This window comes from Accipiter gentilis, chromosome 14 (genome assembly GCF_929443795.1).
Source record: "Accipiter gentilis chromosome 14, bAccGen1.1, whole genome shotgun sequence".
Taxonomy (NCBI): Eukaryota; Metazoa; Chordata; class Aves; order Accipitriformes; family Accipitridae; genus Astur; species Astur gentilis.
In genome coordinates, this window is record NC_064893.1 from 26,670,318 (window position 1) to 26,742,254 (window position 71,937).

The 71,937-nt window shown below is 42.0% G+C and overlaps 1 protein-coding gene across 7 annotated transcripts; it reads left to right on the forward strand.

Annotated features, from left to right (window-relative positions):
* Positions 1 to 7,188: 7,188 nt before the first annotated feature.
* DOK5 (docking protein 5) lies at positions 7,189 to 52,202 on the forward strand. Of its 7 annotated transcripts, none has more exons than XM_049816283.1 (10): positions 7,189 to 7,372; positions 28,069 to 28,176; positions 38,936 to 39,050; positions 39,130 to 39,270; positions 40,023 to 40,212; positions 41,586 to 41,721; positions 48,265 to 48,327; positions 48,532 to 48,652; positions 51,360 to 51,420; positions 51,540 to 52,202. In XM_049816283.1, the coding sequence occupies exons 1-10, from the start codon at positions 7,307 to 7,309 to the stop codon at positions 51,547 to 51,549; spliced, it is 1,011 nt and encodes a 336-aa protein (XP_049672240.1). In that variant the 5' UTR covers positions 7,189 to 7,306; the 3' UTR covers positions 51,550 to 52,202. The 7 variants fall into 7 exon arrangements, with proteins under 7 accessions (XP_049672240.1, XP_049672242.1, XP_049672241.1 ...); XM_049816285.1 differs by having other exon boundaries at positions 39,151 to 39,270; XM_049816284.1 differs by lacking the exon at positions 51,360 to 51,420.
* Positions 52,203 to 71,937: the final 19,735 nt, after the last annotated feature.

Here is a 71,937-nt window from a genome sequence, read left to right on the forward strand (position 1 = left end):
AAAGGTCTGTAAATTCCACCCAATACAGCCAGATGTTGAATTTATGGCAGCTTTGTTAGAAAACTTTGGGTAATAGTAAACAAATATTTTTTCCTGATACATTCTACAGTCAAAAATCCTGGCTTTTTTTCATTGCTTTTGAGTGACCTGACATAAAATTGAAATTAACCCTTTGGCAAACTTTTCCCATTTTAGACAATCTATGCCTGTGCTGGAACCTGCTCCTCAAAATATTGAACAGCAGCAATATTTACAGCCCTTGGGAGGTGTAAGCATGTGGAATGAATTCTTGTGCTATTTCTGACCAAGACCCTGGGAAATCTGAGAAATCATTTAGCCTTAGAGAATCCTTTCCCATTTGTATACCAGACTTGCTGGTGCATTTTAGCAAGAGACTAGGAAGTGCTGTGGCTAAACTCAGACAAGTCCTCTTAAGTCTTTGGTAAGACTTTAATTTCATTGTCAGTGCAAATGCAATTAATAAATGGTGTCTAGTGAAGAAAGGCTACAAGTGACTCAATTTAAGGTACCTGCAGTTGCTGGGCAGTTAGCAGGAGTTTACAAAATCTATATTCTACACTGAGCCTTTTGCTATGTGGTATTATGGAGTCATGTAAATAGCTCCGATCACTTCTTGAGCAGAGGGCCTGTCATTTGCATTTTGCCACTCTGAAAGTGTTCATAATATTTTTAGTTCAATACTGAACTACGAATTCCAGATTTGTTTGCATGCCATAAAAAGAATGACTTGCTGTCCTGCCGTCTGCCTTATTTGAGTTAGTCTTTGTTTTATAATGGCTGTTTTGAATTGCCACCTTCAAAGTTAGCAAAGAACATCTGTAAATTTGGGCTGCATTTTCGAAAAAGTGATGTGCAGGTTTTCACGTGTGAACGGAATGTTTCCAATTGCTTGTGCAGGAGGGTGATTGATGCAGTCTTTTGTCTCAGCTCTAGTTAAGGAGAGTCAGAAAGTACATCTTTTTGGTTAGCTATCTTTTCTGATACTTTGGTGTGAAGGTACTGTGATTCAGTCATCATTCTTTCGTAGTAATTTGTCTTGCTTCTAAAGGGAAATAACTCGCTTTAGCCTTTTAGTGCATTACAAAGCACAACTCCTTGCACCACCTCCATGCAGGGGGATTGATATGCTGGGAGAATGACATAGAGAACAATATCCACCCTTCACGCCTTCCACGTTCAATAGCTCTGGGGTGCGGGGTGTTGGGAGAGATTTTCCTGCCTCCAAGTCATGCTGCAATGGGGAATGGTGTTTGCTTTCATATTCTTTCATTTTTATTCAAGTGCCCAGTTCTGGTAAATGCTCATGCAGATTTAACCTTGCAACTGTGCAGCGAAATGTTAAAATCCAGCCCCAAATCTACTGATTATATAAGGCAGTACATAATATCAAGCTCTGCACTGTAAAATGACACTCTTTGATATCTTTTCCAAATGCCATCTGCAAATACTATAATTAGAATATATACTCTTTTTTTCTAACTCATTTAACAGCAACAAAAAGATCAAAAAACTTTCAGGTATAAATTTTCAGTAGACATGCAGCAATAAATGCTGAAATATGCACTGAGTCAAAATAAGAATTTGCCTTGTAGACATATTGTTAACACAGACATCAAATTAGCTTGACATTGGCTCAGTAATGAGTATTTAGGGCAAAACAACAGAAAATAAATTTCACTGGAATCAATCAGTATTGGAATCTCTCTCTCTCTCTATACATTGAAGTCTAATTTAGAAACAACTTCTCACATTTAAAATTGTGATGTAATGTAAAGAAGCTTCTATTTGAATTTTCAAGTGAAACCCTTAACATTTGGGTTTCAGCTGAAACTTAGCTGATGCTTTTCTTGCAGTGTGATAATAGTGAATTATTTATTTAAATACACGGTAACAGCAACCAGCATCCTGTTAGAGCACTGATAGGCATACTGCAGCCTGGGTGCTAGTAGTAACCCCAAACCCTCTTCCTAAACAATGTTACCAGATACAAGGGTTAGGTTCCTTCTTAAAGTGAATGTCCTTCTTAAAAATTTCAGATACCATTAAATGTAGGCCCTGGCTTAAATATTTCCCTGGGTACCATTAATACTTTCCCTGTGAAGTTCCTTTGTGAGCATACAATAGGCAAAACGTCCATTTATGGTGTGTTTTCTACACCTTTGTCTGCTAAATCTCACAGCTTGATCTTGGCAATTTGAGCCTTGAGATACCATTTAGCAGGCTTGTCTTCACTGTCTTGAGAAATGCTGCCTTATCCCAGAAGATACTGATTTTACCATCAGTGGTGGTAGGTCCTGTTTGGAAGGATCTCTTGGAGGAATTATTCAATGTGCTGTGGGGGTTTAGCTGGGCCAGCCCCAATGACAACCACATATGTTGCACAGTGAAATCCACCTACACGAGCAACGCAGTCAAGTCCAAACACACGGACAAATGTGAATGAGTCTTTCGTGTGCCCATGGCGTAATCCAAATTCAGCTGTTGCGGAGGTCTGAGTCTTTGGCTCTGCTGCACTGCCTACTCACGGCTCGATAAAGACTACAGTCGCACATTTTGGGACCTAGTCTGGGATTAATGTTGTTGTGCTGGCTCAGACAGGAAATATCAAACAGGCAGTCAGGGGAACTGCAATTGCACAGGCTGTGTCACTCCAGCTCTGCCATAGCCAAAGATCAGAGCGAGCTGCCGGTCCCAGAGCTGCGCTTTGATACACTGCAGACTCTGATAAATGACCTATAGGAAAAGGGAGGATGGATGGTGACCTTGTGACCCACCACTCAGTCTCGCTTAATCCCTCCAGCCATGTTCTGCAGATGCAGGAAGGTCCCTTGATGTATGTCTTCAGGAGAGTGAGGATGAAAAAGTTGCTTAAATGCTTGTAACTGTCACAGAAACACAAAGCAAGCAAAATGAATGTTGGGTTTTTCAATAGCTAATGTTACCCTGGATTCACTTTGCTTGCAGATTCAGTCAGCATATATTTATTTCTATCTTAACAGTCAGTGTGTTGACAGTAATTTTGTTAGGGACAAAATATTACAATCAGAACCAGAGTTTCCAGTAAAGGGATGCATTTCATTTGCTGCTTCCCCCACCCTCCACTGTCTTCTCTGCCTCTCACCACCTTGGTCTACGTGAAGCAAAATTATTTGAATGAATCGTGCAGAGGCAAGGTAATTTCAGTGCCTGATACTGCAATATTACTGTGCAAAATGACATGTTAGCCTCGTTAATAGATTATTTATTTTCATTAAATATTGATTATCAGTGGCTTACGCTGGCAGGCACTTTCCTGTTTACTGTGCAAGTAGCTATATGCCTACATTCTGTTATGGTAGGGGTTTTTTTAAGTTAACTGTTCAGTCTCATGAATTTTCATGTTTTGGCACTGACTGACATCTGCATAGTAATTCTGCCAATAAGTTATGTGTGCTTTTCACTAATGCAATTTTGTACCTAATGTATTCAAAAAATCCCTGGAGCGAAGGAGGATGTTTTAACCAAGGGTCCTGCCCTCACTTCACCAGGTAAGCTACTGCAAAAGGCTAGCCCGAATTTTATGAAGGTTTCCTAAATTCTGTGATGCAAGACATTAGTCCTCTGCCTGAAGCCTGGCAGTGCTGGCCATTGCTCAGGCAGCCTTACTGGTGTATCAGAAACAAAGATGCAGAAGAAGATCTAGCAGCAGAGAAAAGTATCTGAGAAATCTTCATTTCTGCAGAATTCATTCACTCAAAATCAGTTAGTACAATGATACGTAAATGGTGAAGGAAGAGAATTTCTGAGCAGTTTTGTACTGTGGATCCAGCGTTACATTAGTGCCAGCAGTAGAACAAGCCACCATTATAAGGCAAAACTAAACAAATCTCTGCCTTGTGAAAGAAGTAAATTCAGAATAAACTTCTTTTTTTCTTTTTCCAAAATTAAATATGGCTGGCCTAATGATCCAAGGCAGCGCTACAAGTTTGGCTTTGCAAAAACGAGAATAAGGGATTTTGAGGTTTGCAGTAGCGTAGTGAGAGCCCCTGCTTTTTTTAAAGAATGACACTCTTTTAGTTTTGCTCATTATCTCTTGCATTTTCTTGCAGCTAGTCCCAATTCAGAATTTCCATTGCAAAATCAGAATGAAATGTCAAAAATTTATCTCACACCAAAACAAAATTAGACTAAGGAATGCCAAAAAGCTTTTCATGGAGATACTGTGTTTGAAATACTGCATTCCAGTAACCTCAAAGTACTTGATAAGGTCAGAACACTTCATTGTGACGTTATCATTTCTAAACTACTCTGAAAAATCAAAACAATAGTGGAAAAATGTTGGCATCGTGACCTTACGGAGACAAAATGTTATGGGAGCTTTTCATAAAAAAAAAAATATTGATGCATGTTGTTACATTTCAAGAAAATCATTTCAGGGTGATCAAATGAGAAACTTTTTTTGTCAGGAAATGCTTGACTAGTACCAGCTCCATCTGTTCAAGGAAATAACTTCCACAGAAAATATTGCTTCCTTAAAATGGCCTCCGCAGTTTTCTTATTCTTTAACTTAGTAAGTCTCAGAGATGTTTGTCAAATTTTGCCTGTAGACTGTGATGAAATAGTATCATGGACACAGAGGATGACATGCTGCAAATATAATAAGGTGAATGTAACTTCTTTTTAAAATGTCAGTATGGCATTTTGAAAAAAACCCGACACCTTCATTTTCACTTAAAATGCGTAACAGTGATATCTGTTTCCAGAGCCCTAAAAGCAAACGAGCTCATTGTAGGGCAATACAATGATAGTTATTATGAGATTAGAATATAACAATAATCCACTTAAATTATTACCAGCAGGCTAGTACTTCAAAGTGACCCTTGACTCTTATCTTCGTAAGAAATAATAGCAATAACATTGTCATTAAAAGGAAAAGAATTTGAATTTCAATGAAAGCTTATTAAAAAGGTTTTATACAGTTCTGAATATAGATAAACATGTGCAGCATTTCCTTATAGGGAGTACAAATGGTCAATAGACCCCTAGGGAAATGAAAGAAGGACTCCTGTCAAAACAAAGAGAGGACACATTTGCGTCGGTATTGAAAACCTGGTAAACAAGTTTTTTTAGTGATAGTATTGGGTTGAAAACCTGAACAATGAGATTTTCTGGCACATTCTTGGAACAGATTGCACACATGGGAATTAGAATGTATTTTCTCTTTGAACCATAGCATGTGTAAGGGATTTATGTTGTTCAAAGTAAAAACGTAAGTGGACGCTAATATCCTAATTCATCAAAGAATAAGTACAGGCTTAAATCCACCTTTACTTAGCAAAGCTCTTAGGAATGTGTTTACCTGCAAGAATATGCTGGTGGCTAATGAAATCAGCAGTATGTGTTTACAGGTACTGCAAGGGATTAGAAGAAACGTCTAAACTTGTTGAAAAGACATCTAAAGTGGCTCTGTAATTTGTTTCCTGCTAAAAACATCTTTGAGACCAAAATAAGCGCGCTCTGTTTTTTTCTGGGTTGAGAACACACTTGACGCTTCCAGCATTAGTATTTCTACGGTGCTTGAAATTGTGAAATATGTTTCTGTGCTGAATGCACACTTCCATACAAGATGAAGCAGGCTGGTTGTCTTAACTTTTCCAGCTTTTGACCAGCAATGAAATCTAACGAATGGTGCTATGGAACTGGTATTAACAGTTTTTTGGGGTCAGTACAATATAATTAACAAAAATACATTACTTGGCAATTTTGCAGTGAGGAGCCTATGCTTTGTAATACGCAATTTCTGTGTTGAGTTAGGGTCATATTATCCTAGCAGACGGACTTATCTCAGAATTTTCTTCTCATTTCTGGCATATTTTGGTGCATGAGTGTGGAAGTTTTTGTTGTTTCTAGCTGAAGCTGTTCTATTTTATGCATTCTGTAAAATAGCGCAGTGAAAAGGAGAGGGAAGTGTAAAATAATAAAGTAGACTCGGAGGCAAGGACTGCAGACTTGTCTCCTTCATCCTAAGTGAATTAGCCTTTCAGCTAGAGAGTCTTACACTCTATCTCTGTAATCCACTCCATCAATTAATATTTCGTAGAGCCTTGCAAAGCATAATCACCTCTTCAAGCAAGAACTGAGAGCACCATGCTGTTACCACAGCAGAGCAACCCCCTTCATTGCTGGCTGCTCCTAAAATGAAGGAGCCACATATTGAAAGCAGAAAGGGGCCAGTTTCATCACAGGTGAGGTTCGTAGTCGTTGAACGACTAAATAAAAATGGGCATCACTTGCACGTCGCCCTGCGCTCGGCACAGCTGCGAGGCCCTCTCCTTTTTACGCTCCTTGGCGGTTCTCTGCTCTGCCTCCCTCCTTGCTACCCCGTTTGTAATTTCCATGGCCTGATAATTCTCAAAGTCAAAGTCATCTATCTGGCTGACCTCCTCAGACTGCCTATATTTGTAATGCTATTAAAAGATGTTATGAAGAGATGAACAGTCCCTCTTTCCAGGACATAGTATTTATAGCGTACCGCTAACAGGTAACCCTTGTAGAGCAAGCGGGGTCACAGGAGCCCCTCTCTCCCTGGCGTACTTGGCAATATTTGCACGTTCTCGGACAAGGAGAACTCGGGGGACGCGGAAGGCAACCCCGGGGCCCAGTGCCAGGCAAAGCCTTTCCTTACGGCGACCGCCCATCGCCTAGAAAACGCTGCTCGTGTGACATTTCCACGACACGAAGCGCACCACGGGACGACGGCTCAGGTTACCCGTCTTTGGAAGGAGGTCCTGGAGCTGCGCCACTTGGCAGCCTTTCAGGCATCTGAAAGACTTTCTGGGAAACCCCACTTTCCCGGGGGGAAAACCCACAGGGCTGAGCCCACACGCTGCCTCAGCACGGACGGGGCCAGATCCGATTCATCCCGGCTGACCCACCTTGCAGCAAGGAGGAGGCAACGTTGGGCTGGCAGAAAACCTTTAGCCCAGCTCCCGAAAGACCCCGTGGTGGTGGCCACCGCTGGGGCGACACACACCCACGACACACCCACGACACGCAACCCCCAGCCTTTTGCTCCTCCAAACCCACTCTCGGGCAGCGAGGACCGGCGGGGGTGGGAGAGGGAGGGCGCGGGGCGGGCGCTGCCGCCGGCCCTTCCCCCGGCCCGGCCCGGCCCGGCCCGCCGCGGGGCCGTGGGCTGCTCCGCGGGGGCGGTGCGGTGCGGAGCGGGGCGCGGCTCCGGAGGCTGCTGCGCGCCATGCGGGCTGGCTGAGCGGCGCCGGCCGCCTCCAACTTTTCCCCGGGAAGGATGGCTTCCAATTTTAACGACATCGTGAAGCAGGGCTACGTGCGCATCCGGAGCAGGCGGCTGGGGGTGAGTGCTGGGCCCCCCGAGGGCCACCTGCCTTTGGGCTTCTTTTTTAAAGAATTTTTTTCTTTTGTTTTTTTTTTTTTCCCTTCCACTCCTTTGTCCTCCTCTTTTTGCAAACTGAGCTCAGGGGGTGTCTCCGCAGGGGAAACAAACAAAAAAAATAATGGGGGGGGGGGGGGAGGGGGAGAAGAAGAAAAGCACCTAAATGCGCGCGTATATATATATGCATTATATATATCCCCACCTATATGTATATATATATTTTTTTTTCTCTCTCTCCCGTTGGGAGATGGGGATGCTGCCTGCCGGGAAGGCTGTGCTGCCTCCACCTCCCGGCTCTGCCCTTCACACTGAGCTCCCCGGAGCGCCCGGCAGCCGCCTCCAACTTCGGGCCGGAGCCGTAGGGGCTGCCGCGAAAACGGAACGCGGAGGGGCTCCGGGCAGCGGCGGGGAAGGGGGTGGCCGGGAGGAAGACGGGGATCTGGGGGTGCCTGTGCCCTCGGGACCGGGGGGGTTGGGGGTGCGGGGGGGGGGGGGGGACTTTGGGCGGGGGCGAGGGCTGAGAGCGGGGCCGGAGCTGCTGAAGTCCTGGGGTTCCTGGGAGGGGGCTGCTGCAAATCGGGGCTTGGAGGTCTCGCGTGGGACAGGTGAAGAACTTGCGATATCTTTAGGGCTTTTAAGTTCACTTGGAGTTGCGCAGAATGAAAATCCAAACAGCCCCCCTTTAGCTTCTTATGTAATTTTAAGCTTATTGAAAGGCTGTTCTTTTACTGCCATGGCGTGTTCTTAGATTCGGGTGTAGGTACTAGATATGCAACAGTGGTGGGTCAGTTCCCAGTTGGCATATGCTCTCTTAAAGTGGGGTCTGCTCCGACAGTGCATGGGCTGCTGCTACTTGCTCCCCTGAGCAAACTACCAGAGCCGCTCCAAGAGCTGGGACTTGGGTGCTCCACACCTCCCGTCTCCCTCAGGGAGCCAGCATGGCTTAAGAGGTTGCAAACTGGAGGGAGGCTTGTGTATATAAAATGTTTTAATTGATACATGTGCCTCTTGTGACAGGAAAGGAACTCATTTCTTGTGTTTCATGAGAACTGATGGGTCGGCTTATGGCGGGGGGGGGGGGGGTTGCGCGATCATCTGAAAGCTTTTGCTGGCTCATTACAATTATAGTTTCGGACTCTTACTGTATCCATGTTCAATGGCTTCTCTACAGTTTTGGTAATTTGCATCTCCCTGACTTGTTTGGAAGCTGGAAAGCATTCTAAAGTATTCCAGCAGGCTATTTTTCTTGTACCTGAACTTACAGGCGTAGTTCATTCTTTAAGAACTGCATGGTTCAGTGACAGAGGGAGATAACGTCATTATGAGAGAACCTGTAGTAAACTTGGCACAATTAGTGTATTGTAACTATCCTTTCCTTACTGAATGTATATCAGTATTCAGTTTTCTCCAGCATAAACGAAGCGTAAGATTAAATTTTGACACATCTTTCCATACTGTAACAGTGAAACCCAACGGGCATGTGAATAAGGCACATCTAATTCTGAGACAGGTGTAAATTCTGTTAATGCCCGTGTCTTTCCTTTATTAAGGCTTTCCAAAACACTTTGAGGGTGGTGGTGGTGGGGAAACACTCAATGCCCTCTCAGTAGAAGTGCATTTGACAGCTGAGTGCAAAAACAGAGGGAGAAATGCAGAACGACACTGAGCCCGTGGAAATGGAACAAACGTTAAATGTTTTCTTTGAAAAGACGGTTTCTTTATTTGATCTCACTCTTTCTAGTTCCAAAGGTTGGTATCATTATCAGTGGCTGGAAAGTGGGAAAGGGGTTATGGAAAGTGCTTTTGTGAAGAAGTCCAAGCAAAGTCCCAGAGAGTTCCCATGGGCGTAGATTTGTTAAAATGAAGACCCCTGAGTTTGTTGCCCTAAGCTGCCCTTGGCTCTGGGCGTGCTGTCCCGACAGCTTTCCAGTGCTGTGGAGGACATTAGGAGGGAAGGTAGTAGCCGCCGTGATCTGGCTGTCACTGCTTTAGATCTGGTGAGAGAGGCTGTGCTATGAGGGAGAGATGACCTCTTCAAATCTTGCTGCTCCATTTGTTTGGAAACAAGTTGTTTCATCAGCAGTAATGCTTCTCTCTCCCTGTAGTTTTCAGGTTAGAGTATTGGCCCACTACTTAAGAACAGACAGTTGAAACACGGCTGCAGATTTCTTCCTGTGACTTGCATTTTCTATAAGCTGCTTAAAAGCCCAGTGCCCTGATTTACAACACCCAAGTAGAAATGGGTAATTATGATTAACCCGAGTTCGTTAAATGCAGGACAAGCTTGTGTTGCTTGGAGCAGCGGTGCAACTGTCAGCACCCGCTTCTCAGTACGCAGTCCCAGCTAAAACGTGCCCTTTCTCCTCTGTGCGTTTTCCTCCTTGCTGCAGGTGTGTATGTGGACAGCTGGTACTGAAGCTGGCTGAGTACCTGGGGCTTTAGCAAGAGCTTGAATTCAGTCTTAATCAGTGGCTAATGTGAGCTTGGCTTCTTCAGAGAGGGAGGAACTATGCAAACACCTTGTTTTCCGGTCACTAAGTTGGGGAGGGCTGTTGGACACCCAGGAGCCGGAGGTGGGAAGGGAAAAAAAATACTTTAGACCTTAAAATAACTGACTTTCAAAGAACTTCGCCATACTGTGAAAAGGTTACGAAGGACAAGTCTACTCCAGCCCCGTGTAGGACCCCTGTTTAATTGAAAGGATTTCAATACTTTGTGTGTGGTGAGATGGAAGTGGGAGTTATGGAAATACATTCCAATATTATGGTGGCACAGCTGTAATCAGTGCATTGTCTTCTCAGACTGAATTCAGCTCCTGGGTGTTTTTCTGTAATGCTATGGTAATTCCATCACCAAGGGAACTAGGAGCAGAGCTTGTATCTACAAATTATCTCAAGAAATGACTTTTCTGTATAACTGGGGTGCAGATGCTACATTTGGAAAGAAAGGGGTGCAGAGAAGCAGCTTGCTCAACCCCAAACCTCTTTTAAAAGAAAAATGACAATTCTGGTAGGGCCTACTTTGTAATTTCAAGATTGAATTTAGGCTAATTAGTTTTGTACCTGGACTGTTCTTGCGCACTTTAAATATGCAAATTTAATTTAATATTATTTAATAGAATAGTTTCCATAGCAACATTTGTATCACATGTGTCTTCTGCAGAGCCAAATATATTCAGGAGAAAGCGCACTCTTCCCGATTCTTTCCGTCCTTATAGGGAGAAAAATAATTCCCTCAGCCAATGGTTTCCCTCTGTTATGTCATTAGCAGTGACACAGAGGAGGTTGTGTGCTAGAAAACTGCTGACAGTGTAAAAGCACAACCTTCCAGAGTTCCTTAAAATGAAAAAAAAATCAGCTTTGCTCTGTGAGCACTGCTTCCATCAGTGACCACTGGTGACTGCTGGACCTGTGTTTTGGGAGAGAAGGTATTCTGTTGCGCTGAGTGCTTTTGCTTGCAGTCACCTTTCATCTGAGTAAGTGCTTTCTATCTACATACGAAACAGGGGAGTCCTTTTATGGCCTAGGTACCAAAAAAGGCTTTTTTTGTGCTTATGATTTTCAAACAATGTCTTGTTCTGTGATAGAGATGTGACCTTTCTGAGGAGGAATATATCATGGAGATGTTTCTTCTCCTTAATGAAAAGGCTAGTTCTTGTGTTTTCATTTTAAGGATGGGTGGCTGTGCGCTGCCTGTCAACATGCTTGAGCTTTCGTTTTAGGTTGGGCTGGCCCAGCTGAGTGTTCAAATAACAATCAAAACAGGATCAAATCTTTGAAATAGAGGGCCTATGTTACACTGGTGAGCCTGAAGAGCTTTGACAGTCTTCTTGGAGGTGCAGCCAGCCTACCTCTCCTCGTGGGGTGGGAGACTCCCAGCGCTGTGTGTTGGTTGCACTCAACGCTTTTCTTGAACTCCCTGTTGTTAAGGCTTAGCTTACCCTTCCTGCAACCACACCTAAACTCAGGTTTGCTGGAAGCCATGTTTCAATTTGAGCAAGGGTTATGGAGCGCAGAAGCCGCTCTAAGGATACCCACTACTGCCATCATCAAGGTGTAGGCAGAAGTAAGTGCTGGAGGCTCGTGGTGAAGGCCGGCGACGTTCCTGAAGCCTGTTCCTCAGGGTACAGGCAGTGGTATTGGGAGTGCTGATGGCACGGCACCGGGAGGGTGCCGGCTGCCCTCCCGCGCACAGGGTTTTAAAGACGATGCCGTTCCCCTTGGAAGACCCTGTGGAGCTTGCAGGCATCTGGCCTGTCCCTGCCTCTTGATGTATGGGAGACTGCTGGAGCAAGATGCCATGGGGTTAGCTGTCAGCCCCTAGCTTCTGGTATGCCAGTAACACTTGGAGTGTCTTGTTGCATTAAGTGATGAAGTACCGTTAGTGTCAGAGGGAAACAATCTCTTCGATGAACAGCAACTGCCTTGAGCTGTCTGCAGCTAAAAGCAAAATAGTGCTGATCAAACAGAAGTGCCTCCAAGAACCAGCTGGGATGTGCTGGTGGTGAGCAGAGATGTCTCTGTTAAGGAGTTGCACATATCCACAGCTATGCAAAGCCTTGTAGAGTCTGGTTTGGCTCTGCGCAATACTTGATTGACTGGAAAACATTGGCTTCCAAAAACATTCTCTCTGGCTTGCTTGGAAACCAGGTATCTTCTTCCCAACAGAGGGTTTGGCTGTGGTGGCTTACATGTTGCTGCTTTCCAGGAGGGGCAAATACCTTTCTGACCATACCTTAAGGTCATACAAATATGGCTGTAGTGTTTCTCCCAAGCTTTGTCTACTATGAACACGTCTGGCTTCTGGGAAAATATTTCCATTGTCTCCCAATTTCTCAGATAGCATCACTTTGAAACTCAATAACGTAACAGGCATATCAAAGTGCGATCTTAATTCTGTTTACTGTGATGCTTGACCTGCTGTGGTACAAGGAGGATCATGCGTACACAATGTGAGGAGGCTGTGTTACTGAACAATCCTCCAGGAAAAGTCCAACAGTAAGGATGGACAGCATCTTTTAAGTTTTTAAGGCTTAAAAATAAATGTGGAGCCATCTACAGTAGTTTGTGCTCTTGTGCTCTTCCCTCTTATCACAAACTTCCCAATGCTGAAGAAATCTTTATCTATCTTGCTAATCAAACTCTTAAAATGTCTTTATTCTGGAAGACATCTGATAGAAGAGGTCTGTGCCATAATCCAATATAAATCCAGGTTGAAATAAGGAATGAATTATGGTTAAAAAATTGAATATATAGTTGTTTGCATACTTACTTCTTTCATTGTAAAGCAAAAAAGTGTAATGGTTGTGATGTTTTCTGCTTCTGCAAACTTCTCTTTAAGATTGAAACTACTTCTCTTCCCTGCCTATTCGCAACATGTTACTTCAGGCTGTCTGTCTCTTAATTTCATGGTGAAAATGCAAGAATTGGAGTTGTAAAACAACTTTGGCTCTCACAGGTGTAGGAGTAGCCTTCCCAAGCTTAAATGCATGTTTTCACAAAGGATTCAAGAAAACACTAAAGATCATCCATAAAAGCAGAATAGGAAATGCTGAAATAATTTGCATATGAAAATTAAGGTGACCTGTATTCTACGAGAGGGTGAAGTTTTTTTCCTTTATAAAAGGCAGCGTTATTAAAATTGGAAAAGCGTAGGACAGCATATGCTGCTGAATTAATATACATAGATTACTGCTTCTGCATGACAGAAGCCCTTAAAGCAAATAGTCCCAGCAATTTGTTGTTTGTTAGAAAAGCCTTACAAAGTATTTATCTTTCTAGAACATATACTATTGCTAACTAGATACACTGGATGTTTACAACCCAGAAGAACGATCTGAACACTAAAAATAATGTGTGGAACTCTCAAAATTGGACATTATTAACAGGCAGCCTGATTTATTGTATTATTGCTGTGATTTTATGAAGGTATTTCCTGCATGTGGAGGTCTGGTTGTCTGCTCCACAAGTTTGTATTACTATCAAATTATTACAGGCTATTACAAACACTCGTTTGGGAGGATCCATTGACTTTAATGGAGCTGTGCTAACAGCTAAGTGTCTGTTCCTAAAAACACAGGTCTCTGCAGAGGCTTCTATATCTGTTTGTCAGAGAATAAAGCTCACAGACAGGAAAAGAGGGGTAAAGTGGAGTTTTTCTACCTAGCAATCTGTTTCTTGTACCTCTGTCTGGCAAAGGAAACGCTGCTAACGGATTTTTGCAGAATCCTGTCTCATGGGGTATCTTCCACTTTGCACTTACGAGGCGAGGCACAGAACTGCTCTTGCAGTTGTATCTGTTTAACAACACTTCTAATTAAATCCTCACCCTGTACAGCCTGCTCTTGGGGTTGTCTGTAACCCCATCTGTTGGAGGCACCTCCTTGTTATGCAAGGAATGATCAGCCTCATCTGTCTATTAGAGTGGGTCCTCCATGGAAATTTGGGCTGGATCCAAGAAAAAGATCTGAGCACCAAACGTGAGGGTTAGTGGGGTTTTAGCAGCTGAAGCCCAAAAGTGCAATTCTGATACCCCTTGTGTTTGTTCATGGGGGTTTCCTAAGGACACAGAGATCAGCCATTGTCCTCCAGGGTTTCACACATGACAAGCACGGGGTTGTCCATCTTAAGGCGTGTTCCTGCAGTCCTGCCTGGGGGGTTTCTGTCGTTATCCTCTGATGGGACCAGATCTTCTGGGAACAAATGTGTAGGACAGTGTTTTAAATTATGGCTTTCACCACCTTTGTTAAAGATGGAGATACCTATGCCCGTATGTCTAGCAACAAGGTTATTCGAAGAGCTAAAGATGAACTAAGCTCAGCCCAGACCTCTTCCTTCCAACTGTTCTTTCGGGAGGGCACATTCCTGGCTGTGCTGGGGGCGGTGTGGGTCAGGGGATTCAGCATTACCTCCTCGGTGGCCTTGCCCTGGCTGATGGGGCAGCATAAGTTGATTTTTTGCACCTCTCCAAATCAACTTGGGCATGATTAAGTGATTTCTCATTACAAGCATGGCCTTACGCAAGTGCTGAATGTTCCTGGAAATGTGGCTTCTAAGTAGGGCCCGACTTTTTGGAGAGGAGGGAAGGAGGAAAAGCAGAAGTTGTACTTCTGAAAGTAGCTGCGTTGATGGCATCGATCTCAACGGTGTAAGGATCACGTTAACATCTAGTAGAAAAAGTTTGTGTGGGTGCCGTTGTTCTGAACACTGTTTAACACTGATCTGAACCAACTTAACCAAATTCAGTACAGTCCAGATCATTGTGAAATCAGGGAAGTAAAAATTAGTAGGTAACAGTAACTGGGTCTCTTCTGAAAGATGTAACTGCTGGAACTACAACCGTAGACTTGTACCCTCTTTAGTATTAACCTTGTTGAGGACAGAAACTAGATCTGTGCGTGTCAATTTTCTTTGCTTGATGGGTCTGACTAGCCCAAAACCTCTTCATCACGTCAGTGTGAAGCAATGTGGTGTAAGCGGTGTCCTCCAATGCAGAACTAGGGCTCTCCTGGCCAAGCCCATAGTAGGAATTTGTAATAGTGTAGTCTTCAGTTTGTGACAGAGGAAGGAGCTGACTTCTTCACGACTTTATAACTAGTTACTTGTTTCTAGGAAGTGCTTGCTTAAGTGAAGTAACGTGAGCAGTACTCAAATATTTCTGCATTAATTTAAAAACTCAATGCAAAACATCATTCTTAGGTTTCTGGACTGACTGCTTCTTATTTTGATTAGTGCTTTACTGGCAATATGAAATATTCACCTAAAATTAGGAAGAGGTTAATTTCTTGTGTATTTGAGTATTGCATGAGAACTTGCATGTTGGACAGTGTCCATATGCAAGATTTAAGTGGGAAAATACAACAATTTTGTCCTATAGACAGTTAATGAAGTTAATGCTTACTGCATACGCTTGTTTTAAGACTAGATAGGAAAACTTCTGATTCATGCTTAGAAGTTTGGAAAAACTGTTGTATAAAGTTTTGGACTTGTCCACTTCAGCCTTTTTCTTTTTTTTTAAACTTCAGCGGAAATTTTTGATTGTCAAAAGCTGAAAAGAGATTAAGCTTTCAGGGTTTTCTGTTCTTCATTTTAATTAAACTGACTTCTGTAGAAACTTCATTGAGAAGATTGGTGTTGAACATTTAAAATGACATGTACTTTTACAAGTTTTGCATAGCACTGTTTCTGTGAAACCCTGTGGGAGGAGAGGTAAAATGGGGGAGAGACAATCTGCAGGACTAGAACCATATGGTTAAAGAGATTGGTGCTTGAATAAGCGTGCCAGAAAGTTAATATAGGGATTTTAGAGTATGAGCTGTGAAAACTGGAAACAAGAGTGATGTAAGGGGGGGGGGGGGGGGAGGAGAAGGAGAAGGAAAAGTTGTCTGCCTGTATCTACATTTGAAGCAGCTTTATTAACAAATCTCTTGTGTTCACCTATACAGCTCCTTTCAGTCTGGAAGCATTGAGACAGAGAAAAACTGAGCAGATTTCTTATGTACCAACTTCAATCTGCAAGATATTAAGCCCATTAGATATTCATATTTTTAGAAAACTGTTAAATAAGGTGTTGGAACATATTCACAGATATTAAGATTTCTTACTGCTTGGAACGTCTCAGTGGCAGCAAGGATAGGATCCAGGACATTGCTTAGAAGGTTTGAGCTTTTATCCTTGAGCTGATAAGGGGAGGAATATCAGTAAATGTCGTTCGAGACCTAATGCAGCTCCATCTGGCTTCTGGCATTGGGTCTGTCAGCCCATGAGCAAGTCCCCGTTGGATTTCCTCTGTCACAAAGTTAATGGGATTTAAGTCCAAGTCAGTAGGTATCTTGATGGCGTTACATCTGGAATTGAAGCAAAGATCCTTGAATCCAAGAAGTTGAGTTGGAGAAAAGCGATCAGTGCTTGTCATTCAGGAGCTGCTCACCCTGTGTGATCTATGTGTTAGAAGAGCACGGTGCTTATCACTGAATTCAGGATGAGTTAAAAGGAGGTGTTGCAGCTCACATGGTAGAATTATATTTTGTTTCTTCTCTTAAGGTATCTCAATTTTTGCTTTGTGAAAACAGGATGGAGAAGCAAGGATCTGATATCTTTCTCATGGCCCCCCGCTTTTCATCACACTGCTTTTCCTATCTGAGTTTCATTTTGGGGCAGCATCCGAGTTTGTTTTGGATATCACTCATAGCCCAAGCTATGATTCTAAAATGAGCTGGGAAATCTGGAGGTTTGTATATCTTAAAAATAGGCAAATCTGATCTTTAGGACTGTGTGCAAAGAAACAAAAGAGAGCCTAATTTGGTTCCAAACATACCCCACCAAAATCTCCCAAAACAAGCCTAGGAACTGTTGCACTTTTTCTCCAAGAGGTAGAAGATGGGATATTATGCAGAGCATTGATTTGGAGCATGAAATTCCTGTTTTGATGGTGGCCCTTTTTAGGAGCAGGAACAGCTTTTCTTGTGCTTTCGAGCATATGTTTTCTGGTAAATTACCTTCCACGTTCTTTGGAAGATGGGCTTAGTTTGTGAAGCAAAACAATGATATTGCAAATTTGCCTTTTTTCATAAACTGAGTTAACTAGTAAACAAGTGGTTCTTGCCCATTTGCTGTCTTGTTCTAAAGATGGACTTTTCATTTTAACAAGTCTAATGCAAACCTGACCAGAACACCCTTTTTCTTCTGCTTTTATCTCACTTTCCTCATCTTCTGTCACTTGTGGGTCCCAGTTCTGTATTTTCACTATTTACTCTTCCTTTGTGAGACAAAGGTCTGTACAGTGTCTGGAGGTGACTGCAGTGGCTGCTCTGCGTATGAAAGGGTATGCCAAGAATGATTGTAAAGGCAGTGAAAGAAAAAGAAAACCCAATTATAAACAGGTGAAATTTTGTCTTTCGTGATTTTGATGCCTTTTCATCATCAATTCGTTACACAGCGTGAAGGTAATTCTCCTGCTGGTGTATATGGGCATTACTCTGAAGTTGGATCAGTGATAAAATAACATTTTGCAGTGTTTGTGGAAACACTTGAAAGAAAGTAACAGATGTAAGGGCTGCACCTGAGACTGACATCTTAATTTGATGTTTGTGTAGTTTTAGGTACACCATGGAAGATGATGGACTGTTCCTATTTTCTTCTTGTCTGACTTCATCAAGTGCTGTCAGAAATACCAGTGAAAGTTCAAGCTATTGGAATGAATAGTGGGGTTTTTTTCCCCCACCTTGTTGAAAATAATGTAACTTGTTTCAATTCAAAATATCAATACGGTAAAATCAGTGATATTTCGCCCCAGTAACGTTAATGTAGAAGATTAAATTGTCCCTTTACTTACCGAGTAATGTTTATCTGGGGAACTATCAATGCCCTATGGTTGACAAAGGAAAAATTCCTCTTAATGCTCTCACTAATGTCTCCACACCAGTGAGGATGGATGTTAGCTGATTGTACTGAATTAACTGCATAATACTGAGTGGCGTACTCTTGGCACAGTGCTTATGTAAAATACAAGTGCCTATTCTCTGTTAAATGAAGTAGTGCAAATTAAGATGGTATTCTGCTAAGATTTCATAGACTTTTTTTATGAAGCAGTCATACTTTCCTGAGGAAGGAGTCTACCTAAATGTGAATGAACTCCTGAACTCTTTCTTTAATTAGTACTACACAGCTGGGACATGAGAAATTAATAGAGATTGGGTTTGTCCATTTGAACTAATGTGTAGTTTACCCTAAGCAAATGCAAGAGGACTGCAAGATCCAGTGGAAGGCTAAAGTCTGCCAGGGAAATATTGGCTCTGGAATCCCTGTTTTAATCTGTGTTTCTTTAGGTTGGTATTAGCCCATCCAACCCAAAACAAAAGAGAAATAAACCCAATAAACAAGCAACCCACCCCACCCCCCTCTCCCCAGCCTCAGTTGCACCTTTACTAGGAAACTGACTGAATTTTGGTTTTGAAATATTGGACAACCTGGTGAGACGTTTAAAGCTTTTAAAGTTCTAGCATTGCAACAGAGCTCTTAGGTTTCTACCCAGTTTATAGCCAGGATGGAGTCCGTCTGCTGACCACAGGCCCGTGGGCTCTCTGCTCCGACTTGGATCCGTTTATGCCCATGCCTTCAGTAATTCAGGACACACTGCAGGTTATCGTTCTGAAGCCAGTGCGCCAGAGTGCTGGAAAAGGGAAATGCATTTTGACTGCCGTGGACTTCTCCCTGCAGCAGCTTAGAACAGAGTATCAGTCCATCTAGCAGGCTGGCCGAATGACTTCAGCTATTTGCTGCAATCCTGTGAGGCAATGCTGAAGTGCTTGTTACTATGATTTAATGGGCCGTAATTCTGTCACTTTTAACAAAGCGCTATATTTTGGTGAAGTCCAGCTTGCAGTGACTCACTTGGTAGCATTATTTGCTCTTTCATGCAAATTCACTTTTATTTTAAAACTGATCCAACATCCAGAAAGGTTGGGGGACTGACCTATGTCTCACTGCACAGTTTTGATGTCAGAACTGAAAGAAAAATATGGAAGGAGTAAGGTAAGTTTACCTCGTGTTGGGACAGTACAATGGACTAACCTTGAGACTTACTTGGGGTGTCTGGAGGGTGTACATAGGGATGGGAGGTGATGTATTTGTTACAGGAAACCTGTGATGCTTTCTGAAGCTTGCAGTTAAATTAATTGGCGAATGGCAAGGAATGGCAGCTGGCCAGAAATGGGCAGTTATACCCATCTGTTAGTTATGGGCTTGCAGGGCATTTGTCATCCTTGGCTCTCCAAGCAGCACATAACAAGCATCATTAACTGAATTTAACAGGTGGGCAAGTGGCAACAGGTACGGCTGAATTGTTCAAGTCCTACATTGAAGATTGAGAAACTAAAGCTCTTGTCTCATGTCTGGCTTTGGATGCTGGCAGCTTAGTGCTGAAGAACATACTCTACCGCAATAAAGGCTTAATTCGAGTGCACTGTCTGCCTTTTTTTATCTCATTATGTGTAGTCTTAAAATTACAAGTCCAACTCTGAAATACGACTCTTAGAAATGGTTGCGTGCTCTCGGGGGCTCAAACAAAACCTGTTGCTGGGAGTTTGTGGGCAAGTACAATTCATCTCCAAACATGGAGCAAGTCCCATCTGTGCCTTCTGACAGCTGAGTTCAGGAGAGCATCCCCCTACCACGGCTTTAGCAGGTGAGCTTGTGTTCTTGTTAGAGCTGTGAGCGGCTGTTACCAAGGGTTAGCGCATGTAGGCTCTGCAGCCTCTTGCATCTGATGTACTAATTAGTGAGCTCCATGGACTGTTAATGAGCTGTATCAATGCCATTTTCCCCCTATAGCTCATGAAATTAAAGTAACCAAATCAGATACTTAGTGACAAAAAAGAATAATTCCAAACCGTAATTCATCACAGCCATTTTAAGTTATTCAGCAGTTACCTAAGTCTAACACAGTACTAAATTGTGTTAATTCACTGGACTGCACTAATGGCCTGACCCAGCAGGACAGCACATCCAACTGCACTCTGTAGAGCTCGGCCAGCATGAGCTGGCTGCAGAGTCAGTTTTTAGTCTGCGTTGAAGCCTTTACTATTTTTTCTTCCTTTAATAGTTGGAGTCCTAGGCTGATTTTCTCCTATCCAGTTTCATGCCTAGAATTAACTGTGCCCATATATAAAGCTTAGCAGATGTTCAAGGAACCAAATCAGATACTTAGCTCCAGTCTGACTTTTTTTTAAACTGTCACTAGCAAGAGAGGGTTTCTGCTGTAAATGCTTCTTGGTACTGGGAGGCACTCTCCTCTAATGGCCTAACTCAGCCCAAAATTATAACCTTTGCTGTGTATGATTTTTAAAACACCCAACAAACCAGCAACCCTATACTTTGAAGGCTATAAGTCCATAAGAAGGACCTGAAAGTGGAAGGGTATTTCAGCTAATGCTCTCTTTCTAGTGATACTGCACCCAACTCATCCCTTTTGCAGGAAAAGTAGACTGGAAGTTGAAGGCTTGCTCTTAATGTCATTTAGGTCCTGAAATTCTAGACAGTCATTAGAGAAACTAAAAAAATGGAGTCAAGTTCTATATTGCCCTCCATCACATCAAACAGCATGACTGCTTATCCCTTAAATCTCCTGTGTGGTTTATTATGCAGTGTAATTTATTTACACATTAGTTCCTCAACAAGTAGCCTGTGAGTTACATGGAAGGAGCACCGGCCAATGCAAATTCAAGGCACCATGCACTGAGTAAAGAAGGGAAAGAAATAACTCCTTTGCAGAACATTTCTGGTACTTATATGTGATAATCAAGTCCTAAATCCCGGCCCTGTCTCCTTATAGACATTTTGCATTATCAGCCATCACTGTTCTGTTCCAGGTGCCAACCTCCTGGGTGTCCTATGGGATTGGAGCCCTTTGCTGGTCCCTTGAGGTCCAGAATGCTGTTTTAGGTGTCCCCAAAAGTCTGGTGGCTTCTCTGCACTGTCTGAACTGAACCATAATGTCCTTCCAAAGCCCTCAAAAGATGGTATGTCAGAGAGATTTTACTGGTAATGTGCTTCATCATCTGGCCAGGATCTGTATTGATGCCTCCGAACACTAGACTTCCAACTGCTGAGTGCATCAACAATTTGAAGGGATACATTGCTTCTAAACTATTTTATTGACAGTTGCAGTGATTCGCTGTAAAGGGCTCTCATAAGCTCCTGGGTGTCCCTGTGTCCCTTTAATTTATTTATTTTTTAAAAATAATCTTCTACCAAGCTAGAATGTATCAGGAAATCCCTTCTTGTCTTTGAATGAGCCCATCCCATCTTGAAGTCTGCCAGAGGTGACCTGTGCCGCCAGCAGCAGCATTTTTGTTGAGCAGATTTTCCCCTTTGTCTGAACCAATGACTAATATACAGCAGTTACAAGCAAAACCTGTAAAATGCTGCTTGTGTTTCCCTGTCAGCGTCCGTTGTCACAGAGCATAGTATAGACATGAAATAAAACAAGGGCTCCGTTACTGAATTATTAGGTAACCTTGGGTGAGCCATTTTACTGTCCATACTTAGACTGTACTCCTCACCACCCTGCCATAACTCGGACAATGTGCCTTAGATCACAGCACGCAGACTTCTAGTTACTGAGGATGTTTTGGCAGTAAGTAAATCTTGTCTGTGGAATGAATCCCATGTAATTGTGAAGGACGGAAAAAAAAAAAAAAAAAAGATTTAGAACAAAGTTGCCTTCTAACTAGTGTGCCAAGTGGGAATGCATCCGTAAGCTCAAATCCAGCTGTTGGGCTTTTAAACTAAGGCTGGAGGAATGGCTTTGAGTTCTGAGCTTGAACCATTAACAACAATCCCACTTCTGGTTGATGCAATTCCAGTTGGGAGGGAAGGGGCAGAAAGAGAGTTTTTGAAGAGGAAAGACTGATTAAAATGCCTCATATTTTAGAGCAGTAGGCATCTGTTGTGACTTGCATTAATAAGCGGAAGAGTAAAAGAAGGTGTATAGATTCATACAGATCTGCCAAATGGTTTTTTTTGTGCACTGGTCTTTCAGCAAGTTCTGGCCAGTGCTAAAGCTGGATTTTGTAACTTGATGAAAAAAACTTTGCAATACTGAGCAATATTGTGCATTCTGAACAGGCACCAAGACAAGATTACAGCTTCATTCCCTATTAGCAGCTGTGGATGACTTAGTGTAAAATATTGTTTCTGAAGATGTATACTGAATGAGGGGAAGGAGTGAGGTTTATCTCTCCACAAATGTGTTTCTCAGGGGAAGGAGAAATCTAGATTATTTTCTGTAGTACCCCAGAGAAGAAGATAGCTTGATGTAAACCAACTTTGATTTATGTAGTTATTATAACCTGATCACAATGAATAATGCAATATCGCTTACTCATAACACATTCACATTAAATGGGTATTCTGGGAAAACGAAATTGTCTTGTTGCCAAGTGCAGCAATATCTTTACAGACAACATGTGGACAACTTTGCTGCTTATTTTACAAAGCCAGTGAACCAGTTTACACTTCTGTGCACCGTTTAAGTCATGCTAAACACATTTCAGTACAAGTTAGATATGTTTACAGCTATGTGATTCTTTCTAGTAATCCATCTACTTGTAATTGTTTTACATGTACATTGTGGTTTTTTCAGAATGAAATAGAGCTGAACACAGCTGCCAATATGGGGATGAAGTGGGCAAGGGATAAAGTTGGGCTGGAAAAGTAGAGGCGAGTCACAACCTTACGGAAGAAATACATTCACATTAAGTACTTCCATTATGTGAAGCCATGGAAGTATTGTGGGGTCTTCACTAGAGCCACATAGTCCCATTCAACACAGCACATAAGGCATCATCATACTTTCCGATACCTAGAACTTTTTACTAGAAAGCAGTCCTCCAGTTTTTCATGAAGAAACAGCTACCTAATGGAGATCTACTGCTTCAGACGTGTGTGAAGTGAATATAATCAAATGAATGAACTGCAATCTGCCTTTCTTGGCAATATTTCATTTTTCTAGATGCAAAGCAAAATTCTAGATCCAATCTCTTCAGAAATTTCCTGCTGGCTGGGAGTTCTTTTCAGGTTTCTTTTATCACCTTTTGAATCAGCAGTGACATACATATTAATGGTTTGGTTTGGTTTTTTTTTTTAAATACAGGGATTAAGATCCAAACACTTAGCACTAGCTGGCTAATTTCCTGTGTGAACAACACCCTGTTGGAAGGGATCTTGTACCTGGAACTCCAGTCCACTGTAGACTCCTTGGCAAAGCCCAGCAAAACACTCAAATAATTTTCCATATGCACCAGAGGTACTTCAGTGGGTGAGCTATCTTACCAGTCTTGGATAAATTGGCAGCATTTTTTTTCCTACCAAAAAAAAAGTTCAGGACATACTGTAAGAAATTTCTTGTGCTGTTGTGCTGTGCCTTTACTAGATGATCTGTTTCTAGAGGTTATCAGAGTCACAAATGGCAAGTTCCTGGCAATGGCCCAGGCTTTCTGGTAATCATCCCAAGCTGCATGATAATACTTTCAGCTACTGCTTTTAAAAAAAAACAAAGTTTGTGTTTATTTGATGGCAAGTTCGGTGTCCCTGTAAAAGCAGCTCATTGGAATTCTTTGTTTTAGGGCAGAGAGCAGAAAAACACAACACGAGAATAAAATAGGGCAGCTTTCCCTGAAGGCTCACTTTTTGTTTGTGAAGGAGAAATTTGCCAGATGAGACTTTGTGCAACTGTCTCTGACCTCTATATCCCTGTTAAATAACAAACAAATAAGGGGTGGGATTGTTTGGAACTGAAGTAAAATAGGCTTGCTTTGCCATAGTGTAGCGGAAGCAACATATCTTAGTTTTAAAAAATAGCCAGTTTTAAACCCCCTGCCCCAAGATATGAAAAATAGCCTCTCCCTTCTGATTTCTAAATAGTTGGCTATTTCCAGATACTTTTTCAGCTCAGTTGCTGAACAAAAGTATTGAAGGGTGGGGTAAACTTGCTTTGGGCTGAATTGCAAATTTTAGTTTCTGAATTCGAATGTCTGCTTCTCGTGTGGAATAGTTTGTGCTTCATGTATAAAGAATGACATTTTAGACACTCAGAAATCTAGCTCTTAGTTATCTTGCTTTTCTGATCAGTTGGGAGGCACTGAAGACTGACAGGTCTCCCTCCCCACACCCATTTCCAGGATGGTCCAGGGGTTTGGGCCATCACGTAGGACAGCAAGCCTCCGGTTTCAGTTTCCCTCTCTGCATGAGAATATTCTCAAACCACGACTGAATCATGAAACCCAGGAAAGTCAAAAGACGTTTTTCCACTTTACCCAGCCAGATGCTGACCAGTTCCAGCTGAGGCTAACAGCTCCTTTTCTTCACAGGGTATTTCCAGTATCAGAAGGAGCATGAGAATGGCTGAGCAATCCTGCCTGGTTTCGAAGGCATAGCACTGAGAGGCAGGAATCCAAATACTCAGATTGCATCATTCCTTTGAAGTCACTCCTTCTTTGACTTCAGTTGTGGTAATGATTTATATCAGCTGCTATTTAGAGCCAAAAATAGAACTGTTTGATGTGACCTTGGACATGCATATTGGATCACCTATCTGGGTTTCGGATGATCCACTTCGTAAACAGTCGCATTATTTCCCTCGAGTTTTAAATTGTTACCTGCTCCGTGGGCTGTTAGAAGCCAAAATTTTCAGGAGAGACCATAGGAAGTAGATGCTAATTTTTGATACTCGAATTAAATTTTGAGTTAGGCTTTCTTGGAAGATCTCACAGGGAGAGCTTTGTAAGTTTTAGGTGTTATGCAAATGATGGCTCTTACTGTTCTCTCTCAGCACATCAGATCCTGATTTGCTGTTTGGATTATCTAATCACTGTCAGCCCAAGTGTTTGGAGTGGAAGTAATTACAGCAGTACTTTCAACTAATTCCTATTCATGGAGTAGTAGTGAAAATGTTGATTTGAGGGATAAGTGAGCAAAGTATTCGTGATGGAATAGGCACCTAAGAGAATTTGGGGCTGGTTCTTGTTGCTGCTGTCAGGCAGCTGTAACACTGTAAACAGTTTACACGCCGTCTTCAACTTGAAATACTGACAAGTCTCAGACGTGTACTAGATCATGATGGCGTCAAAGACCTGATTACTTCTTCTGTCTTGTAGTTCATAACAGGGTCTGTGATTAGTTCTCTGTCTTGGGCACAACATCATCTCTTCTGTGCTTTGACTGCTTTGAAGGGCTTTCAGTGCTCCTAGGCAGGTGCTGCCAAATTGGTTATTCATAGAATCATAGAATGGTTTGGGTTGGAAGGGACCTTTAAAGGTCACATAGTCCAACCCCCTTTTTTTATTGCTTTATTGCTAGAGGATTAGGGTATCACGTAGTTTATGCTCTGTTAAGATGGTGCTGGATGTTCACATGTGAGATACATGTGTCATGGGAGCACAGAAATGGGACTGTGATAGCAGTACCCATTCTTGATGCCTCCATTATCTCATTTTTGAAGGTGCTAAGCAGGTTTCAAGTGAGGGGATGTATCTTCTTTTTCAGTTTGTTTATATAAGCTCAGCAGAGAGGAGTTAACCGTCAGATCACTAACATTAATGGGATTCCAAACTGCATATTCAGGCGAAAAATTGTTCATTGTCTATAATCAAAACAAAATACTTTATTTTACTTTAAACTACTGTTGTGGTAGAATCTCTCTGCCTAGAGATTCCCTAAGAGGAGAGAGCTGACTAACTCATACAGAAGGAGGAGGAAGTTCGGGGGAAGGACCTTCACGACCTGACTTTCCTCCAGTTTGCTCAAGTTAGCGTGATAAATGCCATTTGCTCTTTATAGGTGTGGTTATTTGGGTTGTGATGATGTTGTCCTGAGGCACTGGCATAATGTATTCCAACCCGAGGACTCTTTTGGTAGAGAATTGTTGTAATAAGGGATTGAAACCAAAACTCAAAGACCAGTATTTATATTGTAGGCTGATTTGGCTTTTGCATCCTTGGAGGTACTTACATGTAACAGTTTTGGTTTTTTGTGGGTTTTTTTCCCCCCAGCTGTACCCTGATTCTGATCTAAATCCAAGAATTAGTCTTGGATTAGTCATTGTTGAACTGCAGTAATAAATTCCAATAGCACCAACTTATAGCCATCTCCCATGCTTGACTGGAGTTGATTGTTAAAAATACTTATGCTCCTAGTGGCATTTGGAAGGGTGATAACCATACTGGATCTGTGCCCAGCTGGAGGCAGAGCAAAACTTTATTTGCTCATTTGTATTAGAATGTTATTCTCCTGTTCCGCCCCTAATTCTGTGTGCTGCTGAGCTCACTGGAGCACAGCTACAGCTTTGAGATGCTTGCTGACCCAGAGAGGTGCTTCTGAGTGCAGATGGTCTGAGTAGGAGATCATCACATTGTAGTTGTCCTCGTGTGTGTTGTACAGTGGCAAATGCATTACTAAAGGATTCTGTTCTCTTCTATGGTCTTCTAATTGCTAAAGTTAAAAATACAGGTTTTTGAAAAGCAAAAGGGCTGAATACTGAAAGTTTTGACAATCTCTTTTGGGTGGCGTTTTGGAGAGTTAACCTTGTCAGGTGTGATGAGGTTATCTAGGCCCAGCAAACAAGATTCTCAGAAGGCAAATGTAAAGTCTCCTTCCGTAGAAGTGGGTGCATATCTAAATCGCTTTTTTGGTGGTAAGCTGTAATGTTGGTCAGTGTCTAGTAATTTTTGAACAATTCAATTCAAACCCTTGCATTAAACAGAACAGGTTGAGTGGCCAATAAGCTGGAAAATTGGAAGAAAACCTTGATAGGTTCAGCTGGTGCCTGGCATCAGAGCAGCCTGTCCATATGCTAAATGCTTCTGCAGCCAAGTGGGCCAGGAGTATGAGTGCCCACATGCGAGGCAGAATAGTAAAGCTGGGGGGGAGTAATGTGGTTCTCTGAACAGCTTTATAGCAACAGCTAAAAGCTGGTGAAAGCAGCACAGCTAGTCAACAATCATTTCTGGGTACAGACATAAAGTGATAGCTACTTTTCACGGACATAATTGTTTTGTGCTCAATACATTGGTTAGAAACCCAAAGGGTTCAAAGGATGGAGTTGCCTTGTCTGCTGGTTACCTGTTGGGTGCTGGCTTAGCCGGAGGCAGTGAGGTGTTTTGATGGGTCTTGTCACTGATCACTCCAGTGAATTTGTGCTGCACTGGAGCTCTGCCAGAGCTGTGAACTACTTAATAATGGCCGATCAGATTTTTTTCTTTGAAGTCACACTAATTTTAGTGGCTGTTTTGCTTTATTTCTAACTTACCAGGTGTTACTTTGAAATTACTGATTAAATGTAGGCTGTGAACAGTTGGCAAGGCTTATAATTCTTTCCTTCTGTACAGACAGTATGGTATCTAAGCTGAGAGCTATGGTTTTGAATGTAAGAGGAGGGTAGAAAGTGCACCACAGTTAAAGAATAGGTGGGAAGATTGCAAGAAACGGTGGCAGAAGTTTGAGAGATGAAGTGGCTTAATGCTGTAGATGGAAAGGTGCTTTTTCAATCACTCTGCACAGAGTCTGCTCCAAGTGACTTGAACTGAAATTCAACTGGACCTTGAAAGCAAAACGCCCATTGTCAGAGTAGTCCTGGGTTCCACAGCTAAACAATCTGTCTTTTTTGTTACCTGGTGGTTCAGTTCCTTCTCCCTTATGTACCTTCATTTACCCTTATACATAGAATATACGCTTACAGTTTTATCTCTCATACTTGTGTGATGGAATGTCCATTCCTACTTGTCTGCTCAAGCTTGCTTCATGTCTGTCTTAAGCATGCAAGACTGGAACCAGTAACAAATCCACATGGAAAAGTGTGTCACTTTATTTTTAAAAAGCTGTTTCCTAGAAAGCCCTGCATTTGCAAGTGTTAATTGCAGCTCTTTCTTCCTAGCACCTTTCATGCAAGCATGCACTGTCTTCATAAGAATTTCTGACTGTATCATAATTCCAAAGAAATAGGATATAACTATCCATTAGCTTGATTTTATGTTTTGTCTAAGCTACTGAGAGTCATTAATTGTAGCTCCAGAGCAACAGCCGATTTATGAGTTTAACTTCTATGTGAATATTAGTGATATTCAAGTCATTGGAGATGCCAAGTTTACTCTCTTGTGTTTTTAGATTTATCAGAGATGCTGGTTAGTATTCAAAAAAGCTTCAAGCAAAGGACCGAAGAGGCTGGAGAAATTCTCAGATGAACGAGCTGCTTACTTTAGATGCTATCACAAGGTAAGACTTGGTAATATGGCTGTTTCTCAAACTTTTTTTTTTTTTTTTTTTTTTTTACATAGAACCAAGAATAAAATCTGAAGGTGACATGTATTAATTAGCCGGAAAATTGGAAATTTTTTTATCAAGGTCCTAAACCCACTAGTATGTTCTTTGCTGCAGTGAAGTAGAGGCAGAGTAAGTGTTCTATTTTCTGCTTTGTAGAAAACATCTTGCCAAGCTAATGGAAAATGACTTTATTTTTAGAGAAGATGTCCTTTCCTCTCCTCACCCCTTTAAAATCAGATCTGAGATACTTTGCAGTGACCACTATTCTTCCTAATTACAGTGACGACCATCAAAAGTGACGTGGATTCAAAAAGCTGGGTACTTAGAGGTTCCCATTTTACTAGGATTTTGGATCTGTGGGAAGACAGTAAACAGCTACAGAAATGAAGGACAACATGCAAATATTTCTTGCAGTGATGGTGTGAAAACCTTTGCTAAATTCACCGGTATTGAAAGAATGAAGTTTTTCCCTCTAATCGCTCTGGAGTTATGTGCACATTTCATATTCATCTGAGAATTTACATGTGTAATTCTCCTGGGCATGGAGATGAAAATAAGAAACCCTTTAATTTATAATCATTGTTGGCAAAAGCTTAATATATTAGAAGATTAGGAATTATGTGCATAAATTCCTAGGAGTCGGTGAGCACAGCTCAGCTTGAGGCTGATCTGCACTTACTCACTTTGACATATATTTAGGATGAAATCTTGAGGGAATTCTGAATCTGAATTCAGACTTGTCTGTCCACATGCCATGTAATCTGTAATTGATTGGTCATAAAACCTGTGGCTATTTGTAGTAAGTCATGCCCAGAAATAGTTCATTCAAATTTATATTAAGCAACTTTCAAAAGTAATGAGAAGTGCATTTTTTTTTCATTTGATGTGTGTGAGGGTTGCACAGTGTGTGTAAGACAATTTCCAGCTTTATGTGAAACACTGCATTTATGTTAGTATGGCTCTGTCAATTATTGATGCAAATCTGTATTTCTTCCATTGTATTAATGCCATATATTAGCAGCATACACTGACTTGAAGTTCACATTAGGTAATGGATATGAAATCCAAGGGGAATCTAAATGAGGCTGGACTTTTTTCTCTTCTTTCAAGAAGTTCTGTAGGTTAGCACTTGTTTGTCACATATGTAACCCAACAGCAGGTTCCTACGTCTGGATCTGCAGGCTGAAGCACCACAGAAAGTCTCACTAGCTTGGAGGGATTTTCAGTTTTAAGTCAAGCTTAGTCTATAGTTAACAGTTACTTAATTTTAAATTATTGCTTCTATAAATTTAGTTTCTGGATTTCTCTGGTAGCTTATTTGACAGGAATAAACAATGGTCAAACTCCACAGTCAGTCACTGGGAATTGACTGTTTAGTAGCTGCCAGGTTCACACTTTCTGCTTTTGAAAGCTGTAACTGTACATAATCAGATCTGTAATATTAATAGTTATAGACATTAAAGCAAACCTTAGTCTTGGCTGAAGTTTTGAGAAACATTGACATAGCAGTAAGACATCTTACCCACGTATTTTGTGTGTTTTTATCAGAACCTAGCCAAATCTAGGGGTTATTTCAGGCAGGATGAAGGCCTAGACCCAAATGTCTTGAGGGGAAGTGGGCAGAGAGATTTGTACCTTTTGGAGGAATAAAACAAATTTGAATGCAGTGTGTACTCCTGAAAGCACTGGTTCCAGCAGGGGTAAACTAGTATGTTATTTCCTAAGTCTCCTTTGGGAGGTGGGTGGGGTGTCTTGGGGTCCGAGTCTTAAGCTGAATATATCTGAGATGATCAGCCTGAGCTTCTATGGTTTTTTGGTGTCTTGGACCTGCCGAGCTAGACTGCCAGCTCCAATCACCCTGAGCCCTTCCCCTAAACCTCGGTCTGCTTCAGGTCCCGGGTATGTAGACCTAAATGACAGGATGCAATGCTGAGGTTTCTGCCAGAAAGCCTGTAGTCCTCCAGTATAAAATAGAGATCTCTCTCTTCCCAGCGCCGTGCCAGGCTGGACGCTGTGGATGCGCTCGCTGAGCCCTACTGGGGTGCAGACAGGCTGGACCCGTCTTGCTGCCGTTCACGGGAGCGACCCTGGCAAGATTGCCATCAGCATTTGTTCTCCACGTTTATCACTCCTCTTTGCTTCTCTGTAATGAAGTAGTGCTAACGAAGTAGGGCGGCCTGGGACAGGGGGTTGTCACTTATGCAGTGTTGCTGTTTGGCAGTGGGGCTCGGCAGCGTCCCCAGTTTTTCACTGTGGTGGTAAATGAGGCTGTCCTCGAGGTGTGGAGTCATCGGCTATACAAGTTGACAGGTTCTTTTTGTTTTTAATTAACCTTACTGAAAGGAAGCTAATGAATATTAAATAGCATTTTCTGGCTAAAATGTGTTAACTTGCAAAGAGCGCAGGTAGATAAAAATAAGTTTCTTTTTAAAATAAGCTTTGTAAATGTGTGAAATTCTAAGGTGGTGAATGATGCAGCTTCTAACAGTATTAAATATGAGGTGTTGAAAAAGGAGAACATGTCACTGCTGCTCTATACCATTCTGTAGTTGAACTGATTCTTATAAAAAGCATAGTTAATTATTGATTAAAAAAAAACCCAACAAACTACTTAATATGGCAGAGTCTTCGACTAACACTACTTGTCACCTGGTTTTGATCTGTAATATTAATGGGACTTTGATACTCAAGACATCATCCAGAGGCCTAGGACAGTCATCGCTGTTGTCTTGATACACATTTGGTCAGCAAGAGCAGCTGTTGTAATAACAGCTTGATGGTGCGTAGAGACTTTTCTGTGACTATTCTAATTCTGTCACTCCTTGACAGAAGGCTGCTTCTCGCTGCCTCTGACAATAAAGTCAATCCGACAAATGAGAAGCCCAGCCAGTCCCGTTAACATGTCAGGTGTCGCCGTGTCATAAGCTTGTGCTAATGAATCTAAGGATGAATGCAGTTCAGTCTGAGAGATGATGCTGTAAGTGGAAAACCTGACTTACAGATTACCAGAAATATTTTTCTGGTAATCAGTTTCAGAAATACGGTCGTTAGCTTCCTACCTAGGTTCTGAAGTGATTCTCAAATGCTGTTGAAAGCAGTATCAAATCTAGCAAATTGGGGAGCCCCCGCTCGCCCCATCAATCTCAGGAAAGGTTTAATCTGTCATAAAACTGTAAAGGGTAGAAAAAGAAAAATGATGAATGAAGCTAATTTTTCAATAGCACCTGCCTCCTTCACTGAAGTGTTAAATTGTTTCATTTTGTTTCTTTTTTTTTTCTTCTTTTTTTTTTTTTTCTGTGATGAATTATTTGATTTATTAGTGGAAAGAGGCTGTCCAGAGCATTTGTTCCATTGGCACCGTGGTGGTACCAGTCACTGGACCTGAGCTGCTGTTGTATTGGGGGGTCCAATTTGTTCGCATTTGAATGCACAATGTATGTGTCCTCCACTGCAGCCCTGCACCGGGGGCTGAATTTTGACATCCTTGCCACCAGAAGTTTAAAACAACGAAAGAAATAAGTACTTTTTTTTTGGTAAAATATTGACCTTTAAGTACTTTCTGATCTTGTTCTATTTTTTTTTTTTTTTTAAAGTGGAAAGGTTAAAGTGTCCTAAAGTACAGGTCATCTGAGAACAGTCATCTGTAGCTTATGAAATGAACTGGAAATTTGCATACACGAAGCAAATTGCTCACTTAATTCATTTGGTCCCACAAGGGAGAGAAAAGAATTAGGATCCAGGCTACAAAATCTACGCAGAGTTGCCTTTCAGGTAGCTGTCTAGTTTTCACTTGTTAAATGTAAATAATCAACCACAAATTACCATATGCTTTAACAAAATAATATTGGAGGAAGGAAGAAATTCTTATTTCTCCAAGTGACTTTTGACTTTGCAGTGTGCCAGAAGAATCCTTAATATTCCAATACAAAACCAACTAATTGCATACTGCTGACAGGAATATACTGATTCCTTGAGGGGTTTTAAGTTTTAATCCGATTGTATTAATCTTGCCTTGAAACAGCAGAAGTAATTTAAACAGTCTTTCTGTCTAGTTATGGAATAATCCATTTGGAAAATTGAATTGTGTAATTTGTAATTGTTTTCCAGGCTTGCTAATGCAAAACTGTATCGGTAGCAAATTAAATGTTTAAAGTATGACCACTCTGCTAATAACTGGCTGTTAAACATTTATTTTAATGAATACTATCACTTATTATGAATGAAATGTCTAGTTTGAGGCTTTAAAAGAATTAAAGTAACTTGTCAGGATATTTTGGTATCTTCACTATAATGCCATACAGCGAGGCTCATTGCAAGTCTGTAGGGCAGGTACGTGTCCTTCCCTATGGAAGGACGTATCTTGTGCATGGGTCCACTGATCCTCTGAGTGAAGGAGCAGCCTCTGAGAGTGATGGTGAAAACTGAATCTCTAAATCTGGTAGTTGCTCCTGGCTTTAACTTATTCGAATAAGCCAGCGTTGGACTACAGTGGGGTTATGGCCAGTGTATGCGATTCTTTAAGTGTGTAAGTGAAAACTAGCAGCTGATGATTTTTCCCACTGAAGAAAGGGAGATATAGGCATGGCTGTAGATTTTATTTTTATATATATTTATTTTTAAAAATAAATATTTAAAAAACGATATAAAATTTTAGTATGGTATGTGCACTTAGTAAGTTAGATATGTACAGGCAAATCTTATCAGCAGGACTTGGCTGGAATTGCAGCAGCAGCAGCATTTTCCATTAAATTTTCTCCTGGCGTGTCCCGGGGAGTTTTCTACCTGTACTCAGCATGGGGGGAATTTTCAGGAAGCCAAGACAGAACCATGAAGTCCTTAATTAAGATTAAAACACAAGATGCTTGAAAACCATTGAACATTGCAGTTGTGTAGGCAATAAATATACTCCCTTGTGTTGTGTTCTGAAAGGCTACCCATATTTGAGAATTATGTACTAATTCAAACAATAGTTTGAATGCCAAAGACCATTTTTAGTAAACTGTGTTTGGCATGTTTTTGAAGGGAGTGGGAAAGATGGAAGAATATTTGCCTGAGTGTGTCTGGTCCGGGTGAAGCTCTGTCTGCTGGTACTGTTGGTTGGGAAATGAATGATTAATCCCTGTTCTGGTTCAGAACTCTCTTACCACACAGCTCTGCAAGTATTTTAGTTTTTAATCTAATGAAATCTATTTCAATTGTATGGGTTGTCATCTAAACATAAAGGAGGCTTGAAAGTAAAAGGGAGGGGAGAAGTATGCAAAGGGAGGTCTTTAACCCCTAACAAAGTATCGTTATTCTTGTGTTTTCACTGTTAATACTGTCTTAGGTCTGATATTTGTGGTTTACCCACCTTTTTAGTATTCAGTTTATAAATGTCCATTACTTCTTAATCTCTGATAAATAATATATACCTGAATTAAACTAACCATGAAAACACTGTTTTGCAAGAGCCTGGCAGGAGGAGGCTTATGTAAAAAATGCAAAAAAAGAAAACTTCAGCCTCAAATATTTGCAGGTGTTTGGTGTCTGCTCCTGACTCCTTTCCAAGAGCAGGGTAGAGGGGATGTTAGCAGCCTGCCACTTCTTCAGCGTGAAGTCGGTGCGTATGTGCCAGACAATTTGAACCATCTGTTGCACAAGGGTGAGCAACAGGAAAGCTATTTAGGCACCTGGGATAATGATGGCATTTTGAAGCACCTTGCTGGGTGACACAGCAGGTCAAATACCAAGTGATCTTTAGACAGCTTCTCCCCCAGGAGCGCAGGTGCACTGCTGAGCCTTGGCAGCAGGAATAGCTCTGTGGCTAAAGCTGGATCTTGCCAGAAGGGGCTATTGCCATACTGGAGTACCTCTGGCCCTCTGAAAGGTGAAGGCAGCTTCACCAGTTCAGCCCCAAAAGGGAAGAGAGGGCAGCTGCTTATTGAGTACATTTTTGCCAGACATAAAAATCAGGTGCCACAAGGTTGTGTCCAGGACAGAAGGCATGCGTGAGCTGAAAGACAGAATTCAAGCGACTCTTCTGCATGCTATTGCTTGTGCCACTGATTTCAGAAAGAGTCCCAGAGTGCCAGATTTTGTCCATCTGTTAATCTCCCTGTGTCTGCTAGGTCTGGTACTGGAGTAAAACATTTTCTGAAACTGTCTGGGAAGAGGCTAGAGTATGTGCATATTACTGTAGACATTTGGACCTGGGTCAGAGGGCAGAACTGGGGGCTACCTGTCTGTCACACTTCAAAAGGGAGATGCTTTGGTGTCAGCTTGTGCAGCTCAGCAGAAGCAAATGCCATCAGGAAATCTTCAGATGCATGTGAAGACTTTCAGACCGTGCTCCATGAAATCCCATTCTACAAAAGCTCTCAAGCAGTCAAGGCAGCACAAAATAACCCGGGAGCTGCCAAATGTTGTAACTAGCATTTCTCCAAATAAAAATACCCTTTTTTTTCCCCAGTTCAGAGCTAAAAAATGAGTTACAAAGGATTTGATGATCAGTGTAATTAATGACACAATACTATTGATTTCAGTATTTCTTCAAGGTATCACCCGAGGGGTGAAATCACCTGCAATTTTATTCGACCAGGCTGTAAGCCAGGGCTCTTGGAGTGTGTTTTTGGTACATGGCTGCTGTGCTTTGCAGTGCAGTCAGTCTGCATTCCCGCAGGGCATAAGGTGATACCTGGAAGCACCGGACTTGCCGCACACTGCTGCAGGGTGCGGACTTACATCGGGTCCCTGTCCTGTCCCTTCTCCCTTCTCCCAGCATATAGTACTTGGAAGTGGGGTGAAGTGATGAGGAAGGGACTTAGGATAGAGCTTTATAAGCACATTAAAAAAAAAATCCTCATATAATTAAGTTGTTCATGTTCACCCCATCTCTGTACCCCTTTTTCCTTCCTCCCTTCCTTGTACAGCCACCCTGCAGACTCAGGGAAGAGCCCATCAGTCTGAGTTGCCCTTGCACTGACACCCAGGTCAGGGGCAGAGTCGTGTGCTCTCTGTCTTCATCCGCTGCTCTTATGTTGACTTCAAGAGAGTTTTCACTTAGAAAGATGAAATAACTGCTGGTTAAAGCAGAATAGAAAAAAGCAAAATAGACCACTGTGAATGCTGTGAAGGCAATAGCTAAGAGATAAATAATGTCTTAGGTAATCTGCATTGTCTTCTTCGTAACACAGTATGCTTAGAGGGAGTACAGTAATAAAAAGCAAATGCAGGAGAAGGCATATTCAAATGAAAACAAATTTTTCTGTTCAGAAGGATGAACTTTGGGATTTCAAGCATGAGCTGATTCTTGTAAAATCTCTATTGGAATATATTACTTCGCATTTGAGATTACAAAGAAGTACTTACCACAACTAGCTGGCTTTTGAGAGGAATTTATGATAAGAAGGAAAAAATTATTGCTATTCTCAGCTCCAAAACAACGGTGCCATTATATTCATGCTTTTTTCTTATGTAGTTGTTTCTAAAGGGGGATGCAGGCGTTGTGCATTATGCTGTCATGAGGTCAAGTCACCCAGCCACCATCCTCCTGGACACCTTGAGTTTTGCACAACTCCCTAATGGTTCACTGAAGTGACTGTAGCAAAAGCGGCTGTCCTCGCTCATGGAGGGAGGAGAAGTGAGATTGCTGTGCTGGACCGTAGGATGGAGGAGGAGCTGCTGTGTAACTTTTGGTGAAACTTTTCTTGACTGGGAGGCCTAAAGAAAGAAAATTCTTGGTTGCAAGACATGTCCATGGCTTCTGTCCTACTCTGTGTGCGGGGTAGATCCTGTTGGAATGCCCAACTGCTGCTGATGTGAAGCCCTAGACTGGTGGGAGACCGCAGGTATCTGGGATATTGGCAGGAGAAAATCTCGGTCCCTGTGGCTGGGTTCGGAGATGATGCAGTTCTAGAGCTGCAATGTGAAGATGACACATGAGCAACAGTGTCCAAGGCTGGAAGCCTTTGGGTGGGTAGAGGTGAGCTGGAGATTGGAGCGTGGAGGCTGGAAAGTACAGGATGTCTCTAGTAGTACCGAAATGAGAGGAAATGGGTGATGGATACTCTGTGTCAGGGATGCAGAGAGTGCAGGAGCTCATGCAGGGAGATTGGGCAGCAGTTGCAGCTTGCAGCCCTAATGAGGACAAAACATGACAACCTGGGGGGTAAAGTATGGGTTTAGGGATGCTGGGAGCGGTGAAGGTAGGATGTACAAGGTTGGAGTCCTAGTAAAAGAAACAATGATCAGAAATGTCTCTCCTTTAGTGTAGGCAGACAAAGCAAATGTTTCGCTCTTGTCCTTCTCATGTTCCCAACAGTGTTACGAACATCTGCTCCCATCTGGCCTGGAGGTGCATGACTCAGGCTGAACACAGGGTCATTAGTGATACTGTTTGGGTTGGTTAGTGGTTTTTTCTTTCCCAGCCCTGTGCAGCCTGAGTTAGCAGCCTTGCACATGGTCCAAGTGTCCTTTGCCTCCCTTGCGAAGATGTAGGTTGACTCCCTGCCCAGGGCTGGGAAGGGCTGACGGGGGGCAGGGGCAGCAGCTCACCAGTTGGTACTTCTGAGCCTTCTAACAGCTGAAAGTGGTTGTGGCTCCTGAGCCAGCATGGAGAGACAGTTTACTATTCCCCGACTAGCATAAACCTTTCGTGATCTCACTGAGCCTGTCACAGCATCCTCAGGATTCATCATGCCAGAGACAATTACTGGGATATCTAGCAGCAGGAGTGTGACATGCCTGATTTTAAGAAATGAGCTTTCCATTAGGACAAATCCCAGATAGCTAAATGATTCATTACCAAAATGTGTGGCTATGTTCTGCTTCTGCTAACTTTTGTACTCGTAGGCACAAAACTTCATTAGCACGTTCACTTGCAGAAAATGTAAATATGCTCAGTATAAATCTCAAGGTAGTTGCTGTCCTGAATGAAAAAGTCTAGCTCTTTTTCTTCTTCTTCCATTTGAATCTTTTCTTGGCATATGAGAAAAATATGAGTTGAACGTGGCAGCTGGCAATTTGTGTTTGACCTGTCATGTGCTGAGCACGATGGGAATAGGTTATGACAGATTTGTCATATTTAACAATGAGTTTGTCGGTGTCTTGTTAGCACTGGGGGTTGTGCTTCCATCACAAGATTTCCTGGAAGAGTAAAAAATGTTCATGCAAAATTAGGCACAATTAGAAAGTCTCAGTTTTGGCACTTCTCAAAATCTTGAACCTGGAGGCTATAAAAACCTGAGTTTTAAATTTGGCAGCTATGCTGAAGGTTTGGTGTGTTCCCCATGGGATATTCCTTCCATTATTTCCTTCTGCTGCTGCCCATAGAATGAGTTTCTGGACATTGGATCTATTATTTGTTTTTATTTTGGGGAGACGTTGCCTGCCAACTGCTCTTTGTTCCTTCCATTCACAGTAAGATTACTTTTCAGGGGTCTTGCTTGAAAATGTGATTTTGACTGTCTGTTCTCCCCTGCTGGGAAGAAATGGGCAATAAATTGACTCCAAGAAGAAAGTGACTTAGGATGAAGGGCCAGAGAGATGCAGTGGGTGTGCTGGTGAACCCAAGATGCTCTAGAGGAGGCGGTTCCATTGCTGGACCCTACAACACTGATAACTCTTGAAACTTCCTGAGTCTTATGTATAAGATGGTTGCTGCATTTCTTTGTGTGGAGTTGACACAGTTTGATGTGAGATTATTCCACAGAACTACTGAGACCAAAATAGTGAAGTTGTTAGATTGTACAGTTTTGGGAACATTTCTGTTAAATTCCCCCTCTTTCTCTCTCTCTCTTCAACCCCTACCATGTAAAAGAATCGGTGAAATGTTTTTGGATAATGAATATTTAAATGTAACTTCCTGATTCCTTGTCTGGGTGTTAGCCTTTATATTAAAAGGAATTTGAATAATGAAGAATTCCTCCTCGGTCAAATTTAGGAGTGTTACTTATGGTTGTGAGGGTGAAAAGTGGATGTCAGAAATAGGAAGCAACTGTAGTACATATTTACTAAAGCTGTATACAAGGTAACAGATACGTGTTTATTTTTTTGGCATGAAAGCTTTTTTTCCAATCAGTTTTTGGCAACCAAGCAACAGAAATCTGTGTTTACAAGTCTGTGTTTTTTTAAAGCTAAAAAGCTTTCTAATAACTAAAACTGTGATTTTATTTTGTTTTTTTTTTTTTTTTTTTTTTTAAGTGGACCATTCTAACAAATCCTCAGCATTCCATCAAAATATAATTTAGAGACCAGCTTTTCACCATTCTTACAGTTTTGTCCTCCACAATGAAAGCTGTACTGGAACTGGACTTGCTTCTCCAAATGGGTGAATCCTTTAGATTTTTATCTTCACCTCTCTTTGCTTCTGCTACATCAGGTTGGTCTTTCTTATGTCCTTCATGTAAATATTTCTCAAACTGGAGTGAGCTTTGATTCTACCTGCCTCTTGGCTAAAATCCTGTTCAGATGGTGTTACACTGAAGCTCATGTACAGACAAGAGACAACTGGAAGACGTGGCTGCTTCATCACCCAGGGTCTTCAAGTTGATTGTCTAAGGTGATTCATGTCAAGGCTGCATTTCTTTAAGAGCAATCATAGGCATGTTCATGCTCTCTCTCCTTTTCACTGTCCTTTGTAACATGATACAATTCTTTTCTCTCCTTCTTCAGTCAATAATGGATATATATCTTTTCAAGCTCCTAATTAAAACTCCAAATTGTGCTTTTTCAGGTCACAGAGCTCAATAATGTGAAGAATATATTACGAATGCCAAAAAGCACAAAGAAGCATGCTGTTGGGATTTATTTTAATGATGACACATCGAAAACCTTTGCTTGTGAGTCAGGTGGGTAAAATGGCAACGCACATTAGAAATCCTAAGAGCATTAATTGTGAATTTATAAATGTATTATACCTACACACAGATTTTCTGGGCATTTATACAGAACTTGAGGCAGATGAGTGGTGCAAAGTGCTGCAGATGGAGTGTCTTGGAACGCGAATTAATGACATTAGCCTTGGAGAGCCTGACTTGTTGGCATCTGGAGTAGAGAGGGAGCAGAGTGGTAGGTACATAAATGTTGACCTTTTAAATGTTTAACTGTATTGTTTTAAAGTCTTTTGGACTGTGCACATGAATATCAGAAATAAACTGGAGCAAAATTGTTTTTCCAAGCCCTCCTTCCTGTCTTGTGGGGATTGTTTTTGTTTGTTTGGGGTTTTTTTTGGCTTTGGGGTTTTTGTAAATTGCTACCAGAGATAATAATGTAACTGGAATTATTTTAGAGTAGCACTTTTCTTTCTCAGACAATTTAGTTGCTCTTGGAGATGGGTACTGTCTTTTGGTGTGTGTTTTCTCATATGATGTCTGTAGAACAGTTTCAGTCTGTGACTGAGGCTCTTTGGCAGTGTTGTAAAGCAAATAATAAATAACAGTCATTGCATGCAAAACCTGAGCCCATGGCTACTTCACTTTCCTATGCAAATTAACTAATTACGTGCACAAATGCAATTGCAATGTATTTATTCATGCATACAATTTTATTAATTGTTCACAAATATCAGGATTATGATGGTGCAGTCCTCTTCACTGTCTGAATGCACACACAAATGTTTGACGCCCTTTGAGTGCAGCATTCTGACTGCCCCAAACATGGAGTTTATTGAGTTACTGGAAGGAATTGAGTCTTTGTTTTTTAATTAATTGTTCTAAGTGGAAATAAGATCTTGTATTAGAGATGGAAAATAGGAAATTCCTTTAATGATTTGCACATTTAATGGGCAGGGATTTTAGACTAACCTTTTGTTTTTCTCCCAGAGAGATTCAATGTGTATTTGATGCCATCCCCTAATTTAGATGTGCATGGGGAATGTACCTTGCAGATAACATTTGAGAATATCTGTCTTTGGGACATCCAGAATCCCAGAGTAAAACTCATCTCTTGGCCATTAAGTGCCCTCCGACGCTACGGGCGGGACCCATCTTGGTTCACATTTGAAGCAGGGAGGTAGGTGTGTGGTCATTATATTGCGTTGCTTTCCTCGGTGATGCTGGGTGGTGCTCTGGACCATTTCTGAAGGTTGTTGAAGGACATGAGAGCTTATCTTCAGACAGAGGCTAGTCTGTAGCCTCTGCTAAAAAAATATATATATATATATAAAAAAAATGTTGAAACAAATATAAAACCGAATAAAAATGCTTTTAATCCCAGGTTGCAGCTTGAATGGAAGCAGTTGCCAAATAAAGGCTAAGGACAGGGGTGGGAGAGCTGAGGTATTCCAGGGGATTGCAGGGTGGAGGCTGACAGCATTATATATTACTGCATAGGGTTGTTCTTAAATAAAGCTGTATATGAGCCAGAGAATTGGATGGATGGGTCTGGGAAGAAGGGGTGAACATCGTTCCAGAATTTGTACTGTGTGGGCATTTGGGCACAATAGTTACAGGTTCTGTACTAGAAGTGGAGCTTGAAGTTGAGAGCAGTGAGTACCAAGTCGTTCCCCAAAAGCAAACTAAAGTAATGGAGAAGAGAGTCCTGTTTTCCATTGATTATATTCCTGTTTTCCATCTATTTGACAAATGGATTTATAAGAAATTCGAATGCAATTCCTTGTTTTAGAGATGTTGTTCTGTATTGCTTCCTGCAGCTCAGTCTTAATGAGCTGAAGTCTTTGTGTGGCTGAAGTCGGAGCACTTATTTATTGAACTAAACTATCGAATCCTTTCTAAGGGAAATGGATGCATTATTTTATATAAGCACATTAAAGAATTGCAGTAGTAAAAGAGAAACAGATCATACAATTAACTTATGTGGAAAGGGAGGCGGCATTTCAATGTCCATCCTCCTTATTATTGCAGAATTTAGTTCTCTTGGGGGGCTAAAAGGATACATTTTTATTTAGCTGATCATGCATTGACCATGATAAGGCAATGCAGTGGGGATGCTGAGGAAAGGTATTGTTTCAAGTGGAAGATGAAACTCTGCAAAACTCATTACAGGCAGCATTAACAGTCTGAAAGGGGAAGACAAATTAATCCTACCCAGCACAGATTCTAGATAGGGTCTAAATATTAAAAATCTGGGTCTTGTGCATGAACTCTCTAGAGCTTAAGCACTTATGATAGATCAGTGGTACTTAGCTGAGTCCCTGTTTGGTGAGGGCAATACAAATATGGGCTAAAATAGTAAGATTGGACCAGGGCTGGTAAAACCCATACGCAAAGACTTTTAGATAACTTTGTTCCCTATTTCAACAACCTTTGTTTTCTTACTGCTTGTGCGATAGTGCTTTTAGAGCAGCGCGGTAAAGTTTTGCTTGTTCATGGTGATCTGTAAACTCAAATCTCACACTTGGATCCCACCTGTTCTTGCTTTGGTAGGATGTGTGACACAGGAGAAGGACTATTCATCTTTCAGACCAGAGATGGGGAAGCAATCTACCAGAAGGTTCACTCGGCGGCTTTGGCCATAGCAGAACAACATGAGCGCTTGTTGCAGAGTGTGAAAAATTCAATGGTACGGCTTCTTATGATGCTTGTTATTTTGCACTGGGCAACAATGAACAATATGTTTCTTCAATGTGATTTTTAAGTTTTGATTCACGGATAGGAAGCAGTCAGATTACTGCTTTTATTAAATTCTGCTTGATTTTAATGTTTAGGGCAGTATATATAACTGGGCTTGCTTTTCAAGAATCAAAACAACAGGGAAACTTACAGCCCTTGATTTTTGTGTTTGCAAAGCTTTCAATAAGTGTGAATTAATACAGAGATTATAAGCTCCTGTCCGTGCACATTCTCATTAGGTTCCTTTGATTAATCAGCATCATGAGTTTGTCTGGAAGCATTTCTCATCAATCTATTTGCAAACTGTTGTGGCTCATGCTCAGATTTCCATTTGCTAATTGATGTCTACACTCCAAGGATGGTTTGGGAAGAGTCATATGATTCACATTAAACTATGGGGGAGGACTAGATGTTTGTCTGATCTCAGTGGATGTCTGTTTTCCACAAGTGCTTTTTGTGTCTAAAACTTGTTTTATGATGCACATGACAGGTAGGAAATATAGGAGTGTAAGGTGCAAAACTAGCATACAATTGAAAACAGATAGTGTGGCATCTCCAATAGCATTAGGTCTAAGGAAGGCAGTTTTATGGTCCTTGCACCTAATGTATTTCAGGATCTTATTAACTTTTTTTTTTTTTTTTGGGTCGTGAAACCTTTAGAGTGAAAAGCAATTTTCTGTTTATCCCCTATCACAACTGGTCTCTACACCCCAAGACTCACAGGTTGACTTTGACAGAAAAATTAGTATCCTGAAGATAACAGGCTTTCTGGAAAGTATAAAATGCCCAGAATGGATAACTGTGGAAGAGCCTGGCTATAAAAACAAACCATCTCTGTTCCAGGCAGTAGTAATTGGTTTATGTAATCTGAAACAAGACATGTCTTTCTCTTACTGCAAACATAAGCACTTCTGTTATCCCCATCCATGTCTAATCCTTTCAGTAATTGTACTAACGTCTTGGTTTCAGGGATAAGTTGTAGTGATGAACTATCCCAGTAGGAACTGGATGACCCAGCTGGGATGAAACAGCAAATGCCATTACGACTTGTTGAAGCTTAAGAAAAGATGAGAGTGGGTGTTGAGGGAATGGAGAAGGGAACAAACTGTCTTAACTACTTGTATTTCTCTTGTTCTTCCACTTTCTTGGACTTGAGACAGAGTGGAAGCCAAATACATGATAGGAAAGTTATTTCTCTTAATAACAGTCCAACAAGCAGGAGCAAATGAGGAAAGGAGGAGCAATAGGAAACTCTTTCCAAGTGTCTTGACCAGTCTTGCGGACTGGATAACTGATTGCTCCAGCCAAGCACGGATGCACATGGGTCATTCTGTCATTTGTAGAGCAGGTGGGATAACTTAAACGGGAAAGTGAGAAAAAGTCAAGTCTGTTTCTGTGTGGGTCATGCCATGTCTTTACTTTCAACAGGAAAGAGACTAGTTAGTGTTTTATATATATATATATTTCACACTATATAGAGAGTGATATACCAGTGTTCAGTTGATGTTACTCTGTTAACTTCTGGCTGGTGCCATTACGGTGTGGTCACTTCTGTAAAGCTCATGGGAGAGCGCTGTGTCTGTGAGGACGAAGTACTGACTTGGAGCCTTTCTTGTGACAGCCTCTGCCCTGTGTCCACTTAGACCACATGCTTTTCCCAGCACTTCCAGGTTCACTAGGAAGAGTTTGACGCTTTGCCTGCTTGCTTTCAAAAACATTAGAACTAGCAGGTGGACTCTGCAGCCAGCAGCACTGGTATTTTTCCCCTTCCCAGTAAAGTATCATCTAACACCATCTTTGCTGGTTGTGACTTTTGTTTAAGACCAAGAACCTTTTCGTTCTAGTTAATGAAGAGAGCTCTTGTTCAGAAATATCCAAAATTATCTAAGTTGAGACAGATGGGTAGATGATACAAGTACTCAACAGTAACTAAATTGAGCAGATTAAATTTAACCTAGGCTAAGTCAGCATAACTAGCTAACACTTGTAACCTACCAGGATCAGAAGCAATTGAGTAACCTGTTAAGAACACAGCTTCATTTTCAAAAAACAGGGATAACTTCTATAACAATAGTGAATAGGCTTACAAGCAATTTCATGTTTGTTGGTTTTACATTTATATAATAGCATCTTTAATAGATGATGTCTGTACTGTAAAATTGCCACTTACAAGCACCAATAGACTCAACAGATGCACAGTTGCTGTAGATTTCAATAGAGAGCAGCTGCACAACCTCTAAAAGCTTTTTCATGAGCGCTATGTCCAACCACAACCCCTAAATCTAATTTTATAGACCCTAGAGTGCTAAGTGGGGGATAAGAACATATTCCTGGTGCACTGAAAGTCTTGTCATTTAGTAGCAGAATGCAATTGTTTCAGATGAGTCCATATGCCCCTGAATACGAGTTTCCCAAGTCTGTCACAGAAACGTCTGGTTCCGAAATACTCAGTAAGACTTTGTGGCTTCTCTGAGGTTCAAGGATAGTCAGATTTAAAAGTTTGGGCAAAGGATCATTATATCAGTGTAGCGCTCGGGTGGCTTATTTTGCCGATTACAAAATATTTGTAAAGCTCATCTTCATTCAGATTGATTGATTTCCCCTGTATTTTTCTTCTGCTCTTGAATGCCTCAACAAGGAGTTCATTTTAGATGTTTGCACTTCATGCTTGGCTGTCTATATTGTTTCTATCTCCAAGAATTATTTACCCTGCGTGAATTTTCGTATTAGTGAAGCTTGAGCTATTATTTACAGAAAGGGTAAATAAAAGAAGAAAGTAGGAGATATGGTGGTGAGAAATGAAGTCTACACTGACTGTCTTCTGTTTGCTCCTGTAATCCACTGCTACATCAGTGATGTGATAATCCAAGACCGAGGTGAAGATGGTATTAAGCTACCTGAGGGCTCCTAGAGGCTGTGAAAAACAAAAAAGGCGGGGGGGGGGGGGGGGGGGAGGGGGGGGAAGTTGAGTATCCCATGCTGATAGAGTGAAATAAAGCTGCCAAGTACTGTTGAGAATGTGGGCTATAATGTGTCTGTCACCTCCCTAGCAGTCGCTCTCTTTATATTACAGTATGTTGGTTCAGTTTGTGACTATAACTGGCTCTGGCTCTTGAAATGCATGTGGAAAATTGATGCAGTAGTGGTTCCTCAGCTGGGAACCTCACCCTGACACTTTCTGTTAATGTGCTGTTGCTTTCTGCTGAGGTCTAAACATATGCTGACCAGAGTCTGTGACACTTTCACAAGGGGGGTTCATTTCTTTTCTTTTTCAGTGAATTCAAAGATTTCTCTTTTAAAGGGAGGAAAGAGCTGGCTTTGCTTAGTGATGCATGAAGCCTTTCTGGTCATTTGGTAACTCATCTCATCCAACTGTTTCTTTCCTTTCACTTTTGCATTGCCAGACAATGGAAAGAAAATATCTCTTCAGGTTATATTTTCGTGAGTATTTGGTTGCCATGAAAACTGACAGGAGCAGTGCTGTGACTTGACTGCTGTCATTTATGCCTGCTCTCAGTTCAGGTTGCTTTAAAAAAGACATTACAACCTGACATCTCACTAAGAAGTAATAACAGTGAACTTCCCAGTTTTGGCAGCTAAAGCTCAGCGCTTCGTAGTAAGATATTATCAGCCAGTTTACCGGCAGCCTTCCCTGACCCTTCTTCCCCTTTTAGCAACTCAAGTGTGCGCTTTGCACTAGATCCATCTGATGTGCCTCGGTCCAGGCTGGAGCCTGCCATTATCTCTGGCCATTTCCACAGAAATTCACAATTAAGAGCAGAAATGGTGCTCGCTAGCTTTTGAAACGAGAGGAGAATATTGTGTATTAGTGTAAGATGATGGTAGTCAAAACAGCAGCAATATATTAACCTTTAATTTCTGAAGTCGTTTCTATTCGTTTACCATTCTGTAGTTTTGCTGTAATGAATTTAGCAAATGTTTCTTAAGCAGTTATTGTTCTAATTGATTTTGATTGATTACATGAATTTGCTTCACTGGGAAGAAAACCCCCTCAAAAACACAGTGAGTGCAATCTTCTCCAATTGGGGATCTCAAGATGAAGGTTTACCTAGTGCAAGTTGTTCTGCATGGTCTTTGAAAATTGGATTGTTCAGCCTGAGGAAACCAACCAAACCTAACAAATTTTAAATCATCTTTCTTGTCTTTCCTTTTGGAGCCATGTTCACAGTTAATTTGAGAATGTTGGTGTGCAGGGGAGAGGGGGGTTATGTTTTTTTTGGGGGTGGGTTTTTTGTTTTTTGTTTTTTTGTTGTTGTTTTAGCAGTACTTCCTAATTTTTTTAAATTTTAATTTTTTAATGCAATTTTGCCAATTTGTTAAGGTGGGATCCAAGAAAGAAAATACTTAATCTTTCCTCCTTGAGCCCCCAGGACTTGTGGGAACCAACCACAGCCCATGTTTGACCCAGAGCTGTGCGTTAGCCCAACAAACTGCCTTAGTAGAGCTCTGTACATCTCTTATCCGGGGAACAAGAAGTGACAAGAGGTGACGTAGCAGCTCCCAGCTGCTCTTAGCACTGGCTGCCGATGGCTGCGAGTGCTGCTTCTCCATCCCCTGCCTCTGCGGATCTCTCGTAGCCACTGGAACTGCAGGGTGGCCTCGTGTTGTCCCTCACCGCTTCTCACATCTTTGCCGCTTCTTCGGTTTAAGCGTGACTTAACATAACTTGATCCCTGCCACGTGCGCAGGGAGCTGCGTTCGAACTGCTCTGGGGATCCTGATCTCCGTGCGGGTTTCAGCATCCTCCTTCTCCCCAGGGTAGAAGAGGATGAGAGGCTATGGATTAGATGCCCTCCAGTTAACAAATTATTTGTAGTATTAATATGTGGAGTCGCACGTCCCGCCTGGTGCCCCGCTCGCAGCCTTTGCTCATGCGTGTTCCAGCATATCAATTCTGACTGTTTTCAACCTGCTTACGGTGCCGGGTGCTTCTGCGGCATAAAGCCAGGTCATTAGCAAGTTATTCCTACTTTTTCTGTTGCCGCAGAGATACAGTAGGTTAATTGTGAGAATGAAATCAATCATCATTAAAGCTGCCTTTGCTCACAGTCTGTGGTGTTTTGATGAAATGCTGTGTATTCAGGACACAACATACTAATTCTTTTCTCCAGCTGTGGGTTTTTTAAATTTTTTCCCATGCTGATTGAGTTCAGGAAGGGCACCCCTTCTGGCCCTTCTCTGTGTCTTTGTCTAATCTTTTTCTAGCTATATTTCTTTTTTTTCTCCCAAGATAGCCTATTGCTTTTTGCACTCCTCCTGACAGCTGAACTGTTGCTCAAACTGCCTTAGCTTGCTGGCCAACTCACCAGTAAACAAAACCACCAAAAAAAAAATCTATAGCCAGGAAATGCCATCCTCACAATGCTCTGCTGATTTTTATTCCCAGCAAAAGATCCATCGTTGTTTGTTTCCATGGTGCTGAGGTGTGTGTGATGATACTGCAAAGGGAGTCACGGCTTTAGTGAAGGAGCTGTAATAAATACACTGTACGATGTAGGTGGAACCTTGCACGGTGCAGTGATTCACATCCAGCTGATGTGGAGGTGGGTGGTTTAAGAGCAGGAGTTGATCTGGGTTTGGATTTGCTTTGTTTTACCTTCACATCACAGGCACAGTGTCCACTGTACAGAGAGGAGGTTGAAGATAGATGGCATCTCTAAATAACTTGGAAATGGTCTCTTCGGATACAGCCAGCCCTCGTGTCTTCTGTGCTTGCTTTGCCTGTTTGTTTTTGCTCCGAAATACACTGATCTTCTTGTAAAAGGTTCTTTCACCTCAGGTTTTGTGCAACTAAATTGTAAAATTTACCCTTTTGTAAAAAGGTATCTTTATAAATTGGAAAAGTCAAGTGCAGCCTTTGTATGTTTGAACTGATGTTTTTCTGAGCTTTGGGAGGAGAATTTTAGCTGTACTGCGAAGCTTATGATAAAATCCAAATATTTTTATCAGCTTGCACATACATCTTATTGAATTCACGGAAAAAAAAAAAAGCCTCAAAGTAGTCAGTTCTCATGTATTTTTGTGTTAAGTATGGTATAAATAACAAGGGGCTGTGATTATGTGAGAAAATGTAGCTGAAGGCCCTGTGTGGAGGGGGAAATGTGAGATGGGGCTTCCAGCAATGCACTGCAGCCCACATGCTCTCCTCTGAGCATACCTGGACGTGCTCTTCATTCAAGGAATCTAGCTGAAGGATGCGGCTATCTCCTGTTGAACTCCTGTGCCATCCAGCTGGCACGTTTCTCAGCTGTAGGAGAGGGGAGATGAATAGAAAAGGCTTCAAAACTAACAAGAACAACTTGTCCTCACCCATGTGAAACATCTCCAGTCCGGTTCTCCATGCGCTGAGGCTGTATTTAGGTTTGGGGAGTCGCTTGCGTAGCTGGGTAGACCCTCTGACGGCTTTGCTTCTAGAGGGATGGAGCATACCTGCACTGTCCTACCTTCTGCTGATCCCTGGTTTCTGTTTCAGCTGCTTGAGTTAAAACTCCCCTCAGGGGAAGCAGTGCTAGCCCAGGACCAGGGGAACACCAAGGTGAGCTTTGGTGTGCAACAGCAGCGTGGCCTCCTAACCCGAGTGGTGTGCGTCCATGGAGACTAACCCCCGAGTTGCTGCTCGTGTAGGGTGGGCGAATGGAGGGAGGGAGAGGCTGGGCTGGCTATTTCATTAGAAGTTCTTGCAGCCAGTGGTCGTGCTGTCCTCAGACTGTCTCCCTCACATCAGTTTACTGCTTTGCAGCTTCAGATGAAAATGAGTGAGCGAGCCGTGTCCCTCAGCACCATGGTGCCCTTGCCCCGCAGCGCGTACTGGCAGCACATCACGCGGCAGCACAGCACCGGCCAGCTTTACGGTCTGCAAGGTAAGGGGCTGGGGTGGAAAGAGTCAGTGCGCAAATCGGATCGTGACACTGTTGAATCATTTCAGTCTCTGTCTGTCTCACTGAAGGCTGATGTTTGGTCTAAGCCAGTTTCTGCTGCTGTCTGGTTGATGGAGGGAAGGGCACAACCGACCTTAAGATGGACAACTTGGCAGGGGGGTTGTCATCAGGAGGGGCTCTTCTTACTTCCCATGGGAGAGAGAACCTTCATTTGACAAATTTTGTGACTGTTTTTACAGGATGGCTAGTTACCAAGGTTGCTCAATCCTTTCTGCTACCAAACTCTTTTAATGGCACCTGATTTTTTGCCAGACTTACAACCATTGGGCTCCTCTCTCCTTTGGACGGCTGCCTCATACTAAGAATGATGCAGTCTTCATTATTCATTTTGTGTACTTTTAACATTGAACCAAAACAACTGCATCCTCAAAACCAGCTGAATTAGGGAAACTAAAAGGCAACGGCCATGATAAATAGGCCTAGAAAACTGTTGCTTGAACAGCTGCAACACTGCCACTGTGCCTTGCAGTGTGGCCGGACGATGGGCAGATGTCTTCTCCAAATCCCCTCCTTACTGTCAGCCCAAGGGGCAGCCCAGCTCAGTCCCCTCATGCCTGAACCTCCCCCCAGGCTGCAGAGAGGGAGGAATCACTCCCCGGGGATGTCTCGGCACCCAGTGGTCCCTCCGTGGTCACCAAGGGACATCTAGTGGTTATGGAGCACATGGATGGGGAGATCCTGGGGAGAGAGCGGACCCCACCTGCGGGAAGGATGGCTAAGAGGGCTTCGCAGCAGTGCTGATGGGAGCCACCTCTGCCCTTGTATTTCAGAGCATGTTTCAAAACTGAAACTTCGGTCTCCTGAGATAGTGAAAACTGCAGCACCTAACAGGCAGCGTTGTTGCTTTGTGCTGGTTTCCCCAGAGGCACCCCGGGAGTAGGAGCTGCAGGTGATTAGGACCTCTGAGGAGCTGGTCCAAAGTCAGCATCTTGTGGTCATGTGTAATTTTAGAATTAAAACCAACCAACCAAACAAACAACGGCCCATTTGTATTTCAGAACATACTCTTCTACTCTAAGCTACGTGGATTGGCTGGGTTAGCGTTTATATAGAAGTTGGTATTGATGAATTGTGAAGTCAGGATTGGGGCGTTACTTGGAAAAGCCAGGACACACCAGACTAAACACTTAATAGAAGTGCGACAGCCTGGAATATTAAATGGAAGGAGCCAATACCTGCCATAACTTTATTTTTACAACGTGTGGCACAAAGGCTGAGCTTGATTAAACATTTGGATGATAAAGATGGACTGAAGCAGTTTCCCTTCACCATAGGGGCATTAGAAAGTGAAGCTCAGCTTGGCCATCAGGACACAGGTCGTTTCTCTGTCGTCCCTGAAGGTCAGGGCTGGCATGTGCTGCACCAAGGGTCAGCCCTGCTCCTGGTACCTCATCCTGCTGCAACCCCCCCCCCAGGTAAACCTGTGTTTAGCACAAAACCTCAGGACTTGGCAGGGCTCTCTAGTATTAACATGGAAATACCATTTACCAACATCAAGCATTCAGAAATCACTAGACAGATATTTTAAAACATCCTGGTTTGGAAAACTTTTAAAGTCTCTTCCCCCCCCACTCCTCTTAGATACTAGGAATTTCTCAAGGAAAAATGAATTATAGATATTTATTTTACTTTTTTTAATAAAGTTGGAGACTGTAGAGGTTATCACCTTCAGAACACAGAATATCACAAGCTGTGATTAAAAATTACAAGCCGGCAGCCTTGACACATATAGCCATATTCCATTCTGTTCCTCTGATTTTTAGCAAATCATAAAAGCTAGTATTTTTCCTTTTTCCTTTTTTCAACACTAGAGGGGGCAGGCAGCACATGAAAATCCCCAGCTAAACCCGGCAAATGTTCCAGAGGCGGGATGAATAATAAAAGCACTTACATGCCTGTTAAAATTTGTTCAATAAATTAGGGCATGGGAAGATGACCTGCTGGTGGCAGCCTGTGGCACACAGGAACAAGACTGCTTGCAGGCCTCTGACACAATCCGTGGATTGGTCTTACAGTGCCTTACTATAGAGTCCTTTATTAAAAAGAATAATTCAGCATTGAGTTGACAAAAGATAAATAGACTGTATGGGTACAAACCAATTGTTTTATATTTAGAAAAATAGCTTGCTTGTTAAACTGGAAAAAAAAGGATCCTAGGAGATTGTCGTCATGAGAATGGGGTAAAAGTCTTTGTAAAATAAGTAAGCCATGCAGCCAGCATTGTAACTAGGAAAGACACTGAAGTCCTTGTCTTGCTCAGCAGTCAGGGCTACTACTTCAGTGATACACTGAGCACCTCTAAGTAGATTAGGTTGCCAAAATCTTGAAATGCTTCAATTACTACTGGAAAAAGAAGTATGAAATAATTGTTATACTGACTTGTGTAATTCCAGATGTATGAAGCAACATTTCACTCACTCAATGCTAGAGGCACCTGAAATTCTGTATGCAAAAACTCTCTTCCACCAAAGCTGGAGTTTGTGATTTCTGAATTGGCTCTTGTCCTCTTTTCTGAGGTACAGAAAAGAACCGATGCTAATATTGTGAGCTGAAGTGCATTTTTCATTTAAAATGCAAAGTCAGAACTTATTAAAAATTAATTTACTTTGTACAACTTTCTGTTCTTAAGGAATTGGGAAAGAAAATCTGAGTGGAGATGTTTCTGAGAGGGAGCAACAGATTAAGCAGGGGTAGGTTTAATTAAAAGGCTGTAATCTGTAGTTCACGTAGTCCTTTATAAAAAGTGCTGAATAAGATGCCTATGTCTTACTGAGCATTGTTCTGTTTTTTTGCATCTGACTTGGCGAAGATGTTTCTAGCCCAGTGAAGCTTCATCGCACGGACACTTTTCCAACCTACAGGTCAGACCATCGATAAAAGACTGTAAAGAACTTTACAAACTCTTTGTCTTCTGACAAACTGCCCCAGTGGATGACAGTGATAACGATAAGCAAGGATGGAAACACAGAAAATTTCAGGTTGGATGAAAAATTCTTGCAATACCAAGGTTTTTTTAAACTTTGCCAAAAAGATGAAACCATTCTGTTTGGGGAGCGGAAAAAAACCAACAAACCCTCCAGTGTATCTTTTATATCTTACAGCTGGACAGAGAAGAAATCACTCCCTAAGTATTTCCAAATGTTTTTGTATGATAGGTATGTTGTAAATACACAAGACTTTCCTGTTGTAGTGTGGTTCCATTTTGTCTATTACAGCTGTGTGTTCACTGATGTCAGCTCTGTCATCCTTGTTTGTTGTAACGCTTATCTTTAGTTACTTACGTTATTGTTCAGCCTAATCCTCGACCTTTGAAATGGTGGCCAGTTTTAAGCAGCTATTGGATACAATTTTTCCTGTTTGAAGCCTGATGAAGACTTGATTGATTTCTTTTAAAAGCACCCTCTCTATCTTCTATTTCCTGTATTTATTTCCATCTCTGTAAATGTTTAAAATAATAATAATAATAATAAAAGGTCCCACTTAGTTTGTGGTACAGTGCTTTTTGTCATCACTATCAGCATCATGAACAGAGCTGTTGTGGAGCCACTAGGGCACGAGAAGGGAGGGTGGAGGGAGGGGGACAGTGGTTTGCTGCTCTGGATCCCAGCTCCACATCAAAAGCCATGCAACCACTCATCAGGTGTCCTAGTGAAGCAGAGTAGTAGATTCAAAAGGAATCTTGCAATGCCACAAACCATTTTGTGGCAGAAAGCCGATTTTTCCTGATTTGTGACAGCATCTGTGTAAGGCACTACTTTCATAGATTGGCACCAGCATCTTAATTTAACAGCAAACAGACTTTTCAAAAATAGCATGGCAGACTACTGTGTGCTATGTCAAATGGTCAGAAATGTATAACAGCTGTAGGCAGAAAGCTATGATTACCCTGAATGCAAGTGAAGTACTGCGCTTAGTGAGGTGTAGTTAAATCATTTTGTTAACAAGCTCTGAGTAAGAATGCCTTGTCAGATTGCAAGTCAGACTGATCGTCTCTAACCATCTCGTTCCTGCTCACCTACCCAGCTTAAGGAATAGGTCTTATTTTGATTGTACCAGTGGGGAATATGGTCTCTGGATATTTTTAATTGAAAAAAATATGGGATACAAATCTAATGATAATTGCATTTATCTAGGCATGTATAATGGTAGCAGCTAAGTTTTCAGCAGATATCCTGGATGAAAAGTAAAAGAATGCAGCAGCCGGAGTAGGTTTGTAGAGAGTAAGCTTCATTTGTTCATGTTTGTAGAGAACGAGTTAGCACAGGCTAGTTTTCTCATGTGACGGAGGTAATAGTCTTATGGTTTGAGTAAAAATAACAAATATATTGGCTTTTCATTCTGAATATGAAGTTTCAAAGCAGACTGAGAGGACATGACGTTGGTCATCACCCACATGATGACTAAAAGTGGATTTCAGAACTATACTCATAGTTACAGTGAGCTGTACTCAGAGATGCTGTCAGTGTTCAGTGCTGGAGGAGGATATCCAGAACGGAGTGCGGTTCTGCGTCTGCTTCCAGTCCTGGTTAATCACTTGGACGGAGCAGTAGGGAGTGTGCTTATTAAAACTGCAGATCTATAAAATGGGAAAGGAAGGACACAGGAATACAAGATTAGAATACAAAATGATCTGGACAAATAGAAGAAATTCAATAGGGACAAGTGCTTCTAAGCAAGGCTAATTGACTACACAAATACATAATGGGAAGAGAAGCAAGACAGCAGCCCTTTAGAAAGGGATGTAAGAGTTGTAGCAGATTACAAGAGGAACATGAGGCAACAAGGCCGTGTTGCTGCAAAACAAGTAATGTCATAAGGGAATGTTAAAAGCACTTAGCTTGCAAGACAGCTGAAGCTATTCTTCTGCTCTGCTTGCAAGGTCTCAGCTGGAGTCCCGTCTGGTGGCCGATCCCAAGCTAACGTGCTCAGCTACTACAAATAGCCGTGCCCTGTTACACTGCTGACACGTTGGGATGGTTCAGCTCTTGCATTGCACTGTGTGCTGCATAATGTCTCTACCTTTCTTTATTAAACAGACTTTCTCTCCAGGAGTAAGGAAGGAGCAGATGTTTCCAAGTCAATTCAGCCTTTCTGTTTGTTCCGGTGTCCTGAAGTAACCAGTCACTGCAGTAAGATCTTTTTTAACTGGTTTGGGCTTAGGATCTGTATATCAGTTTAATAAATGTATTATCAGTTGTGAGGTAAAACACTGGGAAAACGTAACATACTGGGTTTCTACATCCAAAAGGGTTATAGTAACAGAACTGGAGGTGAGGGAGGCTTTCAGGGAAGCAAACCGATGAGTGTGGTAAAGGTAAATGTGTTTCTGAAGGAAAAAATTCAATATGCCATCGTTGTTTAAGATACACCATAGTGCAAAGATAAGCTTAATTTATTGTAAATAAGGATTATGTTCACTGTATTTCAAAGCTGCACTGCTAACATAAATAAGTGATTGAAAGGCATGTTATGACTAATAGGTCTTTATCTTTCAGGTTTACTTCTGCTAATGTATTCCCTTTAGAGCTGACAGCATCTGTTGTTTTATCATAGATATGACAGTTCAGTAAAAGCTTTTATTCACCTTTCACTCATGCAATGATTGATACAGTAAGACTATCTGTGGCTGAACAGTCCAATTACAAAGAAGACAAAAAAAGCCACTCTAACCTTGGCCTTTAAATGAAGGGTCATTAAATCAGCTAGCTCTGATATTATTCTTTCTAGTGAATCTGTCTGCTAAGGATGGAAAAAAAGGCCTAAAAGTAACTTTGCTTTGAATTACTATGTGTGTATGACACAATATCAAGAAGCTGCTTTGTTTAATTTGTGGTACCAACAGATTAAGTCACTTAATCTTTGAATCATTGCTGACTCAGTTAGCAAGGTCATTAGCTGAAGGGAGTCAGAGGGTTTGCTACTCCTATAGTTACTGGCTTTATGGCGAGGGAAAGGTCTTCACTGTATTTGGAGCTGGGGCGTTTAGACCGCACAGCAGACTGCGTGTATGCAACACCGATAGGATGATGCCATCCTGCGTATCAGTTGGGTGCCAGCGGTACCTGGTACGCTGGTGAAAACAGACGCAGGCTGGTACCTGAGCAACACTCTGTCTGAAGAGGTGTACTTCAGAAAACATGCTGCAAATCCATTTGTAGAGCTGTCGGGCTTAGGGTTACCACGGGATTCAAGGATCAGTGTGTGACAAAACCCTGAGAACTATTTTTCTCCAGTCTCTGCCCTACACATAAGCCTTGCACATTAACAAGACTTCACAAGTTGGTTTTTTTTTTTTTTTAGCTTGTCCTGTATGTAAAAAGGATAACAATTTTATGGACTAGTTTCAATTGCTCCATCAAATTCCAGCACGGCCTTTTATATCCTTCAGCCGCCTTCTTTCTTGAATGTCCACAGATCTTCCTGGATAACTTTTTCAAAGGCTCAAAAATGTTCTGCAAAGTCATCTAAATGTGCAGGTCTTTGGCTCTGTGTAACCTCTCCCATTCATACAGCTCTAAGTAATGCTGTGCAATTTCTCAGGCGGCTGCTCCTCAAACACCGGACAAAAATGCCGTACCCCCAGTCCCTTTCATCCCACAAAAGACCAGTGGCCAGCCTGCAAGACGTAATTGTGGAGATGGAAGAACATGTTTTAGGAGCAAAAGAAGAAGGGATCAGGAGAGAAAGCATAGAGCTGCTTACCCCAGTTTTCATATCCATGCTAAGAAAAGTTACTCTATCCTTTGAGCAGGAATGACCCAGCAAACTGGTAATAGCACAGTGGGTAGATAGAGATGGTCCAAACTGCAGCAGAACTTGGCGGGTAATGATCTTAAAAGGCTAATCTTGAAATCAAGTACCTTAGGGAAAAAAAAATCAAAATATCAAGAATTCAAATTACGTTTCTTTTTCTTAGATGGTCTTATTACAGATAACAGAATGCAAATGCCATTATCTAAAATAGCATAGAGTGCAGCATAACTACCTTAAATCATTGTGCTGCTGAGAGAAATGGGATGGCTGGCATCCTCTCCACTTCCATTTACTACAGGGAGATGGAGTCAAACAAGGACTTGCCAAAAGTTGCTCAAGTCCTCAAGGTATTTTCATCATGCTTCAAAACTTTTTTTTTTTTTTTTTTAATTAAAGATCTTCTACTTTTTACTTGACCAAGATTTAACAAAACAATTTTTTGCTTCCTTGAGGTAGGGAGTGTAGTGGGTTGTTTCAGCATTTGTCCGAGTGAAACAGCTTTCTTTTTCATGCTTGTACTGTTGTTAATATTTATTCTTAAAATTGTTAGTATTTAGTTTTGTTTTCCCTTCTTGCACTTTACAGCAGAAAAGCATCATTAATATTTAAGGAGATGAACATCTCTTGAAGTTTGTGACTGGTAGCCAGAATGTCATTAATTTAAATAATCACACAGATAAAATTAATGCAATAAGAGTTGTGTCTGAGTCCTGTTGCTGAGCAATTCTGGTGAGCGCATAATAATACTGCTGCCTCAGGCATTGAGATCAGGGGTCATGATGTGATATTTCTGTGTGTTCATTAACTTTCACAAGGGCAGATTGATCTTCTGTTTCTGTGAACACTAATGAACCATTTTCTTATTTTTAGGGAATATTCTATCACTACCACTAACCACGTAGTGTTTAAAGAAAAGCTGTTTTCAAACAGAAGGCTCTAATTAGAACTTGGGCCTCAGCTGTATTGATTGCACTACACTTTCTCAGTGGATTTACAAATGCCAGCAAATAAGCTTGCTGGGAAAAAGTTTATTGTAGTGGTTTTCTCTTTAGTGTTTAGCCTATGCGTTGTTCTATTTCTTGACAAGCTGAAAAAAGGGAAATAGGTGCCGAGGATGCATTCAGGACGGTTGGGTTTGTATGAGTATTTTCCCAGGTTCCTGTCTTTTAGGTACTCTGGCGATCTCAGAAATAAAAGGCGTGAGGTGTTCACCTTACTCTAAGCCAGCAAAAAAAAAAAGTTACAGTCTCTCTGGTGAAAATAATTCCTGGTCTTCCAGCCATATGAATGTGAGAAAATATAGAAAGGCATAACTCGAAAGCTGTGAGCGCGTTTGGCTCTCCTTTCAGCAGGTCCGCACCTCCCAAGTGCCGATGCCGAAGTCGCTTTAAGCGGAGGCGCGATCTCCACCTCGGCCACCGGGTGCCAGCCTTGCCGTGGGAAAGGGACAGGGAACATCAAAATATCTCATACTTTATTTTTTTTTTTTCTTTATCTGTCTTGTGGTGCCTTCCACCCTTTCCTCCATATCAAGGCTATACGCTCCAGCTCTTCCCTTGCTCGCGTGTCAACGGAAAACAAAGTGAAGCGTTTGGATTATTCTAAAGGGGATCTCTATGGCTAAACCTTATAGAAACACAATAGAAGCGTGTATATTTTGGAGAAAGTTCCCTCTGTACAAGCAGTAAATGTGGGGGAAAAAACCCTTTCCTGTGCACCACCGGTGCCGTTTTTGCACGAGACGAACAGGATCGAGGGGGACGGTGGTGTGAGCCCACCATTAGCAGGTTGCTGCTGACCTAGTGGGTTTTGCGCAAGGAAAGGAGAGATGGTAGATGTACCTGGCGAACAACTGGATTTGCACAGACTTCTCTTACATCAGTTTGAGCAACCAAAGCCTATAAATGAGCCCTGACCTTCTGGTTTCAGCTCCCACCACATCTTGCCGAAGGTGTCCGAGTTGGCACATAGAGCTACTCCGTCCAGGTGATGGAGAGAGGCAGGCTCTGAGGCTTGCCTGAAGAAAGGTGGTTCATTTTTTTGCTTGTTTTTTTCTTAATTAAATTAGTCCAACTTCCAAATGTCAGGTCATAGTCACCCAACTGCAGCGGGTTGTCTTTAAAGCTTCCAGAAAGCCACCTGCTAGCAAAAGGAGCAGTGTGCTTCTGAGCCAATTCATTGCAGTTGAGCAGAGAAAATGGGGGATGTGGGTGATTTATCCTGTCCTTGCATTGCTGCTACAGGTCACAGCCTAAGTGAAGAGTTTTATGTCCTCAGGTGAGGAAACTAGCAATTTCTAGATGGGCTCAATTTTTGGCTCAGGATCTATTTCCAGTTCAACCTGGGATTCCCACTTGATTTTCCACATCTTAAAAATGGGAATGGCACATCCGCAGGCAGGAGTCCCCAGGATAAACGTGTAGTAAAGGTCCTGTTGTTTTCAGAGATAATACAGTAAGGACCACATAAAAATAGTGTGAAGAAGACCTCTGGTCCTATCGGACAAATTATATTTTAAAGGATGCATAAAAAAGAGACTCTAATTACCTGTGCTCGTTAAGAAGCTATTGGTATTTTTTTTTTTTTAAAAGAGAATTGCACCCTAGCCACACTTAAACTCTGGCAAATGCCTGAATTTTGTGTCTCAATTTTCTAGGTTGACTTTCCCTAACCTCCTTTTATATTCTGCTGTGAACTTAAAAAATCTAGCATACTCCACTGCAGAGGTGGACATCCTATTTATGTGTAGTGTATGAAATCATGCTCCTATGAAATTATAGCTTCTAATCAGATATTGTCCGTATTTTGAGATCACTGAGTAAAAGACATTAGAAAATGAGTTAGAGAAATGGATAAGAGAAATTCACTTGCTAATATAATTTATTGTATCTTTTTGACGGAACAAAGAGTGCTTAATTTTACATAATGAGATAAACTGTATACGGACCAAATGATATAGAAAACCCTTTGTGCTGAAGGCAATGCATTCTTTTGGAATATATTGCCCATAAAACTGAAGTAAATAGTTGCATAAATACTTATTTCTCCATAAATGTGTAATGACTCAGCTGAAAGCCAGACAGTATTAATGATGTATGATCTCTATTTTTGGCACATTTAGTAAAATGAAAGTGTACCTACATTTAGCATAAATGATACAAGTAAATGTTGTTCTGCAGTGTAGGAAGGGAAACGGTAGCAAAGTTAGATTTATAGCTCCTCTGCCAGCTGTGAAAGGTAAAGAGTTGGAGGGACCTTCCACAGCTAGATCTTCTTGGGAGCTCTGCTCTGGTGTCCCCTTGATGCCGTTGAGTCCTTTTCTCTGTGTATTTGTCTCAAAATGAAGACCAGGCCAGACTGCCATGTGCCTTTTAAATGTATTGCAGGTAGGCTTAAAAGAACTCTCTGTATTCAGCTACTGGAATGCCCCTGGACATAGGCAATGAGGAGGAACAAGAGTGGCTATTAAGGAGCGATGTCCACATAAAGCCCAGGAATGTGACAACCTTTCTTAAGCCAAATGAAGAGATGGGTTGGAAGAAACAAGTCTGTGGTCTCTCCAGATGCCACCGCACCTTGCAACCGTGGCAGCCCACAAAAAGCACAATGTCGCACAGCCCTGCCTTGCGGAGATGAGCGGCAGTAACTCACTTGGCTCGGTCCGTCACTGCTCCCAGCCTTTCGTTGTCGGCTCTCTTGTACAGACCCTGTAGGTCATGACACAAGTCAAAAGGATCCCAGCAGAGGCTGATCCTTCCCAAGAGAGAGCCAGCGGTCATTGATGTGGACTGGAAGGGCACAAAGGTACCGGATTCCTCTTTGGATACAGACTCTCAGCGGAAATTATCGAGAAAAAAACCTCTCCCTCTCTTATATCCAAAGGCATCCATCAGCGGGGAATGGGCTGGACTCGCACTCACTGGAGGTGGTCCCTCCAAGACACAAGCAGCATTCCTGTGGTTGGGAAAGAAGATTGATTTGGCACAATACCCAGGCAGAGCTGCTTTACTAGAAATACTCTCAAGTGACATGCGTTGAACCTGGGCTAACTGCACATTCTTACTATTTTCTTCCCTTTCTTCTTGAGATATTTGGAGTCCTTACCAAAGGCATTTTCAGTATCAAACCAAAGGAAAAGTAGAATGCATACTTTTAAGAGGGGTTGAGTCATCTTCCTTCCTGAAAGCCATGGCAGGTCTCTAGCACAGTCTATCCTTTTCTCTACTCCAGAAAGGTAGCAAATATTTGCAAGAAATAATGCTTTTGTGGCAGACCTTTGCTGACCTTTTGCAGTGAGCCAATAAGGATCGATCCAAGGCCAGGGTACACCTAAAGCAGCAATATATAAAATAAAAATTCCATTTAGTTTTGTTTTTGGGAGGGGGGGTGTGTGTCTGTTATTTCTAGCATTTGTTTATCCCCATGTATTATTCAATTTACTGGTTTACAGAGTGAAATAAAATCAATTGAAAGTTGCTTTTCCTTTGCCACACGTGACTGTCAAATCCTTGTGGAAAATTGCTTAAATTGTGTGATCTATGGTTCAAAGTGAGAACAGAATACTTAATTAGACTTTAATTGTCTTGGAAGATTTGATGCTTTCCGATTGCTTTTGTTTTATCTCTTTACTCGCTCAGTGGTCTCTGTTGAAGTGTGCCTTCATTTGTGGCAGAACCAGGTGCACAGGTTGAAGCTGCACAGTTCACCAGCATGTGAGAATGGATTTTCTCTTCAGTCTCATGCTTACATGTATATCTGTCCAACTGACTGGCTAGCAAGAAAAGTACAATACACCTGTTAACATGGGCCTGATCCTTAGAGCTGATGACCAAATACCTAAAAAAAAACCCCCCAGAGGGGTTTACACAGACCCAGAAGTTATGTTCTATTTCAGTCAATGTTTTTAAAGCCAGAGATATGGTTTACTGAAGAACTATGATTTCTGACATTGAAATCCGCCTCTTAGCCACCAGTGCCTGATCTGGCACCAACTGAACTGGATGAGTTTTTCCCGTAGGGCAGCCTAGGTACTTAAAGCTCAGCTTTCCATTGTAACGAGGCTCCTAAGATGCCGATATGCTGCTGGATATTAAGAATGCATCAATCCCAAACCATATTCATTTGGGTGGTGGAAAAAGGAAAAAAAAAAATGGGCTGCACCTTGATTTAGATCTCTGTCTTCAGATCTTCGTTCCATCACAGAGAGAGTTTGCTCTTCACCAGCAGAAAACTGATCTGCTTAAAATGGCACTTGGGTTTGCGGAATGTTTTGTTTGGGTCTGGCTTTTTGTTAGGTTTATTTAACTTGAATTAGTTCCCAGGTTTTCTTCGTTCTGGATCTGCTGGCAAGGAGAGCGCCAAAGCAGAGGCAGGAGCAGATAAAGGGGAGAATTTTGACATTAGGGCCAAGCTATGTTGGCTTATGAAGATCACTGAGTTGTGGTGTGAAGCCCTGCCTGAATCAGAAGCGAAACAAAGGGAAGGCAGGCATGAAAATTCATGGGCAGATTTTGACACTGAAAACCTTTACAACTGGTTCAATAACAAGAATAATTTTGGATTTGAGTTTTACACAAGTTTTGGATTTTTTTTTTTAAGTTTTACATAGTTTTGCCAAACGTGGATAGGATTGTTCATTACCTTCTAACCAGTTAGGCTTGTGCGGTCTGATTGTTGACAAAGACTTCACGTCAGATGGGGAGAGTTTGGCTGGAAAAACTTGCTACCTGTAAGAAAACTGGAATTAAGAAGCCATTAAGTAGATGCATTTGCAGAAGATTGTTTCTCTCTTTGGTGTGTCTTCTTTCCCCTGGGGAACCTCATGTGACAGCATGTTGTTTTCCTGAGGAGCCATTGTTTAAATAAGAGCATATAGCAGATTGTATAAGAAAAGGTTGCCTTCAGTGTCAGGGTTCCTCCAGGCTCCCTGCTTGAGCTACACAGCCCAAAATAAAAGCTGACATTTGAGCAAGCCCAGGTGATGTTTGTGTTATTTGCAATAGTCACCTCTTAATTCAAACTTAAACTGGGGAAGTGAACAACTGAGCCGCGGAAGGCAGCAGGAATCCTCTCCATTGATATTGCTGGGCTTGGATCAGGCAACCATTTATTAGCAGTCTTGGGATTGCAGGAACTCAGTGTCGAATGACAATGGCATTATTACTGTCTGTCACTGCTAATGTCAATGCAAACATTAGGTCTGTAGCACATAAAATGAGTCAAGAAATCCAAGGCCAGTAGAAATACAGAAGGAAAATCTAGGAGAGGAAGGCTTACAATGCTTTTTTTAAATCTGTTTGGATCTACTAACAGGCTGGTAACAAATCTTTGCATACTATTTGATTACGTTTCTGTGCTAGTTAATTTGTTTGATTATGATTAGGGGATTCTGAAGAATAATGCTAGCCTTTTTTGCTTTATTAGAAGAGTCAAGATTGATGCATCATTATCTATGAAAGGCTGTGAATTTCTGTTTTTGACACATGTTCATTTATCTACCACAGAAGCCAAAAATATAAACCCTGGTACTCCAGAAGGTACTTGCAGATGTGGTTTCAGCTGCTTTACAAAATGTGGGAAGGTTCTACAGGTTTAGATCTCAAAATACAACCCCTTCTTTTCAGGAAAAATGAGATTTATAGCATCTAATTGTATTGATTTCCAGTCTTGAGCTGGGATGCTACTTCTTTTCCCAGGAGCCATATCTCATCCAGGCCTATTGCAAATGAGAAAGAAGACAAAACCAGACTACTGGTCACAAAGGAAGAGAGAAATCATTCAAAATGCACCTAAGCAAGCCAGACATAATCAAGGAGTGAAACTTATACTTAAAGCAACATGATAAGCTGGAGACAAGTTGTTTTATGATAGTAAAATATGAACAAGGTTTTTTTTCTTTTTTTTTTTTTGGTAGCCACTACTGCGGTGGCTCTCCAGCAAAGATGCCATATGGATCCTTTGGATGCATCTGTCAGTATGTACCACCTATGTGCAACCTCTGCTCTTTGACTGCTTGGAGTTATTAGAAGCAGCTGCAGGTTAAATCAACTTTTGGCTTGCTCTAAGTTGGATCAAGCACTGTTTTGCTGAACAAATGTGTGTAGGATAGGAAATCTGGCTGCTGCTTCTGTGAGAAGGGAAATACCATACAAAACAGCAGACAATTGCTGGGAGAGAAAGCCAGGAGCCGAAATGCACAGGCAGTATGTGAGAAGTTTAGACCCTGTCCCTGTCGTCCACACAGTTTCCTGCAGATTGAGCTGTTCCTTCTCCATCTTCCTAAACTGTGACATCTCCTTGGTTTCCCCCTCACTACAGAGAAGAACCCGATCCAAAGCACTTTCTAATGCGTGTCATTAGGAAGGAATCATTTAGTAGAATGGTGTTTGTTTGTTTTAACTGCAAGTAGACCTGAACCATCATTGCTTTGTAATTTATTTTCTTGCATTTTATTTTTCATCACTTTTGCAGCTTGTGAACAAGTCAATGAGCAGTTTCTTGTCAAAATTCCCAAATAATGTTGTCTCTGACACAGTACATCAAGGTGCGTTTTCATAGTGGCTCAGTAAAGACATCTTGATGGGAAATAAAGAGCCCCTCTCCTTCCAGACATAGCAGTTTGTTATCAGATTTACATGCTTTTATTTTTCCTTTGTGAAAAGCCTAAGTCAAAGAAGTTGGAGAGTTACTCAAACAGATAGTTGTGCTGGCTTTCCCGTACAGGTAAGTGTGAGCTCTCTTGCTGCTGAATGAAGCAGAACATACTTTTGACATTGCAACACATTTGAACTCTGCTTGTTTTGGTTCTTTGTGCAAGGGAACATTTCTTTTATAACTCTCCTGATGCCCTCAAAAAGGGAATCATCAGCTGGAGCTGGAAGCACTTTATTGTCTAAGTGCCAGACTCTGATTAGGGTAAAGAGAAATGGCCTAGAAGTAGGTGAACTACATAGCGTTACCATCTAAATGTCTATCTCATTAGTTAGGTGTGCCAGCACTGGCAGTGTCTGAGCTTCAGGATTTTTCGGTGAACTCTCACTTTCCTTTCAGCATCTGCCATAGGGAGGGAGCACTGTCGTCCTGGTTTGCAGAGCAAAGTCTCAGTCCTAGGAGATCAGACCCAAGGCATTTCTTTGCCTTGCAATTCCCAACTCTTGGCTAGCTCGCTTCCGTAGGAAAGTCATTGCCCTGAGGCAGGTGAGGATGGAAATGGGAGCTGGTACCCAACAAGAGGCATCTCACCAACCCGCTATGGCTTCAGCAGCGGTGGGAGAGCACTCCTTCCTATCCCTCCTGTGCTCCCTTCCTATGGAACTCAACAAGCCATTTTTTCCTGTGAAAAATAGGGGCCTCTGCACACATTCTGAAGAGTACTAAGTCCAAGAACAGTAAGAATTGTCTTATTTTATACTAACCTGTCAGAATTGAGTTTCTATCCCTCTCTAGCAAAGCGGGAACTTCCCCAGAGGTCAAGTGGGTCTCGGAGGTGGGCGGCTGGCCAATATGCAATGCCACACGTCTGTTAAAAATACAAACTAGATTGGCAACTGGAACTGATTTCTTGAAAATAAAGAATTAATCAGTTACCTCTGAGTGAATGAAAGCAAGAAGGTTGTTTTTCTTACCCTGATGATACTTAGTGGAGTTTTCCAGCTGCATTATGGCAATATCACTTGTTTTCCCACCATGTGCTGTCAATTTTCATGAACCATATTATATTCAAGAATCAGAAGTTCTAGCTAGATTTTATTTTCTTTGTCTCTTACTGGCACCTGGCAGGGTCCTGCTGAAATGCCATTTTAAGCTGTCCTTTGGTGATCAATCAGCAGAGCGCATAATAAACATCTATGGAGGTATCTGAAGTGTGTAGTGAGGTAAAAAATACGCAAAGGTATCAGGATGTCTATTTCCACCTAAAATACTGTAATTTTCATCATTCCTTCCAGTTTTCCCCCATGCCACAAGCATTTTCTACAGAACACAGCAATAGATGCGTTGTATTAAAAGAGATTTTAGATCACAAAAGAATGTGTTGGTGCCCACCATGAAAATGAAGGAAAAAAAAGTATTTATGATGTACTGGTACCGATCTGGAGATTCAAACTTCCATGGAATCAGACATTTTTGTCACTAGTAAGCTGTGGCCTTAATAGCCCTTTGGAGAGTGCTAGCTTCATAATTACTTTGTTTGACAAAATTACACTGAATTTCGAAGAACCTAATCCATTGAAGTTGCTTGCATTATAAATACGGTAGATGAGGGTGCAATTTAAGCAGTGCAGAACTAGCTCAGGGGAGTATCCCAGATCTTCATTTCATTTAGCTGTTACTGATGTGATGAGAAGAAGAAAGAGTTGATTGCTGATTTATGTGCCTTGTCTTTCATTGTTATATTTCTGCTGTGCAGGGGATCACAACAGAGTCTGTTAACAACAACCAAGGCAGAACCAGCTGATGTTCTTACAATCACGTCAGATTCTCTTCAAAATTGCTGTTAGTTGCTTTTTTCTCTCTTGTCTCCAAAGTTTGCAGTCTGCTCTCCCAGCCATGAGTAGAATTTTAATGGCCTTGCAGTCTGTTGTCTATTAAGGTTTTTATTAGTATTAATATGGTCTATTTTTCTAGCTGTCTGTTTCACTATATTTAATTTCAAAATGTTTCTGAAGTACAGGCTAAAGGGGTTCTCCCAAGGCACCATTTGCTGAAAGTTCATTTTAAAGTCATTAATATATGCCTCCAGCAAACCCTCATATTAGGTTATGCAGCAAAGGCTTTAGGAGCCAGCTTCTGAGGACACATCTGATTGACTCCCAGCTTAGAAGAGATATTTTAAAAAGATCTTGACACTCTTTTATAGCAAAATAAAAGATTCTTCAGAACCGAGCGCTTTGCTGTTCAAACATACTGACTGTAATCTGCATTTGAGTTTATGCTGTGGTCATGGTTTCAGAGATGATTAACTTCCTACAAACTTCAAGAAGAGCCGAGGTTTTCTGCAGAGGGAAAGGCTGAGATATGAATTCACTTTTTACTGGGCACCCAAGAGATCCGTGTAGGCAAAGGTAGGTGCTGCAGAGCTCCCACCTGATAATTCACCCACAGGACACACACACCTGGGAAGCTCGTCCCTGCTATTTACGTGGCATATAAAACTATTTGTTCAACCTTGCTTACCCCCTCTCCAGAAGCTTGTTTAAGGAATGAAGAGAGAGAAGATGCTGGAGCCCATCTGGCTGGCGGCTACTGCAAGAAAGGGAGTTTTCCTGTTCCTTTAATTAAATAACCATTTTCTTTTGAGCCTAGAGTGCTTTCATTGTCTTTGTCAATGGCTGCCAGGTGGGCAGAATTGCAGCTGCCACTCTTCTCTGAGCAATACAAGTCCGTGGAAAGCAGGACACTTCAAAGACATGACAGAAGCGTGTAATTCCTGCAATGCATCTTTTAATCTGCTATGCGAGAAGAAAAAGAGAGCTCTGTCATAACACATCATTTTCACTAGATACATCTTTTATATGGAAATGTGCAAAAGTTGACGACATCAAAAAAAGTCCATTTCCCAAGATGCTGATGCAGGTGCCATGCTTGGGCAGCGCTCCCGCTGGTTCCTGGCATCTTGAGAATTTTGAGTGAAACTTTACCCTTGTCCTCCCTCTTCCCGGTACCACTTGAGTAACACATAGTGGTGTAAACAGGAGACTTCATTAATTTTATCTCAGAGCCAAAATTCTCCCTTTCTTAAACAACGGTTTCTTATCTCTGCAATATTTGAAACCAGAGCCTGACGGTGAACCTTTTGCCCTAGGTTTGGGTGAGCTTGCTTGGATTAAAGCAAAGCCCTGGTCCGCAGACTGTATGGCATGAAACCAAAACAAAACACAATTGCGTTTGGAAATAACTGACATTCTCTGGTGGAAAGCCTTAGTTGCTATCTCTATTTTTGTGATATTTGTCTTCTGCTGTATTCCTCTTAGTTAGCAAAGAATTTTTTCTTTGGCAGAAGCAAGGCAACACAAGAAGTCATCTTTTACAATTTACACGCAGGGTGGAAAGCTTTATTTTCTTCCTGGCTTCTTTCACCAGCCCACAGCAAACATTTATCTTCTGATTCCTCTAATAGGATGTGACTTGTTGTGACATCATATTTTGAAAGGCTGCAATTTAATGGGTGTATTTTATCCCCCCTTTCCCCAACACACATACATTTTGCAGAGACATTCTGCATTTAAAATGCAGTGCAACCTCCTGGTGATCGGAATTGCTGCCAGAGGTTTCTCCAGCGCACTTGCTCAGTCGTGACTTTGCACAAGTTCCATCACAAATAAACATCTTCCGCGTCAGGCTTGCTCAGGACCACTCACAGTTCCCTGGTCCGATGATAGCGGTGGGCACTGTAATGCAGATTGCGGTGGCAGGGTCTAAATTGCAGAGAATTAGCCGTACCGCCTTAACATGTGCACTGAAAGCCACCGAATGAAGAACATTGAATTCCTCGTATTATTTTACTAGTAACAAGTATAAAAGTCCACAGCAACACACTGATAACTTAAATATCCATTTCCTCCCCTCGCAGTATAGATCGAAGATAGAATTCATTCCATCAGGGAAGCACCCTAAGGAAATTCTGAGCTGTCAGCCGAAGCAGTGCTGTATATAAAACGTCTCTGGCTCTATTAGTATTTGTGCCATTCCTGATGAGAGTCTTTAATCGTCCCCACCTCATTCAGGGGAGACAGGAATATACCGTATTTTCTTTCCTGAATGAACTGCAGATATCTGGTTTTCACGTTTTTGTTCATTATTTGAAATAAATAGAATTGGCACTGAGCAAATCCTAAGCAGTTGATTTCAGGTGAGTTTTACAAGCTGGGATTGCCCTGTCGGAACAGATTCCATCCCTGCAGAAGGGGCTGCTTCAGGGCCAGTGCTTCCCAAGGGGAACGCTGCCGCTTCCCTTCCAGGTACCACCTGCTCTGGAAGCCCCGAGGGCTGCAGGGGACATCCCTGCGCCGCAGGGGGAACCCGTGGCCTTTCTTCAGTCTGTCCCGCACAATCCCCCCCCAGCAGGGAGTGAGCTGGCAACTTCTCAACACCCGGGCTTTGCTCCTGAAGGTGACGTTCCTCGGCCGAAAGAGGGGGAGCGCGCGATGAAGGCACGAGCATCTTGATCCGTCTCTCTCCCAGAGGCAAGCTGGAGCTCCGTGGCGTGAGAGGTGAATGAGTACGCGCAATAACAGGGGGCTACGTGTGGGCAAATGAACAGCCCACGTGCTAACACCGCTGTCACGTAGGGAGCCCAACACCGTGTTCTTCCGTGCTGCAGGAGGTAGGGATCTGAACGCCTTAGGTGATGTAAAGCAGAGGTAAAGCCTGGAAACTGCTGATGCTGAGAACAGGCCGATGCTGGCAGAGGTTTTTGGCCCATGCTGTGGGGCTCCGAGGTGTCCTCAGCTGCCTCTGCAGGGCTCACCGAAGGGCACGAAGAAAGTGAGCATGTGGTCGCTATTTTGACAATAACACCCTCGCTGGAAATCGCTCAGGGATCTGAGAATCGAAAGAAGGTTAAAATGAGAGTGTTGGGGGGTTGGCAGTAGAAGTCGGGTAGGAGAAGCAACCTCTCATCAGCCTCAGGCAGCTGTTACTGGGAGGGAAAAAGGCCCCTGCAACCTTCCTCTTTCCCCTGCTTTTGCAGAGAGATGAAGCACCAGGTGCAGGAGTATCTAAGTGTAGCAACATTAGGGATAACCGTAATTAACCTCACACGGAAAGGATTCAGCTGTCCTGTTTGGCTCCTGCACCACAAGCCCATCGTGTGTGATAACAAACGTCCTTCCTGATTTACCACTCCTACAGCGTCAAGTCGCTTAAAACATTTTGTGACACACATTTCATAAGGTTACAAAACACTGAAGAGAAAAAAAGGATGCGCTATGAGGTGTGAACGTCGCCATTCCATCCCAGGCGCTATAGGGCCAAATTCAGCAATGGTGTAAAGTTCATTTGCAATGCCGGAGCTGTAACCCACTGAGGTTGCGTTAAGCCCACTGGTTCTGCTCGGCACATAGCAAGACATTGTGAAAATGGCTTAAAGACTTTGTTAAGAATATCAGATTTTTCTCAGTGATGATTCAAAAAAAAGAAAAAGTATCTAACTTGAATGCTTTGGCCCTAGGATCCTGAAGAGGAGCAGTGTCTTGAGGATGATTCAGAGAAGGAGCCCGAGATGTTCTGCGAGGAGCCTCGTGTCCTCCCTCCAGTGACAGGAGATGGCGAAGCGTGCTGAGCACTTTCAGCAATACGCCCCAAATCGGATGGTATTACAAGCAGTTATCAAGGTGAAAAAATCAGGCACTCACTGCCACAGAAATAAATTAGTTCATTTAAATCGATCTTGATCAGGCCCAGATTTACTGGCTGGACAGACTAGACAGTGCTAAGTGGGATCCTGGCATCGTTACGGGGCCACGGCCGTGGGGCTACCCACAAATCTCACCTTGTCTAGGTCACAAAAATGTCTGTAAATACCTCTACACCTTTGCTGTTTCCATACATTTAAAAACCCCAGGCCAACAACCTTTAATAAATGTGTCTTATGCTGAGTAAGTGGAGGTCACTCAATACAGTGACAGTGCTGTCGTTAACCCTTGCCATTCCTGTTCACCAGCTGAATTGACTTTTAGCCATTCATAAGTGTAGATGCCACACAGAAGCCTGACTTAGCCCTAACTTTCTTTCTCATGAGATCATTGCAGTGACTCGTATTTATTTGTTCGAAACAGAATTTCACCTATTTTATATTTTCTACTTTTTCAGGCATTACCTGCTTCTTGATTTTGCTTTATTCTTCAGCATGTAGAAAGGCCTAGTGTTTTAAAAACCCCACACCTTAAAATTCAGAAACAGAGCATGTACAGTAGAACAAATTGTCCAAGCAGATCATGATGGTGAACGCGCAAACCTGTGAAGCTGTTGGGTGCCCACAGCTTCTGGATACGCAGCAGTTGAGTGGGTCATACAATAACAAAAGAGCATGTGCAAGTGCCTATGCCATTTCGTAGGAAAATAGAAAAGCATTTACTTTCACGAAGTCTTAAAAATCCTGCCTACATATGTCTAATTGCATAGTAAGAAAAGATCAACGTTACTGCTTTAGCTCAGGTATGAATCAGTCGGCTGAGAGCGTCAAGGAAATTAAATGAGAAAAGGCAAGAGCCTCACCTTTGGAAAGCAGTGCAAACATGGGTGCTGATTTCTTTTTGGGGTTACGTTCTTTTCTGTAGAAGTAAATGAAAACATCCTTCTGGTGATGTTCTGAACAACAGGGTTTGTTGCCAGTTTTCCTGCTGTTAAAATCTGATTTTGTGTGTCCCTGTAGAGCAGAGCAGTCTGCAAGACAGCCTGGATCCTCTTCTCAGTTAAACTGCTGCCTACGGGGAACTGGGAGCACGATAGCACGGATCGCCCGTTCTTAAGTACGTATTTTATATCCAAATGTGAAAATCTCACGACTGACATTTGAGGGAGGACCTCATCTCTGAAAGGCGACAGGTCTGCCAGCACCTTGCCCTCGGACCGCTGCTCTCCAGCGCTCAGCGGCCGCCGAGCGAGCGGCACCTCGACCTCGCTGCCAGCACCCCCAGCGTGCCTGGGGGACGCGACGGGCCATCTGCAGCGATAGATTGTAAGCACATGTAGAAATTGTTCCTGGTGCTCCTCCCAGATACTGGGATCCCACATCTGGGACAGCGAAGTAGGAACGTGGAGGAAGGGGCTGGTTTCTGAAGTGAAGTTGAGCATCTTGTGCCATTTCAACCTCTGGGGAGAAAGAATGATCTTTAAAAAAAAAATAAAATGGTTTTCGTCAGGCTAAGGAGTCATTTTACAGACTGAAGATTGAAGAAAGAGCCCTGGGCAGTGTGGGAGCCACTGGGTTGTGGATCCAGCCTCTCCACCTCTTTTCAGGGCTCAGGGCGAAGCAGCACACAACCGCCCCGTATTCACACGCCGAGCAGGGAGGCGACGGCTGCCTGGGCATTCCCTCTCTCAAACTCCTCAACAGCATCTGCATAACTTAACTTCATGTACGTTGAGTGCCTAGTAGCTCTTGTTTATGTTGTCTATGTTTTCCTATAGCAGTAGCATAAGAACTCTTTAAACCTCCTCCAGGTGAGAGCTATCCCTCATACCTAATTTGTATTATAAAGTCTTTGCAAAAAAAAAAACCCAACAAAACAAACCAACCAACCTGAAAATTTGAGATTTTTGTTTTGAGTATGAAAGACATTTCTTTATATCATTATAATAAAGCAAATTTCCTGGTTAGTACTAATACTTAAATCAATACTGAGTTAATCAATTAATTAACTAAATATATGGAATAAGAGTTTGTAGATACCACAGAGGAAATTTAGTATATTTGAATTAAAACGCTTCTGGTCTCTGCTGTAAACATAGCACGCACTTTGTTTTTGTACATGGTCAAACACGGAATGAGGCAATTTAGCCAAAGGAAATGATAAGCTATGTAAGCCATCACTACCCCATGGAAATCTGCAGAATGCCAATAATTTAATAAAACATGTGCTTGCTAGATCAAATACTCCTAACTCTCTTTGCTCTGCAGTGAAACCGTGAGATCCAAGCAGAAGGTATGCTGAGATACTGTGCTCTCCGAATCAGTAAATTGCTGAGTACCTAAAATCATCAGCTACTTCAATTATTCGTGGTAGCAGGATGTATCTGTGTTTAAATAGATGTTAAGGTTGTGACTGCAAACAGGAAATGAAAAATAAAAAAAAGCCATGCTGGAACAGAAAAAATAAAAGCAGATGATTTCTAACTAATGTGAGACCACAGTTTAAAACTGTGAAACTGAGTTTTAAAATATAAAATGGAAGGATGATACAAAGAACTGTTCTTGCTGGTGGCAATGCTGAGGCTGGCAGGAGAGCTGATTACAGGTAAATGGCTGAAGCACAACAAATATATATGTATGCTGTACATCAGTAGAATATGCATTATGTACATCAGTAGTATGCCTTCACATGGGGAGTAAATGATGCAATATGTCAGTATGTGATATTGACACTTTTCAAATTGTATTTTCCCCAATATTTATGTATATTGGCTACAGAATGAGTACTTCCAAATATAAATTGCCATTATGGTTAATGTATGTTTAAAACGTATATTAAAATGCATATTGAAAATCACAATGCTTCTCTTACCTTTATCAACTACACTGGAGAAGAGAGGTATATAGTTTAGGTATGTGGTATCTAAGAGCTTGAAACCAGTTCAAGGTCCCTGCCAACCCCAGTGCCACAACAATTCCTGCGGCTTGGCCTAATGACCCATCTTTTGAGGTAACGAACACCCGTCTTGTGGGGAGAGAGGGTTGCAGAGGCTGACCAACGGCTCACATAGGATGTGGAGCTGCTGTTTTACTGACTCTGTGC

Coding starts and splice junctions, on each gene's coding strand:
- DOK5 (XM_049816283.1), top strand. CDS start 7,307: ATGGCTTCCAATTTTAACGACATCGTGAAGCAGGGCTACGTGCGCATC. Junction 28,177..38,935: donor ACTTTAGATGCTATCACAAG/GTAAGACTTGGT, acceptor GTGCTTTTTCAG/GTCACAGAGCTCAATAATGT. Junction 48,653..51,359: donor CCAGCTTTACGGTCTGCAAG/GTAAGGGGCTGG, acceptor TCTGTTCTTAAG/GAATTGGGAAAGAAAATCTG.